This window comes from Triticum aestivum, chromosome 3B, assembly GCF_018294505.1.
Source record: "Triticum aestivum cultivar Chinese Spring chromosome 3B, IWGSC CS RefSeq v2.1, whole genome shotgun sequence".
Lineage (NCBI taxonomy): Eukaryota > Viridiplantae > Streptophyta > Magnoliopsida > Poales > Poaceae > Triticum > Triticum aestivum.
Genome location: NC_057801.1, coordinates 35,492,592 through 35,564,680, shown reverse-complemented (window position 1 = coordinate 35,564,680; position 72,089 = coordinate 35,492,592). Strand labels below are relative to the sequence as shown.

Below are 72,089 nucleotides of genomic sequence, written 5' to 3'. Positions count from 1 at the left end.
CAGCAAGGTGGCCCAATCCTTTATGTAGCAAAGGACAAGCCTGGACAATTTCTAATAATGAGAAAGGAGCTCCCGAGGACATATGGGAATTATCGTAAAGCTAGTTTTCATCACGCTCATATGATTCGCGTTCGATACTTTGATAATTTGATATGTGGGTGGACTGGTGCTTGGGTACTGCCCTTACTTGGACAGGTATCCCACTTATGATTAACCCCTATTGCAAGTGTCCGCAACTACAAAATAAGTATTAAGGTAAACGTAGCCACAACATTAAACATATGGATCCAAATCAGCCCCTAACGAAGCAACGCATAAACTAGGGTTTAAGCTTCTATCACTCTAGCAACCCATCATCTACTTATTACTTCCTTATGCCTTCCTCTAGGCCCAAATAATGGTCAAGTGTCATGTAGTCGACGTTTACATAACACCACTAGAGGAAAAGACAACATACATCTCATCAAAATATCGAACGAATACCAAATTCACATGGCTACTAATAGCAAGACTTCACCCATGTCCTCAGGAACAAACGTAACTACTCACAAAGCATATTCATGTTCATAATCAGAGGGGTAATAATATGCATTAAGGATCTGAACATATGATCTTCCACCAAGTAAACCAATTAGCATCAACTACAAGGAGTAATCAACACTACTAGCAACCCACAGGTACCAATTTGTGGTTTTGATACAAGATTGGATATAAAAGATGAACTAGGGTTTGGCGAGGAGATGGTGCTGGTGAAGATGTTGATGAAGATTGACCCCTTCCCGATGAGAGGATCGTTGGTGAGGACGTTGGTGATGATTTCCCCCTTCCGGAGGGAAGTGTCCCCGGCAGAACAGCGCCGCCAGAGCCCTAGATTGGTTCCGCCTCGTGGCGGCGGAGTTTCGTCCCGTAAGCTTGCCCACGATTTTTTCCAGGGTAAAAGCCTTCATATAGCAGAAGATGGACACCGGAGGGCCACCAGGGGGCCCAGGAGACACGGGGGCGCGCTCCCCACCCTCCTGGACAGGGTGTGGGCCCCTTGGTGTACTTCTTCCGCTCAATAATTCTTATTAATTCAAAAAATAGGTTTCGTGGAGTTTCAGGATTTTTGGAGCAGTGCAGAATAGGTTTCCAATGTTTGCTCCTTTTCCAGCGAGAATTCGAGGTGTCGGCATTCGCCCTCTTCATGGTAAACCTTGTAAAATAAGAGAGAATAGCCATAAGTATTGAGATATAAAGTGTAATAAGAGCCCATAATGTAATAAATATTGATATAAAAGCATGATGCAAAATGGACGTATCAGGGTAAAGTAGTGATCGTCCTCCGAGGTGCTCGCCAGCGAGATTTCTCCTGTCTGGGGGCCCCATAGACTGCCGCTGCCGCCACCATAGTTGGAAGCGTTGGAGCTGCAGCCGCGGCAGGGCCCAGAGCCGGAGGGTGCGAGCCGGAGGTGGAGAGGTGCACAGGGCTGCCATTGTTTGCAACACTAATGTTCAGACAAGTGTGAATAGTCTATGCCTCATGTCACCTGCCATTATTATTTGTACACATATTTTACTAGCCCGTGGCAACACACGGGGGTTCTACTAGTATATTTAATTATGCAAATTTGGCAGCCGTTTGGTGGAAGGCAGTGGCGAAGCTATGTTGAGGCTAGGGGGCTGATGCCCCCCAGCCTTGGACAAAAGTCTAAAGATTTTTTTGAAGGACCTAGGTGAGAGGAAAATTAGCCTTTCGCCCCCGTCCCCAGGCGACGCGGCTGGCCGCCCAGCTGTCCATGGCCTGCAACCACACCATCAATTTCGACCCATTCTAGTGCAAGACGGGCTGGCGGTGGTGATAGGCACGACCCTCTCCACATGTGCCCAGTTACCGTTTATACCCATCCATTTGGTACAACTTATCTCTGTGGAAAGATGGACAAAAGATCTGGACGCACATGGTCACATTATCACTAATGCCGCATTGTTGGTTTAACTATAATACGTAGCAGCTGCTTAGGTGAGCTCATGAAAAGGCTTGCAAATAAATGGATCATCAAAAGGCAAACAGTCTGGCAAGCATGTCTAAATAGATGTTCACTCATCATTAGTCACAAAGACAAATCCACACACTCATTAAGACATACATCCCACAATCTCGACTAAACTGATCTGTTCATCAATCAATTAATTTAAAGCAAATTGGAATGGGGGCTCACTCAGCATCGTCGGTCTCGAAAGAAGTGGAGGGGGTGAAGTAGAGATCGTCCTCCGAGGTGCTCGCCGGCGAGATCTCCCCTGTCTGGGCCCCCACGGACTGCCGCTGCTGCCACCATAGGTGGCAGCGGTGGAGCTGCAGCCGCGACATGGCCTAGAACCTAATGTTCAGACAAATGTGAATAGTCTATGCCTCATGTCACCTGACATTATTCTTTGCACATGGGTTCTACTAGTATATTTAATTATGCAAATTAGCCAGCCGTTTGGTAGAAGGCAGCGGCGAAGCTATGTTGAGGCCAGGGGCCGATGCCCCCAGCCTTGGAGAAAAGTCTGAATTTTTTTTAAAGGACCTAGGTGAGAGGAAAATTAACCTTTCGCCCCCTCCCCCAGATATTTATCATTTACGTTTGGCCCCCAGTAGTTTTTGTGTAGCTCCGACACTGGTGGAAGGCATTTTTTTGCACTAGTTGGAGCACCAAGCCAAATACTTAGCTCTTTGCCTTGTGATTGGTGATGATTGGTGCTTAGTAGCCATGATTTGGCCGGGCTAGATTTAGCGAAGGCTACCGAGGCACTATGATTAATAGCCTTTCATCAAACTAAAGCTAATAATCTTTTTGTAAGTTAATAGAGTCAAAAATTTATAGTAAAGAGTTGATGGTCGGTTCATGTACGGTCAAGACCGATCTGCGGACGGGTATGACATCTGATTTTGGGTCAGCGTTGGAGATGCCGTAAGGACTTGTGAATCAAACAATCAAGGCCAAAAGTTCTTTTCCCCGCTGTTGGGAAACCTTTTCTCCACGGGAAACTCTTGCCTTCACCCGATGGATCGCACGCGAGCGATCCGCCGCCTCCACCATGTGACGCGTGTACACATATCCTTCATGTCTCTCTTTCTGCAACGTCACTAGTGTTGCAAAATTGCCTTCCACAACAACAACCATGTTGCGAAAAAATGAAGACAAAAGAAAAATGACAAATATTTTTGCAACATTGTGTGTGTTGCAATTTGGTTTCTGCAACAACACTGATGTTGCCAAAATAGTGATGATTTTTTTGACAATGTCAACTATGCCAGAAAAGATTTTTGCAACATAAGCTTTGTTGCAAAGTATTTCCGCAACCCTGCCCTTGTTGCAGTAATGAGAACGACGTTGGATGATGGATAGCTGTACAACTGACAAATGCCGAGGCGGCGGATCTTTTAGAAAGATCCATCGGCTGACTCGTAGCGTGGTCCTTTCTCCACCCGCTGCATCCTTCAAAAAAAACCTTGGCAGTTAGTATCCGAGAGACGTTCCTCGTGTCCTCATATTACCAAAGTCATCCGAAATACGGCTAAATAAGGCCGTGAGGGTCGATCAGGGGACCATCTTCCCCGAGTTCTAACATTGGACTGCTGACCAAATGTCACACAAATCAGCCATGGACGACCATCCCCCGGCGGCTTACAAGTTACTGCTAGTACGATCCAGTCTCGTTTCCCATCTTAAAATACCACAGAAATTCCATCCCTTTCGCCATTTGATCTGACATGTTACTCGTGCTTCTACTATTGTGCATGCCTCTGCTGCTTGGCTCCCGCACGCAGCCGCTGGACGCGAGCTGCGCGCCGGCGGCGTGCGGCGACCTGACCATCACATGCCTGTTCTGGCTGCTCGGCCACCACGAACCGAGCTGCGGCTACCCAACCTTCGGTATCACGTGCGACGACCCCACCGGCGCCACGGTGCCCTCCCTCAGCAAGTCCTACCTCCGCCTCCTCGGCATCCGCTACGGCAACTGCTCCGTGGTGGCCTTCCACAGCGGCCTCGTCGCCGGCAGCGATGACCCCTACCGCGCGACGCGGTTCAACGTGTGCAACAGCCTCGCACTCTCGCCGCTGGCCGTCAGCGGCGCCAATTGGGAGCTCTTCTTCTGCAACAACTGCTCGCGTGCGCCGCCGCCGCCCGTAGGGGCACTCTGGTTGCCCAACAACTGCTCCAGCACCACCGACGCCTGGTCCGTGCACATAGGGCGGAGGTACGAGACCCGGCCGGTGGGGCCGGCGGAGTGCAAGTACTCGGTCGTCCCGGTGCTGCCCGGCTCGGAGCTGCGGGCGTGGGACAACTACGTGGGGATCGTCGGGCGCGGGTTCCTGCTGGAGTGGACGGTGCCCGGGGACTGCGCTGGTATGAAGCCGGCGCCAACGCCCTATGTAAACAATTTGGCATCTTTCAGGGTTTGTTTGCTATATTTAAGCCATTTAGTGCATTTCTAGTCATACTGCATATAATTCATTTTTTAACTACAGTTGTATGAAAAAGTTGTCAAAATTGGGTTGAGAAAACATATTTGTGTTCTTGAGTCCCTTTGTAGCCTTGTCCAAGACAAGAAAAGGAATTTCAATCATGAGGGTGCCAAGACTTAACACCAATCATGAGGAGCCACTGATGGAATTGCTTATTGTTTGCATGTAATGAATATAAATTACCTACAATATCTCGACCTATTACCAACATGAGAAGAACACAAGCCATCAAATTAAACTAGCATGGTCGAGTGCACGCGTGGGAGGGGCCCCGAGTGCGGATGACGCCTGGACCATAGGCCCCATTGATGCATGTCTCGGTATTACAAGGCTATGCCTAGTCCTTCGCCCGAGGGGATTACTCACACATCGCAATCGAACCACAAATGAGAGACATTGTAGATAGGCTTATTTGAAGATGGATGATTAACCGTCTTATAATGTCGCTAATCCCAATGGGGTCTTAATTGCAAGTACTGATCTTATGTAGATGGAGATGACAATTGTGGTGGAGAGACCCTTTAGATAGTGCAATATAGAGTTTCGGGGACACCTCATTGCGAACTGTACCTCGGCCCAATAAAAAAGATTCATGTGCGGGCGTCATAAAAGTGGTGGCACCTTGTACTACTGAGACGATACATGTAATATAAAATTTCAATATGTATAATTTTCAGAAATATATATGCATTTTTATACTTAATGTTTTAATATTTATTTTTTGTTTGACGGCCTTTAAAAGTCAAATTAGGATTTGGTGGTGAGTGTAATGTTTAAAACAACCAAGAGAAAACTTCGGAGGTCCATCAAGTTTTGCCTAGAATCACACATTATGTACTTTGCATACGAATGCATGGCTTACTGAAAATACAAGGGAAAAAACTCTAAGGAATTAAATATGTATCTTCAATGTTTCAATTGCAACTAAACAGGGATTATTCAATGAAACTGTTTCTGCCAAAAAAAAATTGAGCTTCTACGTTCCCTCATCTACACATCCTCCTCATTCACGAGAAAGAAATGATTCACGATAATCTAGATTTTCTTAGACCGGATAGTAGAGTTGTGTGTACTTACACTCCAACCCACTCAGGATTAAGAAGAAGGATTGCCGCGGGCCTCTGCATACCCACTCGGGATCAAGTCTTAGGTGTGGACTTCATTGGATGATATGTCTTGTGTGTATTGGAAAAAGCAATTTTCAAGGGAAAAAGATGCAAGGCGGAAGATAGATTGGGCCACAGACTGGACGATGTGTATTTATCCAAGGTCCGATGCACACATTTTTTTAGGCCTGTCCTGTGTCCACCGTTCTCATTTCCGGTCCAAAATCCATGCTGCCATGTGTTTTACTTAGAGGCTATAGCACGCGAAGGTGTTGTTGTCTTTTTTCTCTAGCAGCTTATGGTAGTCGGCTGTTTTGTTTTGATTTTCTCTGTGTTGACTTCGATTTTAATTATGTTCTGGTAGTGTTATTTTTGTGTGTATTGTGATAGGCTGTTATTATAGATGATATTTGTTCTAAGATGAGAGGGGAGTCGTTTGACGTGTGGTAGTGATGCCCTTATGTGTTACGGCATGAGTGTTAGCTGGTGGTTGTTGTGTGAGCCTCTTGAGATGATCTACTCCAGGCTAAAACCGTGGAATTGTTGTTATAATGTTCACATGGTCCAGGAAGCTCTCGCTCACTTAGCTCTCATTTGCTTAGCTTTTATTCACTCGCTCCGGCTAACATTCTTTTATTAAAGAATTGTTAAATCAAAAGATATTCAAGGTTTTAAAAGCCCTTGGATTTTTTAAAAAACATATAATATACTTTAAAAAATGTTTGTAAATTTGAAATAAACTAAGCAAATTTAAAAATGTTCACAAACTTAAAAAATATTCATTAACTTTAAATATATTTATGAATTTAACAACCTTACAGGGCCACTCTTGGCGCACTGGGAGGCTTCAAATCTAAGAGGCTTCTGATGGCATGTCTCTGCTCTCTTTCTGTCCTAGAAATAACTGATTAATGAACACTGAATGTATTTCTCAAAGAAGAACAAAGAAAACTGAAGGTGAGGCAGAATAGAAGTCACAGAATCATTGTAGACCCACGATTATGAAAGCTGAATGTGAGACAGAAGACATTCAGTGTACCGATGTTTCTGTAGAAGAAAGCCTGTCAGTGTATCCATCCCAACTGCAAGCAAAAAAGGGTCAAATTTTGTGTACGCAAAATCTGCACTGCACTCAAAATCAGAACAATTTATTTCTCATTTATTCATCGCCGAATCTGTTGGCGATTAGCCGATTACACAAGTACAGAAAACACTGGGGAAAGAAACACAATACAGAGATGTCTCATCAGACTCGCAAGAACTCGCACACACATCAACCAAATTGGCTCCAACCTGAATGAGCATACGTCCAAACGCATGCACTCAGCCGGAGATCTCGATGGCCTTCACCTCGGGCTTCTTGACCTCGGCCTTGGGCACGGTGACGGTGAGCACGCCGTTCTCCAGCCCGGCCTTGACCTCCTCCACCTTGGCGTCCTCCGGCAGCCGGAAACGCCGCACGAACTTGCCGCTGCTGCGCTCCACGCGGTGCCACTTGTCGTTCTTGTCCTCCTTCTCCCTGCTCCGCTCGCCGCTGACGACGAGCACGTTGCCGTCCTCCACCTCCACCTTGACCTCCTCCTTCTTCACGCCGGGGAGGTCGACCTTGAAGACGTGCGCCTCGGGGGTCTCCTTCCAGTCCACACGGGCGTTGGCGAACGCGGCCGTCTCGCTGCTGCCGCCTGAGATCGCCGGGACGATGGAACGGAAGGTGTCGAAGGGGTCCGCCCAAAGGTCGGCGAAGGGGTTGAACACGTTGCTCCGCCTCACGATCGACATCGTCAGTGTTTGCTTTGGTTTGGCTTGTGCGCTCGGAAAATTCGGTATCGGATCGTAGGTAGGAAAAGGATGTTGTTTGCTGTTGCGTGACACTGGCTTGAGTTGGGATGGACCGATGGAGACCGATGGGACTGAGGCTCAGGTACTTATAGCGTCGCAGGTGCTGCTCTTGAAGCATCTCGAATACTCTGAGCGTTTGGTTACGTTTCGCTTTTCAGCTCGGCTCCACGAGCTTCTCCTTGTTTTTCTTTTCGGCCCATGAAGGTGCTACCGTGTTCTAGAGTACTCTCCTTCTTTGATGTTAGTGGACCTTCTCCATTATTTTTCTCTCTACGGATCCAGCACCCCGGCGACTACTCTGGAATACCGAAAAAGGGTTTCCCCGCTTTGTATACAAAGCAACCAACCAAACCATACATGAATATGTGCTGGGGCGGAAGCAGCACAGTCACGCCCAAAAAAAACGATAGAGAAAGAACAAAAGAAAACAAATGCCGACAATGGCGGATCAACAAAAACGAAGAAGCCTCGCGATCGCAGCGCCCACCGGGATCTTCCACTAGACTCCAAGACTTCGAAGCGGCGGCACCTATCAACACCTCCAAGAAGGATCGCGATGATGATGACGCTGCTGCCAAGGGTTTCCCACGGTACACGACGAGGCGAGAGGAAGGGTAGCCCATGACGCCCTCCCGGAAGGTCAGGTGGCACCCACAGGCGCCACCGCGTCTGTGTCGGCCCCGCCGACAGGGGTTTCCCTCGATCCCAACCCGCACCTTTGGCGCTCCGGATCCAGCCACCAAACCAACCATCACCCTGCGCCAACGCGGTCATGAGGCCCCCACCCCGTCTCACCACGGCACCGCGAAGTGGGGACAGCGCGGCGAAGAATCAGAGCCAGGACTAGGGCATCAGCACCGTCGGCACGCGGGAGGGCCCCACCTCCACCGTCCGCGACGGTAGCCGTCCGGACGCAATAGCAGGAGCACACCAGGCCCATGGGCCCACAGGCCCGGCCGAGCCCTCGTGGGCCCGTAAAGCTCCTGCCTTCGCGCTGCTGCCGGCACGCCAACGGCGCCGACGCCCCATATCCGAGCCGCTCCTCCTCCTCACCGCGCCGCGGACAACGAGGCCACGCCGAGGGGCCGGTCCGCTAGGACCCAGATGGGGCCCGCCGGACACAGATCTGGGCCGGGGGCGCGACATCGGCCACCCAGCACCACCACGCCGCCCCGTCGCCAAGGAGCAGCGCCGCTACCACGACCGCCGCCGGCCACCCCGCCGGATCACCGGACCGTCGCCAAGCTGAGCAACACCGCCGCCGCCCCCTGCCCCGGGCCAGGGGGACGCGCGTGCGGGGAGAGGAGATCCTGCCGCCACCGGCACCCCCCGAGCCGTAGCCGGGGGCGCCCACCGGCGACGGCAGGGGAGAGGATGAGGGGCGACGCCGAGAGCAGGGGCACGGGGCCGCCTCGACCGCCTCCCGGGGAGGCGGCACGAGGGCGGAAGGAGGGGCTGGGGAGGAAGGGCGGGGGGAAGGGGGCGGATCCGGGCCGCGCGCCGGCGAGGGCGGCTAGACCCCGCCGGAGACGGGCAGGGGAAGGAGGCGGCGGCGAGGGTTTCGGTCGCGGGAGCGGTCGCTCGCGGGAGCGGTCTGCTAAATTTCTATCCCACTTTGTTTTTTTGGAATAACAACATAGTTTACCATTGTCTACTCTGGAATATGATGGGGCCTTTTCTAGAAGAAGACATTGAGAACTCGAGATGACTCATGAGCGCACCGAGCATACGATTCGCACCAGAGCTGAGACTAACCGAGAAGAACTGAGACCAAAGCTACGATCCAATTACATGACTTTTTAATGAACCTGATATGAGATAGAGTCAAATCTTTTGTCCAGGTTTAACTTAAGCAATAGTAATATGTCCAGATCGCGGTAATGGCAGACGCACGGAGGGGCCTATTAGGGAATTTACGGAATATCAGACGTGGGCGATCGGGATTGGAGAAGAGGGAGCATACGCCCCACCCCCACTGAAAATCAGGGAGGGAGAGAGATTAGTTCAGAAGAAAATTACGTAAAACCCCGTAACAGGCATGTGAGTCTAGGATTATTGGTCCAGATCGCTGATTAAAAGTGATGTTAGCTAAAAATCTAAAACCAATATTTTCAGTACTGAAATAAAGCGGAATTGTAGCGACTTGGGTCGCACGCTGAAGCAACTTGCACTTTCACTCCGCAAATGTCATCCTGGACGGAGAGTTGCGTTCCTAGCAAAAAAGTTGGTCTCAAAGCAGTTGAATCGTGTAACTATGCCCTTGAATTCTAAATACCGTGTGGTTTTGGTCTTTTGAAGTGGTTTTGATCAAAGTAGTGCTGATGTGTAGGCCTTGCCGCGATCGCGGGGCTCTCACATCGCTTGTTTCTTCTTCAGAAATCTCCACTAGTTCTTTTCTGTAGGATATAAATGCTAGCAAAAATTTTTAATAAATCAAGAAAACTTCAAAAAATAAATAAAAAGCCATATGGTTTTCAACAATTTCTTTATTTTCTCTCTAGTTTATTTATCACTGGTGTTTCTTGAGTTTTTAAATTATGAGTAAGTATTTTTCTTTCTTTTCTAAGAAATTGAAATTTTCCATTGTTTGTGTTTTTCTCCTCTTTTCTCTATTTTTGCACCTTCTTATTCAACTTTCTGATTGTTGGCTTTTTCATGCTCCGATGATATGTTATTGGCAAAAATAGACGATATGAATGAGCCACATACCAAAAACACACCTGCCTCACCATAATTTATGGTGTCTTGAGTTAACAATTTTTTAAAATATATTTAAAGTCAGCCATCGATCCACCTGTCTGACGCCTAATTTGTGTCTTAACAAAGAAAAAATACGCGAAAGACACATTGGAAGGTTTCCTTTTAAAAAACCCGCCCATGTATTAATTAAATTAAAACTTTCATACAATCATTCGTTACATCATTTGCCACACAGGGGGAACATTATTATTAATAATACATCAGACCTATTTATAAAACTTAATTTTGCAATCTCATGTGCCGCCAGATTAGCTTTCCTGCCATGGAGATCTTTAAATTCGCCAGCATCTTAGAGATACTCAAAACTTCCTTCTTAATGTCAACAAGGGATGATTGTCAAAACTGTCTTTTCCAAGAGCAGAAGCAACAAAGGAACAATCTGTTTCTAAAAAGATGGGTTCATAAAGAGTGATACCAATATACAAGCCAGAAAGTGCCGCTGTAAGTTCCCCTTCCTCAATGCTAGAGCAAGCTCCAATATAATCCTAAGAGAAAATGATAACTTCTCCAGAATGGTTTCTGACAACCAGCCCCACACTCGCGGCATTGATTGCCTCCACAAAACTTGCATCCATTAATCTTAAAGAACTCTGTGATGGGAAGTTGCCAACCAGCAGAAATCCTCTCCATATTATTGAAAGCCAGAATGTCATCCCCCACTTCCTTGCCTTTGTTGATCACCTCTACCTGCACTTTTGCATGACAAGGTGAAAAGGAAGACCAATAATTTTGGACAAAATTCACAGAGGATGAGATGGATTCTCTTTCCTGACCAAAAATCAGATCATTTCTCAAGTGCATGGCTCTCCAAAACATGAAAATAGATTGCTCACACGCTGACGAATTTAATTGATCCAATAAAATAAGAAGTGAATCCGGACCTATATTTCTGAAAATCTCTCTGGTCGGTAAATTCAATACCTCTCTCAAAGCCATACAAAGTGCACGATCCTTTGGAAACTCACCAACGCATGAAAATGACATTCATCTTCAACACCACAGATTGTACACATACCTAGGATATATTGATGGTGCTTTATCATGTTAACTTGAACAGCCAAGCAACCCACCATGCAAAGATTCTAATCTACTGAGGGACATTAGGCTTCCAAATAATATTTCAGATTGTCCTTTCCCCATTTAACGCTACACTAGAATTCCCCAGACTAACATTCGAATCCATGAGATTCGGTGCTAGCCTTTGCGCACTCTTCACGAAAACATGCCACTTTTTCATGGTGCCAAGCAATAAGATCTCCCTCGCCTAAATTAAGGTTTAGAGGATTGAGATGCCCTAAGGATCCAAGGACCGAGGCAAACGTCTTGAATGCATTTCCACTGCTCTTATTTCTGTGTCAAAGTCCAGGCTGCCATGCCCTTATTCTCGGACCCAAGGCTATGCTACCAGTGGCATGTCTATGCTCTCTTGTTGTTGTAGAAATGAATAATTAATTAAAATTGGAGTTATTACTCAAAAAAGATTAAAGAAAACTGAAGATGAGATAGAAGTCACACATTCAACATTCAGGGCAAACATGGGAAAACGTCATACCAAGCCGGGTTTCAGGCTGGGCTTGTAAAAGCCTGACCTTGCTTTGTCAAGTCCAAGCCCGACCCAAAGCCCGAAATACATTATATTTACAAGCCCGAGCCTGGCCCGAAATCAAGCCCGAACACTATTTTTTTAGTGTACACACATGCAAGCCCGACCCGAACTACCTTCCGGTTGCAAAACAAGGCCAGAGCCTGGCCTGAATGGCATGTTCGACCCAGCCCGACCCGGTCGTCGGGTCAGGCTGCCCATGTCTAGGTTTAATTCAGGGTATTGGTCACTGTAGACCAACGATTAAAAGAAGTTCATGGTGGGCTAGAAGTCACATTCAGCATATCGAATTGAAGGAAATATGCCCTAGAGGCAATAATAAAGTTATTATTTATTTCCTTGTATCATGATAAATGTTTATTATTCATGCTAGAATTGTATTAACCGGAAACATAATACTTGTGTGAATACATAGACAAACAGAGTGTCACTAGTATGCCTCTACTTGACTAGCTCGTTGATCAAAGATGGTTATGTTTCCTGACCATAGACATGTGTTGTCATTTGATTAACGGGAGAATGATGTGATTGACTTGACCCATTCCGTTAGCCTAGCACTTGATCGTTTAGTATTCTGCTATTGCTTTCTTTATGACTTATACATGTTCCTATGACTATGAGATTATGCAACTCCCGTTTACCGGAGGATTACTTTGTGTGCTACCAAACGTCACAACATAACTGGGTGATTATAAAGGTGTTCTACAGGTGTCTCCGAAGGTACTTGTTGGGTTGCCGTATTTCAAGATTAGGATTTGTCACTCCAATTGTTGGAGAGGTATCTCTGGGCCCTCTCGGTAATGCACATCACTTAAGCCTTGCAAGCATTGCAACTAATGAGTTAGTTGTGAGATGATGTATTACGGAATGAGTAAAGAGACTTGCCGGTATTGAACTAGGTATTGAGAAACCGACGATCGAATCTCAGGCAAGTAACATACCGATGACAAAGGGAACTGTTGGGAAACGTAGTAATTTCAAAAAAATTCCTACGCACACGCAAGATCATGGTGATGGCATAGCAACGAGAGGGGAGAGTGTTCGTCCACGTACCCTCGTAGACCGTAAGCGGAAGCGTTATGACAACGCGGTTGATGTAGTCGTACATCTTCACGATCCGACCGATCCAAGCACCGAACGTACGGCACCTCCGAGTTCAGCACACGTTCAGCTCGATGACGATCCCCGGGCTCCGATCCAGCAAAGCTTCGGGGAAGAGTTCCGTCAGCACGACGGCGTGGTGACGTGATGATGTTCTACCGGCACAGGGCTTCGCCTAAACTCCGCGACGATATGACCGAGGTGGAATATGGTGGAGGGGGGCACCGCACACGGCTAAGGAACGATCCGTAGATCAACTTGTGTGTCTATGGGGTGCCCCCTGCCCCCGTATATAAAGGAGGGAGGGAGGAGGCCAGCCGGCCCTTGTTGGGCACGCCAGGAGGAGGAGTCCTCCTCCTAGTAGGAGTAGGACTCCTCCTTTCCTACTCCTACTAGGAGGGGAAGGAAGGGGGAGAGGAGGGGAAGGAAAGAGGGGGGCGTCGCCCCCCCTCCTAGTCCAATTCGGACCAGAGGGAGAGGGGGCGCGCGGCCCTTCCTGGCCGCCCCTCTCTCTTCCCACCAAGGCCCATGTGGCCCATTAACTCTCCGGGGGGGGGGGGGGGTTCCGGTAACCCTCCGGCACTCCGGTTTTCTCCGAAATCACCCGGAACACTTCTGGTGTCCGAATATAGTCGTCCAATATATCAATCTTTATGTCTCGACCATTTCGAGACTCCTCGTCATGTCCGTGATCACATCCGGGACTCCGAACAAACTTCGGTACATCAAAACTTGTAAACTCATAATAAAACTGTCATCGTAACGTTAAGCGTGCGGACCCTACGGGTTCGAGAACTATGTAGACATGACCTAGAACTATTCTCGGTCAATAACCAATAGCGGAACCTGGATGCCCATATTGATTCCTACATATTCTACGAAGATCTTTATCGGTCAAACCGCATAACAACATACGTTGTTCCCTTTGTCATCGGTATGTTACTTGCCCGAGATTTGATCGTCGGTATCCAATACCTAGTTCAATCTCGTTACCGGCAAGTCTCTTTACTCGTTCTATAACACATCATCTTATAACTAACTCATTAGTTACAATGCTTGCAAGGCTTAGGTGATGAGTATTACCGAGAGGGCCCAGAGATACCTCTCCGACAATCGGAGTGACAAAACCTAATCTCGAATTATGCCAACCCAACATGTACCTTCGGAAACACCTGTAGAGCACCTTTATAATCACCCAGTTATGTTGTGACGTTTGGTAGCACACAAAGTGTTTTTCTGGTAAATGTGAGTTGCACAATCTCATAGTTGTAGGAACTTTGTACAAGTCATGACGAAAGCAATAGCAACATACTAAACGATCAAGTGCTAGGCTAACGGAATGGGTCATGTCAATCACATCATTCTCCTAATGATGTGATCCCATTAATCAAATGACAACAGATGTCTATGGTTAGGAAACATAACCATCTTTGATTAATTAGCTAGTCAAGTAGAGGCATACTAGTGACTTTATATTTGTCTATGTATTCACACATGTATCATGTTTCCGGTTAATACAATTCTAGCATGAATAATAAACATTTATCATGATATAAGGAAATAATTAATAACTTTATTATTGCCTCTAGGGCATATTTCCTTCAGTCTCCCACTTGCACTAGAGTCAATAATCTAGATTACATAGTAATGATTCTAACACCCATGGAGTCTTGGTGCTGATCATGTTTTGCTCATGAGAGAGGCTTAGTCAACGGGTCTGCAACATTCAGATCCGTATGTATCTTGCAAATCTCTATGTCTCCCACTTGGACTTGATCCCGAATGGAATTGAAGCGTCTCTTGATGTGCTTGGTCCTCTTGTGAAATCTGGATTCCTTTGCCAAGGCAATTGCACCAGTATTGTCACAGAAGATCTTCATTGGTCCCTTTGCCAACGCGGTTGATGTAGTCGTACATCTTCACGATCCGACCGATCCAAGCACCGAACGTACGGCACCTCCGAGTTCAGCACACGTTCAGCTCGATGACGATCCCCGGGCTCCGATCCAGCAAAGCTTCGGGGAAGAGTTCCGTCAGCACGACGGCGTGGTGACGATGATGATGTTCTACCGGTGCAGGGCTTTGTCTAAACTCCGCGACGATATGACCGAGGTGGAATATGGTGGAGGGGGGCACCGCACACGGCTAAGGAACGATCCGTAGATCAACTTGTGTGTCTATGGGGTGCCCCCTGCCCCCGTATATAAAGGAGGGAGGGGGGAGGCCAGCCGGCCCTCGTTGGGCGCGCCAGGAGGAGGAGTCCTCCTCCTAGTAGGAGTAGGACTCCTCCTTTCCTACTCCTACTAGGAGGGGAAGGAAGGGGGAGAGGAGGGGAAGGAAAGAGGGGGGCGCCGCCCCCCCTCCTAGTCCAATTCGGACCAGAGGGAGAGGGGGCGCGCGGCCCTTCCTGGCCGCCCCTCTCTCTTCCCACCAAGGCCCATGTGGACATGAGCAGGAGCCACAGTGAGATCAACTTGGCAAACATGGCTCTCAACAGGATTCAGAACCATCAAGTTGTTCAGCTGGTTGATCCGGAGCTCGGCTACAATACCGACCCCGAAACGAAGAGGACGATCGATCGCGTCGCGGAGGTGGCCTTCCAGTGCTTGCAACTGGAGAGGGATCTAAGGCCGTCCATCAAGGAGGTGGTGGAGATCCTGACTTGCGTCAGGGACGGAGACGGTGGGGATAATAGCATGAATAAGAAGGCATCTCAGAAAGAAGACGTGTGCTTGCTCAAGGATGGCCTGCAGTTCTCGCCCAACACTGTTATACATAGATTCCATAGCCAATCAACTAACCACTCGGTAGCATCGAATGCTAGCAGATTATCTAACATCAAATGCTAAAAAGAATGCCACATATGACCTTTTCGGCACTCTTTGACACTAACAAAACAAAAAATAATATTAAAGCTCGGCAAAATGGGGTATTCACCGTGCTGCAATGTTTTGACTGCCGAGGTTGCATACGACCTTGGATGGAAATTAGTGGTTAGCCAGGCAGTTAGGATACAAAAATCAAAGTTGTATAACTTTTTTCCTCGATCACTTAGGGTTAGCTAGGCAAACAGGAGGCTAGCGGGTCCCTTTGTGTGCCGTCGGTGCCGCCACTAGTTTCATCTCCCTTTGTCGGCTTCTTCGATGGTGGGAGGGAGGGGGAACCTCGGATTTGTGCGTCGGGTGTGTTCTCAGTAGAGTTAGGATTGAGGGAGTCATTGTTCAGGTCATCACGGTGGCGTCCCATCTGAATAAGTTTCCCTAGGCTCCATTCATGGTTGGGCAGGGCTCTTACCTTCTTGTAGGAGCCAGCGGGGTGGAGGATCCCCGAATCTCGTTGAGGCCGTGGGCTATGGTGTCTGGAGGTTGACTGGTACTGGCTGGGTTGGTCCTCGGATAAGTGGTGGTTGTGTGAAGGTTTTTCTTCCTCATCATCGATATGAGTTTTTTTTGTTAATTAATCCTCCTTTGTGCTGTTGTTGGAAGGATGTCCTTCTTTGCCTGGGTGGTTGGTTCAGCCACTGCGCATGAACCGAATCCTAGTTCTCTTCCATCTGGAAGGGGCACATATAGTGATACCCAAAGCCACATATGGCGAAGGCTGGTGCGGGCGTGTTTAATGCACATGTGTGTCCTTGTCCTTTCGTTGCCGGAGTGAAGAAAAGGGGGAGCACCGTGGCGGCGATTATGCTGTAGTTGAAGATGATGACCTGCTTGGGTCTAGTTGCAGATTATTGTGTTGTAGGGGTCTTCTTGCAAGGTTCAGGGATGATGACACATAGCTCTGGAGAGATCTCTGTGTTTTATTGGTTATTTTAGGGTGATCTTTGTTATTCTGTTTCATTGTGCGTGTGTTAGGGTGTGCTTGCACGGATTAAAGACTTTGTATTATTTCGTAATTTGAATATAAGCATACTTTCTCAAAAAAATTGTTCATCTTGACCAGAATGATAATTTTCATGTTGAGCAGTTCTTCATTTTAGGCCACCTAAATTATAGTTTTTGCCGTGCCAAAATATGGTGTCAACACATGCCCCTGCAAGCGTAAACAAAGTCCAAAAAGCATGCAATTTGTCATGGTGCCCTCATATGACACCTACAGATTGTGGTAAAAATTTAAAAAAGTTCCGTGAAAGTTGTCACGTACACTTCTACAAACCGAACCATATCTGGAAAACAATCATGATTTTGAGAGGGAATGTGTCAAGTTTAAAGGTGATGTGGCCGCTGCTTCATCTGTTGTCCTTGAAAAAAATCTGCACTAAATATGCACCATTACATGGCCAATGTAAAAATTTGGCATCTTTCAGGGTTTGTTTGCTATATTTAAGCCATTTAGTGCATTTCTAGTCATTTACTGCATATAATTCATTTTTTTACTACAATTGTATGAAAAATTTGTCGAAATTGGGTTGAGAAAACATATTTGTGTTCTTGAGTCCATGTGTAGCCTTGTCCAAGAAAAGAAGGAATTTCAATCATGAGGGTACCAAGAATTAACACCAATCATGAGGAGCCACAGATGCAATTGCTTATTGTTTGCAATTAATGAATATGAATTACCTACAATATCTTGACCTATTACCAACATGAGAAGAACACAAGCCATCAAATTAAACTAGCATGGCCGAGTGCACGTGTGGGAGGGCCCCCGAGTGCGAATGACGCCTGGACCATAAGCCCCATAGATGTGTGTCTCGGTGTGACAAGGCTATGCCTAGTCCTTAGCCCGAGAGGATTACTCACACATCGCAATCGAATCACAAATGAGAGACATTGTAGATAGGTTTATTTGAAGATGGATGGCATTATTATTTGTACACATATTTTGCTAGCCCGAGGTGCAGAATTACTGGCAGTCCGGGATGCAATCCTATTAGCAAGAGAAAAAGGATGGCCAAACATTCTGATAGAAACTGATTATTAGGTACTTAAGGATGAGTGGAAGAATGAAGAATTTTCATCTATTGGAGGCCATGTGTTGAGAGAGATCAAGTCTCTTCTCAACTTTCAGGGTTTTGATATTGTGCACACTCGAAGGGATGCTAATGCGGTTGCACATAGATGTGCGAAGGAGGGTATTAATAGTAGCTTGAGTGTAATGTCACTAGATGTTATCCCTGACTTTTTGATTGCCTTATTGCAATCGGATGTAAACCGTCTTATGATTAAATAAAATGCCTAGTGTGGGCGGTTCTAAAAAAAGACATTAATAATTTTCATTTTCCAGCGATCGTACGAGAGGCGACGCGGTTGGCCGCCCAGCTGTCCATGGCCTGCAACCACACCGTCTATTTTGACCCATTCTAGTGCAAGACGGGGCTGGCGGTGGTGATAGGCACGGCCCTCTCCACATGTGCCCAGTTACCGTTTATACCCATCCATTTGGTACAACACATCTCTGTGGAAAGATGGACAAAAGATATGGACGCACATGGTCACATTATCACTAATGCCGCATGTTGGTTTAACTATAATACATAGCAGCTGATTAGGTGAGCTCATGAAAAGGCTTGCAAATAAATGGATCATCAAAAGACAAACAGTCTGTCAACCATGTCTAAATAGATGTTCACTCATCATCAGTCACGAAGACAAATCCACACAATCATTAAGACATACATCCCACAATCTCAACTAAACTGATCATGCATCAATCAATTTATTTAAAGCAAATCATAACGGGGGCTCACTCGGCATCGTCGGTCTCGAAAGAAGTGGAGGGGTGTGATGACCCACAAGTGTAGGTGATCTATCGTAGTCCTTTCAATAAGTAAGAGTGTCGAACCCAACGAGGAGCAGAAGAAAATGATAAGCGGTTTTCAGTAAGGTTTTCTCTGCAAGCACTGAAATTGTAAGTGATAGATAGTTTTGTGATAAGATAAATAGTAACGAGTAACAAGTAAATAAAGTAAATAAAGTGCAGCAAGGTGGCCCAATCCTTTATGTAGCAAAGGATAAGCCTGGACAATTTCTAATAATGAGAAAGGAGCTCCCAAGGACACATGGGAATTATCGTCAAGCTAGTTTTCATCACGCTCATATGATTCGCGTTCGGTACATTGATAATTTGATATGTGGGTGGACCGGTGCTTGGGTACTGCCCTTACTTGGACAAGTATCCCACTTATGATTAACACCTATTGCAAGCGTTCGCAACTACAAAAGAAGTATAAAGGTAAACCTAACCACAACATTAAACACATGGATCCAAATCAGTCCCTAACGAAGCAACGCATAAACTATGATTTAAACTTCTGTCACTCTAGCAACCCATCATCTACTTATTACTTCCCTATGCCTTCCTCTAGGCCCAAATAATGGTGAAGTGTCATGTAGTCGACGTTCACATAACACCACTAGAGGAAAAGACAACATACATCTCATCAAAATATCGAACGAATACCAAATTGACATGACTACTAATAGCAAGACTTCACCCATGTCCTCAGGAACAAACGTAACTACTCACAAAGCATATTCATGTTCGTAATCAGAGGGGTAATAATATGCGTTAAGGATCTGTAACATATGATCTTCCACCAAGTAAACCAATTAGCATCAACTACAAGGAGTAATCAACACTACTAGCAACCCACAGGTACCAATTTGTGGTTTTGATACAAGATTGGATACAAGAGATGAACTAGGGTTTGGAGAGGAGATGGTGCTGGTGAAGATATTGATGAAGATTGACCCCTTCCCGATGAGAGGATCGTTGGTGATGACGTTGGTGATGATTTCCCCCTTCTGGAGGGAAGTGTCCCCGGCAGAATAGCTCCGCCAGAGCCTTAGATTGGTTCCGCCAAGGTTTCGCCTCGTGGCGGCGGAGTTTCATCCCGTAAGCTTGCCCACGATTTTTTCCAGGGTAAAAGCCCTCATATAGCAGAAGATGGACACCGGAGGGCCACCAGGGGGCCCAGGAGACAAGGGGCGCGCCCAGTAGGGGAGGGCACCCTCCTGGACAGGGTGTGGGCCCCCTGGTGTACTTCTTTCGCTCAATAATTCTTATTAATTCCAAAAGTAGGTTTCGTGGAGTTTCAGGATTTTTGGAGCAGTGCAGAATAGGTTTCCAATATTTGCTCCTTTTCCATCCAAAATTCCAGCTGCCGGCATTCCCCCTCTTCATGGTAAACCTTGTAAAATAAGAGAGAATAGCCATAAGTATTGAGATATAAAGTGTAATAACAGCCATTATGCAATAAATATTGATATAAAAGCATGATGCAAAATGGACGTATCAACTCCCCCAAGCTTAGACCTCGCCTGTCCTCAAGCGGAAGCCGATATCAAAAAATATGCCGACATGCTTAGAGGTAGAGGTGTCGATAAAAATAAAATACGGACATGAGGGCATCATGATCAGTCTTATAACAACAACATATATAGATTTTATCATATGATTTCTTATGCTCAAGTAACAATCAATTCACAATGTCAAGTATGGTTCAAAAACATCATCGAGAACTAACAAACTATAATCTCAGTCATTGAAGCAATCGCAATTTATCATAACATCACAAAGAGTCAGCAATAGAGATTTTCAGCAAGTTCACATACTCAACTATCTTGTAGTCTTGTACAATTGCTAACACTCACGCAATACTTGTGGTTATGGAGTTTCAGCCGGACACTAATAAAGATATGGGCTTATTGTGTTGCCTCCCAACGTATTCACCTTTAGGTGATGACAACAATAATAGCCCATGCTAACTTACATCCAATTGGATATATATATCATGATCTTTCAAACACGAAGAGCTTGCGAAAGGATAAAATGAAAAAGTGAAAAGGTGAGGATCACCTTGACTCAAGCATAAAGTAAAAACATAAAGTAAAAGATATGCCCTTCGCAGAGGGAAGCAGAGGTTGCCATGCGCGTTTAGGGTTGGATGCACAAAATCTTAATGCAAAAGAACGTCAATTTGTATTGCCCCTTGTATGTGGACCTTTATTATGCAGTCCGTCGCTTTTATTACTTCCACAACAAGATCGTACAAAGCTTATTTTCTCTGCACTAATAAGTCATACATATTTAGAGAGCAATTTTTATTGTTTGCACCGATGACAACTTACTTGAAGGATCTTACTCAATCCATAGGTAGGTATGGTGGACTCCCATGGAAAAACTGGGTTTAAGGATATTTGGAAGCACAAGTAGTATCTCTACTTGGTGCAAGGAATTTGGCTAGCATGAGGGAGAAAGGCAAGCTCAACATATTCGGAAGGTCAATAACAATATACTTTAACTGAGATGTGTGAAAACATAAACCATTACGTTGTCTTCCTTGTCCAACATCAACTCTTTTAGCATGTCATACTTAATGAGTGCTCCCAATCATAAAAGGTGGCCAAAATAATATATTTATATGTAAACCTCTCTTTCCTTATCACTTCCTATTAATTGCAACGATGACCAAAACTACGTTTATCAACTCTCAACAATTTTTATGCCTCATACTTTCTATATGTGAAGTCATCACTAACCATAAGATCAATATGAACTCTTTAATTCTTTCTACTTTCTCAAGATCATAGCAACATATCAAAGCCCTTGACTCAACACTAATCTTTATTATAGATAGCTCACGGACTCAATTACAAAATGAGATCACTAAGCAAAACTCAAAACTACTTGATATCAAAAATTCAATCTACTAGATAAAGATACTACTAAAAGGATCGAACTAAATAAAACAATAAAGGTAGGAGTGTGATGGTGATACGATACCGGGGCACCTCCCCCAAGCTTGGCAGTTGCCAACGGGAGTGCCCATACCTATTTAATTATTTCTCCTTCTTCACGGTTGGTGTTATCATCTTCTTGGAGATGATGCCCTTCAGGATACGGTTCTCCTCCTCAAGCTTATTGAATTGTTGTTTGAGGTTCATGATTTCTTTACGGAGCTTGCCCGTAACGGCCAAAGCTCCCTTTGCCCAAGGATGCTGCATAGCTTCTGGAGAACAAGTGAAGCTCTTTTTCATATTTTCATAAGAAAGAAATCTAAAGTTGGAAAGGATGACCGAAGTTGGGATAGCCAAGCTAGGTAGTTCCCCCATCATGAATTCTGCTTGGAGACGAGAGGTAACTTCTTGATCTTCCTCCATGGCATCTATCCTTTTCAAATCAGCCTCCATCCCATCCTTTGTTGATGGTCCAAAGTGATAAGCATCGCTTTTTGCCCATGGACCTGGTGTTGGGTGAGACACTCGACTCTCCCCAACTGACTTCTGAGAAGACATCTTGCTTTAGATCTGCAACAGGAACAACTCGAAACGAAAACAGAGGATATCTGCGTGATACGGTGGTCAAAACCTTCGGGAGTATATATAATGAATTTTTACCGACCAAAATACGTAACGTGCAATAAAACGGAGTCCGGGAGGCACACGAGGTGCCCACGAGATAGGGGGCGCGCCCAGTAAGGGTAGGCGCGCCCTCCACTCTCATGGGGGCCTCGTGTCCCTTTCGGACTACTTCTTTCTTCCTAAAATTCTCAAATATTCCAAAACTGATAAAAATTGCCATTGGAGTTGTTTTGGAGTCGGTTTACTTACCGTACCACATACCTATTCCTTTTAGGAGTCTGAAACGTTCTGGAAAGTATCCCTTATGTATTCCTCTGGGGTTACGGTTTCAATAATATTAGTTTCAACATTGATAGGATTACCTGAAATATAATGTTTAATTCTTTGACCGTTTACCACCCTCAGACTTGTGCCTTCGAAGTTGTTGATTTTTATGGCACCAGAACGATAGACCTCCTCGATAACGTAGGGACCTTCCCATTTAGAGATAAGTTTTCCTGCAAAAAATCTTAAACGAGAGTTGAATAATAACACATAATCTCCGACGTTAAACTCACGCTTTTGTATCCTTTTATCATGCCAGCGTTTGACTTTTTCTTTGAAAAGCTTGGCATTCTCATAGGCTTGGGTTCTCCATTCGTCAAGTGAGCTAATATCAAACAACCTCTTCTCACCGGCAAGTTTGAAGTCATAGCTGAGCTCTTTAATAGCCCAATATGCTTTATGTTAAAGTTCAAGAGGTAAATGACATGCTTTTCCATAAACCATCTTATATGGAGACATACCCATAGGATTTTTGTATGCAGTTCTATAGGCCCATAACACATCATCAAGTGTTTTGGACCAATTCTTTCTAGACCTATTCACAGTCTTTTGCAAAATTAATTTGAGCTCTCTATTGCTCAACTCTATTTGACCACTAGACTGCGGATGATAAGGAGATGCGATTCTATGATTGACATCATACTTAGCAAGCATCTTACAGAAAGCACCATGAATAAAATGTGAACCACCATCAGTCATAAGATATCTAGGGACTCCAAACCTCGGAAAAATAACTTCTTTAAGCATTTTAATAGAAGTGTTATGATCAGCACTACTAGTTGGAATAGCTTCTACCCACTTAGTAACGTAATCAAGAGCAACTAAAATATGTGTATAACCATTAGAGGCAGGAAAATGTCCCATATAATCAAAGCCCCAAACATCAAATGGTTCAATAACAAGAGAATAATTCATAGGCATTTATTGACGTCTACTAATGTTACCTATTCTTTGACATTCATCACAAGATAAGACAAACTTACGAGCATCTTTGAAGAGAGTAGGCCAATAAAAACCAGATTGTAGTACCTTGTGCGCAGTTCTATCTCCAGAATAGTGCCCTCCGTAGGATTCAAAGTGACACTTGCTAGGATCTGTTTCTGTTCATGCTCAGGCACACAATGTCTAATAACACCATCTACTCCTTTATAAAGGTGTGGGTCATCCCAAAAGTAATGTCTTAAGTCATAAAAGAACTTTTTCTTTTGCTGGTATGTGAAACTAGGAGGTATAAATTTAGCAACAATGTAATTAGCATAATCAGCATACCAAGGAGCAGTATGAAAAGCATTAACGACCGCTAATTGTTCATCGGAAAGCTATCATCAATAGGCAGTGGGTCATCAAGAACATTCTATAACCTAGACAAGTTGTCTGCAACGGGGTTCTCAGCTCCCTTTCTATCAATAATATGTAAGTCAAATTCTTGGAGCAGGAGAACCCATCTAATGAGCCTAGGCTTAGCATCTTTCTTTTCCATAAGATATTTAATAGCAGCATGATTAGTGTGAATAGTAACTTTGGAATCAACAATATAAGGTCTAAACTTATCACAAGCAAACACAACTGCTAAGAACTCTTTTTCAGTAGTAGCATAATTCCTCTGGGCAGTATCAAGAGTCTTACTAGCATACTGGATAACATTCAATTTCTTATCAACTCTTTGCCCTAGAACAACACCTACAGCATAATCACTAGCATCACACATAATTTGAAAAGGTAAATTCCAATCAGGTGGCTGAACAATAGGTGCAGTGATCAAAGCTTTCTTAAGTATCTCAAATGCTTCTACACAATCATCATCAAAGACAAAAGGAATATATTTTTGCAATAAATTAGTCAAAGGCCTAGAGATTTTAGAAAAGTCCTTAATGAACCTCCTATAAAAACTGGCATGACCAAGGAAACTTCTTATACCTTTTATGTCCTTGGGACATGGCATCTTTTCAATAGCATCTACTTTGGCTTTGTCGACTTCAATACCTCTCTCGGAAATCTTGTGCCCCAAGACAATGCCTTCATTAACCATAAAGTGACACTTTTCCCAATTCAGGACGAGACTAGTGTCTTCGCATCTCTGCAAAACTCGATCAAGGTTGCTCAAACAATTATCAAAAGAGGATCCATAAACGAAGAAGTCATCCATGAATACCTCACAAATCTTTTCACAAAAATCAGAGAATATAGCCATCATGCATATTTGAAAGGTAGCAGGTGCATTACATAAACCAAAAGGCATACGTCTATAAGCAAAAGTATCGAAAGGGCAAGTAAAAGTAGTTTATGATTGATCCCCCGCTGACACAGGTATTTGAGAGAAACCAGAATAACCATCTAGAAAGCAAAAATGTGTGTGTTTGGATAGTATTTCTAGCATTTGATCAATAAAAGGTAAAGGGTAATGATCTTTCTTAGTAGCCTTATTTAATTTACAGAAATCAATTACCATCCTATAACCTGTAATAATTCTTTGCGGGATCAATTCATCTTTATCATTAGGAACTATAGTGATACCTCCCTTTTTAGGAACACAATGGACAGGACTTACCCATTCATTATCAGCAACAGGATAAATTATACCTGCCTCAAGGAGCTTTAGTATCTCCTTTCTTACCACTTCTTTCATCTTGGGATTTAGTCGTTGTTGAGGATCTCTAACTGGTTAGCGTCGTCCTCCAATTTAATTTTGTGTTGGCATAACGTGGGACTAACACCCTTAAGATCATCCAGAGTGTATCCAATAGCAGCTCCGTGCTTCTTCAGTGTTTTCAATAATCTTTCTTCTTCCTGCTCTGAAAGGTTAGCACTAATAATAACAGGATATATTTTCTTTTCATCAAGATAAGCATACTTAAGATTATCAGGTAAAGGTTTGAGCTCAAACACGGGATTACCCTTGGGTGGAAGGGGATCCCCAAGAATTTCGACGAGAAGATTATGTTTCAGCATAGGTTCCTATTTAAGGAACACTTCATCTATTTCCCTTCTTTCCTTCATAAACATATCATTTTCATGGTCTAGCAAATATTGTTCTAACGGATCAGTAGGAGGCACAGCAGTGGAAGCAAGACCAATTATCTCATCCTTACTAGGTGGTTCTCTATCACGAGGTTGTCTATGAAACTTAGCAAAATTAAACTCATGAGACATACCATCTAAGCCAATGGTGACAGTATCTTTTTCACAATCAATCTTAGCACTAGCTGTATTCAAGAAGGGTCTACCAAAAATAATGGGACATAATTCATCTTGTGGGGAAGTAAGAACAAGAAAATCAGCAGGGTATTTAACTTTCCCACACAAAACTTCAACAACTCTAACAATCCAACTAGTTTAATGGTATCCCTATTAGCAAGCTTAATAGTAACATCAATGTCTTCTAATTCAACGGGTGCAATGTCGTGCATAATTTCTTTATATAAATCACAAGGTATTGCACTTGCACTAGCACCCATATCACATAAACCATGATAACAATGATCTCCTATTTTAACAAAAATAACAGGCATGCCTACGACAGGTCTATGTATCTTAGTATCTGGTCTAGCAATATTAGCAGTTTCATCACAGAAATAAATAACATGCCCATCTAAATCATCATCCAAGCGATCTTTAACCATAGCAATACTAGGTTCAACATTGATTTGCTCAGGAGGTGTAAAAGTCCTAGTATTACTCTTACGAACAACAGTCGAAGTTTTAGCATGATCCTTTATCCTAACAGGAAATGGAGGTTTCTCAACATAAGTAGTAGGGACAATAGGATCACTATAGGTAATAGTCTTTTCTTCAACTGTAATAGGTGCAACTACTTTCACTTCAACAGGAGGATTATATTTAAACCACTTCTCTTTAGGTTGATCAACGTGAGTAGAAAAAGATTCACAGAAAGAAGCTACTATCTCAGAGTCAAGTCCATACTTAGTGCTAAATCCACGAAAAGCATCAGTATCCATAAAACATTTAACACAATCGAATTTAAGTGTCATACCTGACTCCTTACCATCGTCAGAACCCCAATCTTCAGAGTTGCGTTTAATTCTCTCCAATAAATCCCATTTGAAATCAATAGTCTTCAACATATAAGAACCAGCACAGGAAGTATCGAGCAGGTTGCGATTATTAAGAGAAAGTCGAGCATAAAAATTTTGAATAATCATTTTCTAGGAGAGCTCATGATTGGGGCATGAATATAACATTAACTTAAGCCTCCCCCAAGCTTGAGCGATGCTTTCTCCTTCGCGAGGCCAGAAATTATATATGTAATTACGATCACGATAAACAAGATGCATAGGGTAGAACTTCAGGTGAAATTCCAACTTCAATCGCTTATAATTCCAAGATCTCGTATCACCACATAGCCTATACCATGTCAATGCATCTCCCTTCAAAGATAAAGGGAAGATCTTCCTTTTGACAACATCATCGGAATACCTGCAAGCTTAAATAATCCACAAACTTCATCCATAAAGATAAGGTGTAAATCGGGATGCAATGTTTTGTCTCCTGTAAATGGATTAGCTAGCAGTTTCTCTATCATACACGAAGGAATCTCAAAGTAAATATTTTCATAAAGTTTAGTAGGTTGAGGAGCAACTCTTTGCTCTTCTGGTCGGGGTGAAGATACCCCGAACAAGCCCCTCAAAGGATTAGTTTCCATAGTGACAAGTAACAAAAAATTTCAGCACACTATATAAATGTTTCCTTACAAAGTTCCACTCACCAAAAGCGCTACACTCCCCCGCAACGGCGCAAGAAAAGAGTCTTGATGACCCACAAGTGTAGGGGATCTATCGTATTCCTTTTGATAAGTAAGAGTGTCGAACCCAACGAGGAGCAGAAGGAAATGATAAGCGGTTTTCTATAAGGTTTTCTCTGCAAGCACTGAAATTGTAAGTGATAGATAGTTTTGCGATAAGATAAATAGTAATGAGTAACAAGTAAATAAAGTGCAGCAAGGTGGCCCAATCCTTTATGTAGCAAAGGACAAGCCTGGACAATTTCTAATAATGAGAAAGGAGCTCCCGACGACATATGGGAATTATCGTAAAGCTAGTTTTCATCACGCTCATATGATTCGCGTTCGATACTTTGATAATTTGATATGTGGGTGGACTGGTGCTTGGGTACTGCCCTTACTTGGACAAGTATCCCACTTATGATTAACCCCTATTGCAAGTGTCTGCAACTACAAATTAAGTATTAAGGTAAACGTAGCCACAACATTAAACATATGGATCCAAATCAGCCCCTAACGAAGCAACGCATAAACTAGGGTTTAAGCTTCTATCACTCTAGCAACCCATCATCTACTTATTACTTCCTTATGCCTTCCTCTAGGCCCAAATAATGGTGAAGTGTCATGTAGTCGACGTTTACATAACACCACTAGAGGAAAAGACAACATACATCTCATCAAAATATCGAACGAATACCAAATTCACATGGCTACTAATAGCAAGACTTCACCCATGTCCTCAGGAACAAACGTAACTACTCACAAAGCATATTCATGTTCATAATCAGAGGGGTAATAATATGCATTAAGGATCTGAACATATGATCTTCCACCAAGTAAACCAATTAGCATCAACTACAAGGAGTAATCAACACTACTAGCAACCCACAGGTACCAATTTGTGGTTTTGATACAAGATTGGATATAAAAGATGAACTAGGGTTTGGAGAGGAGATGGTGCTGGTGAAGATGTTGATGAAGATTGACCCCTTCCCGATGAGAGGATCGTTGGTGATGACGTTGGTGATGATTTCCCCCTTCCGGAGGGAAGTGTCCCCGGCAGAACAGCGCCGCCAGAGCCCTAGATTGGTTCCGCCTCGTGGCGGCGGAGTTTCGTCCCGTAAGCTTGCCCACGATTTTTTCCAGGGTAAAAGCCTTCATATAGCAGAAGATGGACACCGGAGGGCCACCAGGGGGCCCAGGAGACACGGGGGCGCGCTCCCCACCCTCCTGGACAGGGTGTGGGCCCCTTGGTGTACTTCTTCCGCTCAATAATTCTTATTAATTCAAAAAATAGGTTTCGTGGAGTTTCAGGATTTTTGGAGCAGTGCAGAATAGGTTTCCAATGTTTGCTCCTTTTCCAGCGAGAATTCTAGGTGTCGGCATTCCCCCTCTTCATGGTAAACCTTGTAAAATAAGAGAGAATAGCCATAAGTATTGAGATATAAAGTGTAATAAGAGCCCATAATGTAATAAATATTGATATAAAAGCATGATGCAAAATGGACGTATCAGGGTAAAGTAGTGATCGTCCTCCGAGGTGCTCGCCAGCGAGATTTCTCCTGTCTGGGGGCCCCATAGACATCCGCTGCCGCCACCATAGTTGGAAGCGTTGGAGCTGCAGCCGCGGCAGGGCCCAGAGCCGGAGGGTGCGAGCCGGAGGTGGAGAGGTGCACAGGGCTGCCATTGTTTGCAACACTAATGTTCAGACAAGTGTGAATAGTCTATGCCTCATGTCACCTGCCATTATTATTTGTACACATATTTTACTAGCCCGTGGCAACACACGAGCGTTCTACTAGTATATTTAATTATGCAAATTTGGCAGCCGTTTGGTGGAAGGCAGTGGCGAAGCTATGTTGAGGCCAGGGGGCTGATGCCCCCCAGCCTTGGACAAAAGTCTAAAGATTTTTTTTGAAGGACCTAGGTGAGAGGAAAATTAGCCTTTCGCCCCCCGTCCCCAGGCGACGCGGCTGGCCGCCCAGCTGTCCATGGCCTGCAACCACACCATCAATTTCGACCCATTCTAGTGCAAGACGGGCTGGCGGTGGTGATAGGCACGACCCTCTCCACATGTGCCCAGTTACCGTTTATACCCATCCATTTGGTACAACTTATCTCTGTGGAAAGATGGACAAAAGATCTGGACGCACATGGTCACATTATCACTAATGCCGCATTGTTGGTTTAACTATAATACGTAGCAGCTGATTAGGTGAGCTCATGAAAAGGCTTGCAAATAAATGGATCATCAAAAGGCAAACAGTCTGGCAAGCATGTCTAAATAGATGTTCACTCATCATTAGTCACAAAGACAAATCCACACACTCATTAAGACATACATCCCACAATCTCGACTAAACTGATCTGTTCATCAATCAATTAATTTAAAGCAAATTGGAATGGGGGCTCACTCAGCATCGTCGGTCTCGAAAGAAGTGGAGGGGGTGAAGTAGAGATCGTCCTCCGAGGTGCTCGCCGGCGAGATCTCCCCTGTCTGGGCCCCCACGGACTGCCGCTGCTGCCACCATAGGTGGCAGCGGTGGAGCTGCAGCCGCGACATGGCCTAGAACCTAATGTTCAGACAAATGTGAATAGTCTATGCCTCATGTCACCTGACATTATTCTTTGCACATGGGTTCTACTAGTATATTTAATTATGCAAATTAGCCAGCCGTTTGGTAGAAGGCAGCGGCGAAGCTATGTTGAGGCCAGGGGCCGATGCCCCCAGCCTTGGAGAAAAGTCTGAATTTTTTTTAAAGGACCTAGGTGAGAGGAAAATTAACCTTTCGCCCCCTCCCCCAGATATTTATCATTTACGTTTGGCCCCCAGTAGTTTTTGTGTAGCTCCGACACTGGTGGAAGGCGTTTTTTTGCACTAGTTGGAGCACCAAGCCAAATACTTAGCTCTTTGCCTTGTGATTGGTGATGATTGGTGCTTAGTAGCCATGATTTGGCCGGGCTAGATTTAGCGAAGGCTACCGAGGCACTATGATTAATAGCCTTTCATCAAACTAAAGCTAATAATCTTTTTGTAAGTTAATAGAGTCAAAATTTACAGTAAAGAGTTGATGGTCGGTTCATGTACGGTCAAGACCGATCTGCGGACGGGTATGACATCTGATTTTGGGTCAGCGTTGGAGATGCCGTAAGGACTTGTGAATCAAACAATCAAGGCCAAAAGTTCTTTTCCCCGCTGTTGGGAAACCTTTTCTCCACGGGAAACTCTTGCCTGCACCCGATGGATCGCACGCGAGCGATCCGCCGCCTCCACCATGTGACGCGTGTACACATATCCTTCATGTCTCTCTTTCTGCAACGTCACTAGTGTTGCAAAATTGCCTTCCACAACAACAACCATGTTGCGAAAAAATGAAGACAAAAGAAAAATGACAAATATTTTTGCAACATTGTGTGTGTTGCAATTTGGTTTCTGCAACAACACTGATGTTGCCAAAATAGTGATGATTTTTTTGACAATGTCAACTATGCCAGAAAAGATTTTTGCAACATAAGCTTTGTTGCAAAGTATTTCCGCAACCCTGCCCTTGTTGCAGTAATGAGAACGACGTTGGATGATGGATAGCTGTACAACTGACAAATGCCGAGGCGGCGGATCTTTTAGAAAGATCCATCGGCTGACTCGTAGCGTGGTCCTTTCTCCACCCGCTGCATCCTTCAAAAAAAACCTTGGCAGTTAGTATCCGAGAGACGTTCCTCGTGTCCTCATATTACCAAAGTCATCCGAAATACGGCTAAATAAGGCCGTGAGGGTCGATCAGAGGACCATCTTCCCCGAGTTCTAACATTGGACTGCTGACCAAATGTCACACAAATCAGCCATGGACGACCATCCCCCGGCGGCTTACAAGTTACTGCTAGTACGATCCAGTCTCGTTTCCCATCTTAAAATACCACAGAAATTCCATCCCTTTCGCCATTTGATCCGACATGTTACTCGTGCTTCTACTATTGTGCATGCCTCTGCTACTTGGCTCCCGCACGCAGCCGCTGGACGCGAGCTGCGCGCCGGCGGCGTGCGGCGACCTGACCATCACATGCCTGTTCTGGCTGCTCGGCCACCACGAACCGAGCTGCGGCTACCCAACCTTCGGTATCACGTGCGACGACCCCACCGGCGCCACGGTGCCCTCCCTCAGCAAGTCCTACCTCCGCCTCCTCGACATCCGCTACGGCAACCGCTCCGTGGTGGCCTTCCACAGCGGCCTCGTCGCCGGCAGCGATGACCCCTGCCGCGCGACGCGGTTCAACGTGTGCAACAGCCTCGCACTCTCGCCGCTGGCCGTCAGCGGCGCCAATTGGGAGCTCTTCTTCTGCAACAACTGCTCGCGTGCGCCGCCGCCGCCCGTAGGGGCACTCTGGTTGCCCAACAACTGCTCCAGCACCACCGACGCCTGGTCCGTGCACATAGGGCGGAGGTACGAGACCCGGCCGGTGGGGCCGGCGGAGTGCAAGTACTCGGTCGTCCCGGTGCTGCCCGGCTCGGAGCTGCGGGCGTGGGACAACTACGTGGGGATCGTCGGGCGCGGGTTCCTGCTGGAGTGGACGGTGCCCGGGGACTGCGCTGGTATGAAGCCGGCGCCAACGCCCTATGTAAACAATTTGGCATCTTTCAGGGTTTGTTTGCTATATTTAAGCCATTTAGTGCATTTCTAGTCATACTGCATATAATTCATTTTTTAACTACAGTTGTATGAAAAAGTTGTCAAAATTGGGTTGAGAAAACATATTTGTGTTCTTGAGTCCCTTTGTAGCCTTGTCCAAGACAAGAAAAGGAATTTCAATCATGAGGGTGCCAAGACTTAACACCAATCATGAGGAGCCACTGATGGAATTGCTTATTGTTTGCATGTAATGAATATAAATTACCTACAATATCTCGACCTATTACCAACATGAGAAGAACACAAGCCATCAAATTAAACTAGCATGGTCGAGTGCACGCGTGGGAGGGGCCCCGAGTGCGGATGACGCCTGGACCATAGGCCCCATTGATGCATGTCTCGGTATTACAAGGCTATGCCTAGTCCTTCGCCCGAGGGGATTACTCACACATCGCAATCGAACCACAAATGAGAGACATTGTAGATAGGCTTATTTGAAGATGGATGATTAACCGTCTTATAATGTCGCTAATCCCAATGGGGTCTTAATTGCAAGTACTGATCTTATGTAGATGGAGATGACAATTGTGGTGGAGAGACCCTTTAGATAGTGCAATATAGAGTTTCGGGGACACCTCATTGCGAACTGTACCTCGGCCCAATAAAAAAGATTCATGTGCGGGCGTCATAAAAGTGGTGGCACCTTGTACTACTGAGACGATACATGTAATATAAAATTTCAATATGTATAATTTTCAGAAATATATATGCATTTTTATACTTAATGTTTTAATATTTATTTTTTGTTTGACGGCCTTTAAAAGTCAAATTAGGATTTGGTGGTGAGTGTAATGTTTAAAACAACCAAGAGAAAACTTCGGAGGTCCATCAAGTTTTGCCTAGAATCACACATTATGTACTTTGCATACGAATGCATGGCTTACTGAAAATACAAGGGAAAAAACTCTAAGGAATTAAATATGTATCTTCAATGTTTCAATTGCAACTAAACAGGGATTATTCAATGAAACTGTTTCTGCCAAAACAAAATTGAGCTTCTACGTTCCCTCATCTACACATCCTCCTCATTCACGAGAAAGAAATGATTCACGATAATCTAGATTTTCTTAGACCGGATAGTAGAGTTGTGTGTACTTACACTTCAACCCACTCAGGATTAAAAAGAAGGATTGCCCCGGGCCTCTGCATACCCACTCGGGATCAAGTCTTAGGTGTGGACTTCATTGGATGATATGTCTTGTGTGTATTGGAAAATGCAATTTTCAAGGGAAAAAGATGCAAGGCGGAAGATAGATTGGGCCACAGACTGGACGATGTGTATTTATCCAAGGTCCGATGCACACATTTTTTAAGGCCTGTCCTGTGTCCACCGTTCTCATTTCCGGTCCAAAATCCATGCTGCCATGTGTTTTACTTAGAGGCTATAGCACGCGAAGGCGTTGTTGTCTTTTTTCTCTAGCAGCTTATGGTAGTCGGCTGTTTTGTTTTGATTTTCTCTGTGTTGACTTGGATTTTAATTATGTTCTGGTAGTGTTATTTTTGTGTGTATTGTGATAGGCTGTTATTATAGATGATATTTGTTCTAAGATGAGAGGGGAGTCGTTTGACGTGTGGTAGTGATGCCCTTATGTGTTACGGCATGAGTGTTAGCTGGTGGTTGTTGTGTGAGCCTCTTGAGATGATCTACTCCAGGCTAAAACCGTGGAATTGTTGTTATAATGTTCACATGGTCCAGGAAGCTCTCGCTCACTTAGCTCTCATTTGCTTAGCTTTTATTCACTCGCTCCGGCTAACATTCTTTTATTAAAGAATTGTTAAATCAAAAGATATTCAAGGTTTTAAAAGCCCTTGGATTTTTTAAAAAACATATAATATACTTTAAAAAATGTTTGTAAATTTGAAATAAACTAAGCAAATTTAAAAATGTTCACAAACTTAAAAAATATTCATTAACTTTAAATATATTTATGAATTTAACAACCTTACAGGGCCACTCTTGGCGCACTGGGAGGCTTCAAATCTAAGAGGCTTCTGATGGCATGTCTCTGCTCTCTTTCTGTCCTAGAAATAACTGATTAATGAACACTGAATGTATTTCTCAAAGAAGAACAAAGAAAACTGAAGGTGAGGCAGAATAGAAGTCACAGAATCATTGTAGACCCACGATTATGAAAGCTAAATGTGAGACAGAAGACATTCAGTGTACCGATGTTTCTGTAGAAGAAAGCCTGTCAGTGTATCCATCCCAACTGCAAGCACAAAAGGGTCAAATTTTGTGTACGCAAAATCTGCACTGCACTCAAAATCAGAACAATTTATTTCTCATTTATTCATCGCCGAATCTGTTGGCGATTAGCCGATTACACAAGTACAGAAAACACTGGGGAAAGAAACACAATACAGAGATGTCTCATCAGACTCGCAAGAACTCGCACACACATCAACCAAATTGGCTCCAACCTGAATGAGCATACGTCCAAACGCATGCAGTCAGCCGGAGAGCTCGATGGCCTTCACCTCGGGCTTCTTGACCTCGGCCTTGGGCACGGTGACGGTGAGCACGCCGTTCTCCAGCCCGGCCTTGACCTCCTCCACCTTGGCGTCCTCCGGCAGCCGGAAACGCCGCACGAACTTGCCGCTGCTGCGCTCCACGCGGTGCCACTTGTCGTTCTTGTCCTCCTTCTCCCTGCTCCGCTCGCCGCTGACGACGAGCACGTTGCCGTCCTCCACCTCCACCTTGACCTCCTCCTTCTTCACGCCGGGGAGGTCGACCTTGAAGACGTGCGCCTCGGGGGTCTCCTTCCAGTCCACACGGGCGTTGGCGAACGCGGCCGTCTCGCTGCTGCCGCCTGAGATCGCCGGGACGATGGAACGGAAGGTGTCGAAGGGGTCCGCCCAAAGGTCGGCGAAGGGGTCGAACACGTTGCTCCGCCTCACGATCGACATCGTCAGTGTTTGCTTTGGTTTGGCTTGTGCGCTCGGAAAATTCGGTATCGGATCGTAGGTAGGAAAAGGATGTTGTTTGCTGTTGCGTGACACTGGCTTGAGTTGGGATGGACCGATGGAGACCGATGGGACTGAGGCTCAGGTACTTATAGCGTCGCAGGTGCTGCTCTTGAAGCATCTCGAATACTCTGAGCGTTTGGTTACGTTTCGCTTTTCAGCTCGGCTCCACGAGCTTCTCCTTGTTTTTCTTTTCGGCCCATGAAGGTGCTACCGTGTTCTAGAGTACTCTCCTTCTTTGATGTTAGTGGACCTTCTCCATTATTTTTCTCTCTACGGATCCAGCACCCCGGCGACTACTCTGGAATACCGAAAAAGGGTCCCCGCTTTGTATACAAAGCAACCAACCAAACCATACATGAATATGTGCTGGGGCGGAAGCAGCATAGTCACGCCCAAAAAAAACTATAGAGAAAGAACAAAAGAAAACAAATGCCGACAATGGCGGATCAACAAAAACGAAGAAGCCTCGCGATCGCAGCGCCCACCGGGATCTTCCACTAGACTCCAAGACTCCGAAGCGGCGGCACCTATCAACACCTCCAAGAAGGATCGCGATGATGATGACGCTGCTGCCAAGGGTTTCCCACGGTACACGACGAGGCGAGAGGAAGGGTAGCCCATGACGCCCTCCCGGAAGGTCAGGTGGCACCCACAGGCGCCACCGCGTCTGTGTCGGCCCCGCCGACATGGGTTTCCCTCGATCCCAACCCACACCTTTGGCGCTCCGGATCCAGCCACCAAACCAACCATCGCCCTGCGCCAACGCGGTCATGAGGCCCCCACCCCGTCTCACCACGGCACCGCGAAGTGGGGACAGCGCGGCGAAGAATCAGAGCCAGGACTAGGGCATCAGCACCGTCGGCACGCGGGAGGGCCCCACCTCCACCGTCCGCGACGGTAGCCGTCCGGACGCAATAGCAGGAGCACACCAGGCCCGGGGGCCCACAGGCCCGGCCGAGCCCTCGTGGGCCCGTAAAGCTCCTGCCTTCGCGCTGCTGCCGGCACGCCAACGGCGCCGACGCCCCATATCCGAGCCGCTCCTCCTCCTCACCGCGCCGCGGACAACGAGGCCACGCCGAGGGGCCGGTCCGCTAGGACCCAGATGGGGCCCGCCGGACCCAGATCTGGGCCGGGGGCGCGACATCGGCCACCCAGCACCACCACGCCGCCCCGTCGCCAAGGAGCAGCGCCACCACCACGACCGCCGCCGGCCACCCCGCCGGATCACCGGACCGTCGCCAAGCTGAGCAACACCGCCGCCGCCCCCTGCCCCGGGCCAGGGGGACGCGCGTGCGGGGAGAGGAGATCCTGCCGCCACCGGCACCCCCCGAGCCGTAGCCGGGGGCGCCCACCGGCGACGGCAGGGGAGAGGATGAGGGGCGACGCCGAGAGCAGGGGCACGGGGCCGCCTCGACCGCCTCCCGGGGAGGCGGCACGAGGGCGGAAGGAGGGGCTGGGGAGGAAGGGCGGGGGGAAGGGGGCGGATCCGGGCCGCGCGCCGGCGAGGGCGGCTAGACCCCGCCGGAGACGGGCAGGGGAAGGAGGCGGCGGCGAGGGTTTCGGTCGCGGGAGCGGTCGCTCGCGGGAGCGGTCTGCTAAATTTCTATCCCACTTTGTTTTTTTGGAATAACAACATAGTTTACCATTGTCTACTCTGGAATATGATGGGGCCTTTTCTAGAAGAAGACATTGAGAACTCGAGATGACTCATGAGCGCACCGAGCATACGATTCGCACTAGAGCTGAGACTAACCGAGAAGAACTGAGACCAAAGCTACGATCCAATTACATGACTTTTTAATGAACCTGATATGAGATAGAGTCAAATCTTTTGTCCAGGTTTAACTTAAGCAATAGTAATATGTCCAGATCGCGGTAATGGCAGACGCACGGAGGGGCCTATTAGGGAATTTACGGAATATCAGACGTGGGCGATCGGGATTGGAGAAGAGGGAGCATACGCCCCACCCCCACTGAAAATCAGGGAGGGAGAGAGATTAGTTCAGAAGAAAATTACGTAAAACCCCGTAACAGGCATGTGAGTCTAGGATTATTGGTCCAGATCGCTGATTAAAAGCGATGTTAGCTAAAAATCTAAAACCAATATTTTCAGTACTGAAATAAAGCGGAATTGTAGCGACTTGGGTCGCACGCTGAAGCAACTTGCACTTTCACTCCGCAAATGTCATCCTGGACGGAGAGTTGCGTTCCTAGCAAAAAAGTTGGTCTCAAAGCAGTTGAATCGTGTAACTATGCCCTTGAATTCTAAATACCGTGTGGTTTTGGTCTTTTGAAGTGGTTTTGATCAAAGTAGTGCTGATGTGTAGGCCTTGCCGCGATCGCGGGGCTCTCACATTGCTTGTTTCTTCTTCAGAAATCTCCACTAGTTCTTTTCTGTAGGATATAAATGCTAGCAAAAAATTTTAATAAATCAAGAAAACTTCAAAAAATAAATAAAAAGCCATATGGTTTTCAACAATTTCTTTATTTTCTCTCTAGTTTATTTATCACTGGTGTTTCTTGAGTTTTTAAATTATGAGTAAGTATTTTTCTTTCTTTTCTAAGAAATTGAAATTTTCCATTGTTTGTGTTTTTCTCCTCTTTTCTCTATTTTTGCACCTTCTGATTGTTGGCTTTTTCATGCTCCGATGATATGTTATTGGCAAAAATAGACGATATGAATGAGCCACATACCAAAAACACACCTGCCTCACCATAATTTATGGTGTCTTGAGTTAACAATTTTTTAAAATATATTTAAAGTCAGCCATCGATCCACCTGTCTGACGCCTAATTTGTGTCTTAACAAAGAAAAAATACGCGAAAGACACATTGGAAGGTTTCCTTTTAAAAAACCCGCCCATGTATTAATTAAATTAAAACTTTCATACAATCATTCGTTACATCATTTGCCACACAGGGGGAACATTATTATTAATAATACATCAGACCTATTTATAAAACTTAATTTTGCAATCTCATGTGCCGCCAGATTAGCTTTCCTGCCATGGAGATCTTTAAATTCGCCAGCATCTTAGAGATACTCAAAACTTCCTTCTTAATGTCAACAAGGGATGATTGTCAAAACTGTCTTTTCCAAGAGCAGAAGCAACAAAGGAACAATCCGTTTCTAAAAAGATGGGTTCATAAAGAGTGATACCAATATACAAGCCAGAAAGTGCCGCTGTAAGTTCCCCTTCCTCAATGCTAGAGCAAGCTCCAATATAATCCTAAGAGGAAATGATAACTTCTCCAGAATGGTTTCTGACAACCAGCCCCACACTCGCGGCATTGATTGCCTCCACAAAACTTGCATCCATTAATCTTAAAGAACTCTGTGATGGGAAGTTGCCAACCAGCAGAAATCCTCTCCATATTATTGAAAGCCAGAATGTCATCCCCCACTTCCTTGCCTTTGTTGATCACCTCTACCTGCACTTTTGCGTGACAAGGTGAAAAGGAAGACCAATAATTTTGAACAAAATTCACAGAGGATGAGATGGATTCTCTTTCCTGACCAAAAATCAGATCATTTCTCAAGTGCATGGCTCTCCAAAACATGAAAATAGATTGCTCACACGCTGACGAATTTAATTGATCCAATAAAATAAGAAGTGAATCCGGACCTATATTTCTGAAAATCTCTCTGATCGGTAAATTCAATACCTCTCTCAAAGCCATACAAAGTGCACGATCCTTTGGAAACTCACCAACGCATGAAAATGACATTCATCTTCAACACCACAGATTGTACACGTACCTAGGATATATTGATGGTGCTTTATCATGTTAACTTGAACAGCCAAGCAACCCACCATGCAAAGATTCTAATCTACTGAGGGACATTAGGCTTCCAAATAATATTTCAGATTGTCCTTTCCCCATTTAACGCTACACTAGAATTCCCCAGACTAACATTCGAATCCATGAGATTCGGTGCTAGCCTTTGCGCACTCTTCACGAAAACATGCCACTTTTTCATGGTGCCAAGCAATAAGATCTCCCTCGCCTAAATTAAGGTTTAGAGGATTGAGATGCCCTAAGGATCCAAGGACCGAGGCAAACGTCTTGAATGCATTTCCACTGCTCTTATTTCTGTGTCAAAGTCCAGGCTGCCATGCCCTTATTCTCGGACCCAAGGCTATGCTACCAGTGGCATGTCTATGCTCTCTTGTTGTTGTAGAAATGAATAATTAATTAAAATTGGAGTTATTACTCAAAAAAGATTAAAGAAAACTGAAGATGAGATAGAAGTCACACATTCAACATTCAGGGCAAACATGGGAAAACGTCATACCAAGCCGGGTTTCAGGCTGGGCTTGTAAAAGCCTGACCTTGCTTTGTCAAGTCCAAGCCCGACCCAAAGCCCGAAATACATTATATTTACAAGCCCGAGCCTGGCCCGAAATCAAGCCCGAACACTATTTTTTTAGTGTACACACATGCAAGCCCGACCCGAACTACCTTCCGGTTGCAAAACAAGGCCAGAGCCTGGCCTGAATGGCATGTTCGACCCAGCCCGACCCGGTCGTCGGGTCAGGCTGCCCATGTCTAGGTTTAATTCAGGGTATTGGTCACTGTAGACCAACGATTAAAAGAAGTTCATGGTGGGCTAGAAGTCACATTCAGCGTATCGAATTGAAGGAAATATGCCCTAGAGGCAATAATAAAGTTATTATTTATTTCCTTGTATCATGATAAATGTTTATTATTCATGCTAGAATTGTATTAACCGGAAACATAATACTTGTGTGAATACATAGACAAACAGAGTGTCACTAGTATGCCTCTACTTGACTAGCTCGTTGATCAAAGATGGTTATGTTTCCTGACCATAGACATGTGTTGTCATTTGATTAACGGGAGAATGATGTGATTGACTTGACCCATTCCGTTAGCCTAGCACTTGATCGTTTAGTATTCTGCTATTGCTTTCTTCATGACTTATACATGTTCCTATGACTATGAGATTATGCAACTCCCGTTTACCGGAGGATTACTTTGTGTGCTACCAAACGTCACAACATAACTGGGTGATTATAAAGGTGTTCTACAGGTGTCTCCGAAGGTACTTGTTGGGTTGCCGTATTTCAAGATTAGGATTTGTCACTCCAATTGTTGGAGAGGTATCTCTGGGCCCTCTCGGTAATGCACATCACTTAAGCCTTGCAAGCATTGCAACTAATGAGTTAGTTGTGAGATGATGTATTACGGAATGAGTAAAGAGACTTGCTGGTATTGAACTAGGTATTGAGATACCGACGATCGAATCTCGGGCAAGTAACATACCGATGACAAAGGGAACTGTTGGGAAACGTAGTAATTTCAAAAAAATTCCTACGCACACGCAAGATCATGGTGATGGCATAGCAACGAGAGGGGAGAGTGTTCGTCCACGTACCCTTGTAGACCGTAAGCGGAAGCGTTATGACAACGCGGTTGATGTAGTCGTACATCTTCACGATCCGACCGATCCAAGCACCGAACGTATGGCACCTCCGAGTTCAGCACACGTTCAGCTCGATGACGATCCCCGGGCTCCGATCCAGCAAAGCTTCGGGGAAGAGTTCCGTCAGCACGACGGCGTGGTGACGTGATGATGTTCTACCGGCACAGGGCTTCGCCTAAACTCCGCGACGATATGACCGAGGTGGAATATGGTGGAGGGGGGCACCGCACACGGCTAAGGAACGATCCGTAGATCAACTTGTGTGTCTATGGGGTGGCCCCTGCCCCCGTATATAAAGGAGGGAGGGGGGAGGCCAGCCGGCCCTTGTTGGGCGCGCCAGGAGGAGGAGTCCTCCTCCTAGTAGGAGTAGGACTCCTCCTTTCCTACTCCTACTAGGAGGGGAAGGAAGGGGGAGAGGAGGGGAAGGAAAGAGGGGGGCGCCGCCCCCCTCCTAGTCCAATTCGGACCAGAGGGAGAGGGGGCGCGCGGCCCTTCCTGGCCGCCCCTCTCTCTTCCCACCAAGGCCCATGTGGCCCATTAACTCTCCGGGGGGGGGGGGGGGGTTCCGGTAACCCTCCGGCACTCCGGTTTTCTCCGAAATCACCCGGAACACTTCTGGTGTCCGAATATAGTCGTCCAATATATCAATCTTTATGTCTCGACCATTTCGAGACTCCTCGTCATGTCTGTGATCACATCCGGGACTCCGAACAAACTTCGGTACATCAAAACTTGTAAACTCATAATAAAACTGTCATCGTAACGTTAAGCGTGCGGACCCTACGGGTTCGAGAACTATGTAGACATGACCTAGAACTATTCTCGGTCAATAACCAATAGCGGAACCTGGATGCCCATATTGATTCCTACATATTCTACGAAGATCTTTATCGGTCAAACCGCATAACAACATACGTTGTTCCCTTTGTCATCGGTATGTTACTTGCCCGAGATTTGATCGTCGGTATCCAATACCTAGTTCAATCTCGTTACCGGCAAGTCTCTTTACTCGTTCTATAACACATCATCTTATAACTAACTCATTAGTTACAATGCTTGCAAGGCTTAGGTGATGAGTATTACCGAGAGGGCCCAAAGATACCTCTCCGACAATCGGAGTGACAAAACCTAATCTCGAATTATGCCAACCCAACATGTACCTTCGGAAACACTTGTAGAGCACCTTTATAATCACCCAGTTATGTTGTGACGTTTGGTAGCACACAAAGTGTTTTTCTGGTAAATGTGAGTTGCACAATCTCATAGTTGTAGGAACTTTGTACAAGTCATGAAGAAAGCAATAGCAACATACTAAACGATCAAGTGCTAGGCTAACGGAATGGGTCATGTCAATCACATCATTCTCCTAATGATGTGATCCCATTAATCAAATGACAACACATGTCTATGGTTAGGAAACATAACCATCTTTGATTAATGAGCTAGTCAAGTAGAGGCATACTAGTGACTTTATATTTGTCTATGTATTCACACATGTATCATGTTTCCGGTTAATACAATTCTAGCATGAATAATAAACATTTATCATGATATAAGGAAATAATTAATAACTTTATTATTGCCTCTAGGGCATATTTCCTTCAGTCTCCCACTTGCACTAGAGTCAATAATCTAGATTACATAGTAATGATTCTAACACCCATGGAGTCTTGGTGCTGATCATGTTTTGCTCATGAGAGAGGCTTAGTCAACGGGTCTGCAACATTCAGATCCGTATGTATCTTGCAAATCTCTATGTCTCCCACTTGGACTTGATCCCGAATGGAATTGAAGCGTCTCTTGATGTGCTTGGTCCTCTTGTGAAATCTGGATTCCTTTGCCAAGGCAATTGCACCAGTATTGTCACAGAAGATCTTCATTGGTCCCGATGCACTAGGTATGACACCTAGATCGGAAATGAACTCCTTCATCCAGACTCCTTCATTTGCTGCTTCCGAACCAGCTATGCGCTCCGCTTCACATGTAGATCCCGCTACGACGCTTTGTTTAGAACTGCACCAACTTACAGCTCCAACGTTTAATAAAAACACGTATCCGGTTTGCGATTTAGAATCATTCGGATCAGTGTCAAAGCTTGCATCGACGTAACCGTTTACGACTAGCTCTTTGTCACCTCCATATACGAGAAACATATCCTTAGTACTTTTCAGGTATTTCAGGATGTTCTTGACCGCTGTCCAGTGATCCACTCCTGGATTACTTTGGTACCTTCTTGCCAAGCTTATTGCTAGGCATACATTAGGTCTGGTACACAACATTGCATACATGATAGAGCCTATGGCTAAAGCATAGGGAACATTTTTCATTTTCTCTCTATCTTCTGCTGTGGTCGGGCATTGAGTTTGACTCAACTTCACACCTTGTAGCACAGGCAAGAATCCTTTCTTTGCCTGATCCATTTTGAACTTTTTCAAAATTTTGTCAAGGTATGTGCTTTGTGAAAGTCCTATTAAGCGTCTTGATCTATCTCTATAGATCTTGATGCCCAATATGTAAGCAGCTTCACCGAGGTCTTTCATTGAAAAACTTTTATTCAAGTATCCTTTTATGCTATCCAGAAATTCTATATCATTTCCAATTAATAATATGTCATCTACATATAAAATTAGAAATGCTACAGAGCTCCCACTCACTTTCTTGTAAATACAGGCTTCTCCAAAAGTCTGTATAAAACCATATGCTTTGATCACACTATCAAAGAATTTATTCCAACTCCGAGATGCTTGCACCAGTCCATAAATGGAACGCTGGAGCTTGCACACTTTGTCAGCACCTTTTGGATCAACAAAACCTTCCGGCTGCATCATATACAACTCTTCTTCTAGAAATCCATTCAAGAATGCAGTCTTGACATCCATTTGCCAAATTTCATAATCATGAAATGCAGCAATAGCTAACATGATTCGGACGGACTTAAGCATCGCTACGGGTGAGAAAGTCTCATCGTAGTCAACCCCTTGAACTTGTCGAAAACCTTTTGCAACAAGTCGAGCTTTATAGACAGTTATATTACCATCAGCGTTAGTCTTCTTCTTAAAAATCCATTTATTCTCAATGGCTTGCCGATCATCGGGCAAGTCAACCAAAGTCCATACTTTGTTTTCATACATGGATCCCATCTCAGATTTCATGGCTTCTAGCCATTTTGCGGAATCCGGGCTCATCATCGCTTTCTCATAGTTCATAGGTTCATCATGGTCAAGTAACATGACTTCCAGAATAGGATTACCATACCACTCTGGTGCGGATCTTACTCTGGTAGACCTATGAGGTTCAGTAGAAACTTGATCTGAAGTTTCATGATCATTATCATTAGCTTCCTCACTAATTGGTGTAGTTGTCACAGAAACTGGTTCTCGTGATGAACTACTTTCCAATAAGGGAGTAGATACAGTTATCTCATCAAGTTCTACTTTCCTCCCACTCACTTCTTTCGAGAGAAACTCATTCTCTAGAAAGGATCCATTCTTGGCAACGAATGTCTTGCCTTCGGATTTGTGATAGAAGGTGTATCCAATAGTCTCTTTTGGGTATCCTATGAAGACACATTTCTCCGATTTAGGTTCGAGCTTATCTGGTTGAAGTTTCTTCACATAAGCATCGCAGCCCCAAACTTTAAGAAACGACAACTTTGGTTTCTTGCCAAACCACAGTTCATAAGGCGTCGTTTCAACGGATTTTGATGGTGCCCTATTTAACGTGAATGCGGCCGTCTCTAAAGCATAACCCCAAAATGATAGCGGTAAATCAGTAAGAGACATCATAGATCGCACCATGTCCAGTAAAGTACGATTACAACGTTCGGACACACCATTTCGTTGTGGTGCTCCAGGTGGCGTGAGTTGCGAAACTATTCCACATTGTTTCAAGTGTAGGCCAAACTCATAACTCAAATATTCTCCTCCACGATCAGATCATAGAAACTTTATTTTCTTGTTACGATGATTTTCCACTTCACTCTAAAATTCTTTGAACTTTTCAAATGTTTCAGACTTGTGTTTCATCAAGTAGATATTCCCATATCTGCTCAAATCATCTGTGAAGGTGAGAAAATAACGATACCCGCCGCGAGCCTCAACATTCATTGGGCCACAAACATCAGTATGTATGATTTCCAACAAATCAGTTGCTCGCTCCATAGTTCCGGAGAACGGCGTTTTAGTCATCTTGCCCATAAGGCACGGTTCGCAAGTACCAAGTGATTCATAATCAAGTGATTCCAAAAGTCCATCAGTATGGAGTTTCTTCATGCGCTTTACACCGATATGACCCAAACGGCAGTGCCACAAATAAGTTGCACTATCATTATTAACTCTGCATCTTTTGGTTTCAACACTATGAATATGTGTATCACTACTATCGAGATTTAATAAAAATAGACCACTCTTCAAGGGTGCATGACCATAAAAGATATTACTCATATAAATAGAACAACCATTATTCTCTGATTTAAATGAATAACCGTCTCGCATCAAACAAGATCCAGATATAATGTTCATGCTCAACGCTGGCACCAAATAACAATTATTCAGGTCTAAAACTAATCCCGAAGGTAGATGTAGAGGTAGCTTGCCGACCGCGATCACATCGACTTTGGAACCGTTTCCCACGCGCATCGTCACCTCGTCCTTGGCCAGTGCTCGCTTATTCTGTAGTCCCTGTTTCGAGTTGCAAATATTAGCAACAGAACCAGTATCAAATACCCAGGTGCTACTACGAGCTCTAGTTAGGTACACATCAATAACATGTATATCACATATACCTTTGTTCACTTTGCCATCCTTCTTATCCGCCAAATACTTGGGGCAGTTCCGCTTCCAGTGACCAGTCTGCTTGCAGTAGAAACACTCAGTTTCAGGCTTAGGTCCAGACTTGGGTTTCTTCTCTTGAGCAGCCACTTGCTTGCTGTTCTTCTTGAAGTTCCCCTTCTTCTTCCCTTTGCCCTTTTTCTTGAAACTAGTGGTCTTGTTGACCATTAACACTTGATGCTCCTTCTTGATTTCTACCTCCGCAGCTTTTAGCATTGCGAAGAGCTCGGGAATAGTCTTGTTCATCCCTTGCATATTATAGTTCATCACAAAGCTCTTGTAGCTTGGTGGCAGTGATTGGAGAATTCTGTCAATGAGGCTATCATCCGGAAGATTAACTCCCAGTTGAATCAAGTGATTATTATACCCAGACATTTTGAGTATATGTTCACTGACAGAACTATTCTCCTCCATCTTGCAGCTGTAGAACTTATTGGAGACTTCATATCTCTCAGTCCGGGCATTTGCTTGAAATATTAACTTCAACTCCTGGAACATCTCATATGCTCCATGACGTTCAAAACGTCGTTGAAGACCCGGTTCTAAGCCGTAAAGCATGGCACACTGAACTATAGAGTAGTCATCAGCTTTGCTCTGCCATACGTTCTTAACGTCGTCAGTTGCATCAGCAGCAGGCCTGGCACCCAGCGGTGCTTCCAGGACATAACTTTTCTGTGCAGCAATGAGGATAATCCTCAGGTTACGGACCCAGTCCGTGTAATTGCTACCATCATCTTTCAACTTTGCTTTCTCAAGGAACGCATTAAAATTCAACGGAACAACAGCACGAGCCATCTATCTACAAACAAACATAGACAAGCAAAATACTATCAGGTACTAAGTTCATGATAATTTAAGTTCAATTAATTATATTACTTAAGAACTCCCACTTAGACAGACATCTCTCTATTCATCTAAGTGATCACGTGATCCAAATCAACTAAACCATAACCGATCATCACGTGAGATGGAGTAGTTTTCAATGGTGAACATCACTATGTTGATCATATCTACTATATGATTCACACTCGACCTTTCGGTCTCCGTGTTCCAAGGCCATATCTGCATATGCTAGGCTCGTCAAGTTTAACCTGAGTATTCTGCGTGTGCAAAACTGGCTTGCACCCGTTGTAGATGGACGTAGAGCTTATCACACCCGATCATCACGTGGTGTCTGGGCACGACAAACTTTGGCAATGGTGCATACTCAGGGAGAACACTTCTTGATAATTTTAGTGAGACATCATCTTAAAATGCTACCGTCAATCAAAGCAAGATAAGATGCATAAAGGATAAACATCACATGCAATCAATACAAGTGATATGATATGGCCATCATCATCTTGTGCTTGTGATATCCATCTCCGAAGCATCGTCATGATCACCATCGTCACCGGCGCGACACCTTGATCTTCATCGTAGCATCGTTGTCGTCTCGCCAACTATTGCTTCTACGACTATCGCTACCGCTTAGTGATAAAGTAAAGCAATTACAGGGCGTTTGCATTTCATACAATAAAGCGACAACCATATGGCTCCTGCCAGTTGCCAATAACTTCGGTTACAAAACATGATCATCTCATACAATAAAATATAGCATCACGTCTTAACCATATCACATCACAACATGCCCTGCAAAAACAAGTTAGACGTCCTCTACTTTGTTGTTGCAAATTTTACGTGGCTGCTACGGGCTTAGCAAGAACTGTTCTTACCTACGCATCAAAAACCACAACGATAGTTTGTCAAGTTGGTGCTGTTTTAACCTTCGCAAGGACCGGGCGTAGCTACACTCGATTCAGCTAAAGTGAGAGAGACAGACACCCGCCGGTCACCTTTAAGAAACGAGTGCTCGTAGCGGTGAAACCAGTCTCGCGTAAGCGTACGCGTAATGTCGGTCCGGGCCGCTTCATCTCACAATACCGCCGAACCAAAGTATGACATGCTGGTAAGCAGTATGACTTATATCGCCCACAACTCACTTGTGTTCTACTCGTGCATATGACATCTACGCATAAAACCAGGCTCGGATGCCACTGTTGGGAAACGTAGTAATTTCAAAAAAATTCCTACGCACACGCAAGATCATGGTGATGGCATAGCAACGAGAGGGGAGAGTGTTCGTCCACGTTCTCTCGTAGACCGTAAGCGGAAGCGTTATGACAACGCAGTTGATGTAGTCATACATCTTCACGATCCGACCGATCCAAGCACCGAACGTACGGCACCTCCGAGTTCAGCACACGTTCAGCTTGATGACGATCCCCGGGCTCCGATCCAGCAAAGCTTCGGGGAAGAGTTCCGTCAGCACGACGGCGTGGTGACGATGATGATGTTCTACCGGCGCAGGGCTTTGCCTAAACTCCGCGACGATATGACCGAGGTGGAATATGGTGGAGGGGGGCAGCGCACACGGCTAAGGAACGATCCGTAGATCAACTTGTGTGTCTATGGGGTGCCCCCTGCCCCCGTATATAAAGGAGGGAGGGGGGAGGCCAGCCGGCCCTTGTTGGGCGCGCCAGGAGGAGGAGTCCTCCTCCTAGTAGGAGTAGGACTCCTCCTTTCCTACTCCTACTAGGAGGGGATGGAAGGGGGAGAGGAGGGGAAGGAAAGAGGCCCCCCCTCCTAGTCCAATTCGGACCAGAGGGAGAGGGGGCGCGCGGCCCTTCCTGGCCGCCCCTCTCTCTTCCCACCAAGGCCCATGTGGACATGAGCAGGAGCCACAGTGAGATCAACTTGGCAAACATGGCTCTCAACAGGATTCAGAACCATCAAGTTGTTCAGCTGGTTAATCCGGAGCTCGGCTACAATACCGACCCCGAAACGAAGAGGACGATCGATCGCGTCGCGGAGGTGGCCTTCCAGTGATTGCAACTGGAGAGGGATCTAAGGCCGTCCATCAAGGAGGTGGTGGAGATCCTGACTTGCGTCAGGGACGGAGACGGTGGGGATAATAGCATGAATAAGAAGGCATCTCAGAAAGAAGACGTGTGCTTGCTCAAGGATGGCCTGCAGTTCTCGCCCGACACTGTTATACATAGATTCCATAGCCAGTCAACTAACCACTCGGTAGCATCGAATGCTAGCAGATTATCTAACATCAAATGCTAAAAAGAATGCCACATAGGACCTTTTTGGCACTCTTTGACACTGACAAAACAAAAAATAATATTAAAGCTCGGCAAAATGGGGTATTCACCGTGCTGCAATGTTTTGACTGCCGAGGTTGCATACGACCTTGGATGGAAATTAGTGGTTAGCCAGGCAGTTAGGATACAAAAATCAAAGTTGTATAACTTTTTTCCTCGATCACTTAGGGTTAGCTAGGCAAACAGGAGGCTAGCGGGTCCCTTTGTGTGCTGTCGGTGCCGCCACTAGTTTCATCTCCCTTTGTCGGCTTCTTCGATGGTGGGAGGGAGGGGGAACCTCGGATTTGTGCGTCGGGTGTGTTCTCAGTAGAGTTAGGATTGAGGGAGTCATTGTTCAGGTCATCACGGTGGCGTCCCATCTGAATAAGTTTCCCTAGGCTCCATTCATGGTTGGGCAGGGCTCTTACCTTCTTGTAGGAGCCAGCGGGGTGGAGGATCCCCGAATCTCGTTGAGGCCGTGGGCTATGGTGTCTGGAGGTTGACTGGTACTGGCTGGGTTGGTCCTCGGATAAGTGGTGGTTGTGTGAAGGTTTTTCTTCCTCATCATCGATATGAGTTTTTTTTGTTAATTAATCCTCCTTTGTGCTGTTGTTGGAAGGATGTCCTTCTTTGCCTGGGTGGTTGGTTCAGCCACTGCGCATGAACCGAATCCTAGTTCTCTTCCATCTGGAAGGGGCACATATAGTGATACCCAAAGCCACATATGGCGAAGGCTGGTGCGGGCGTGTTTAATGCACATGTGTGTCCTTGTCCTTTCGTTGCCGGAGTGAAGAAAAGGGGGAGCACCGTGGCGGCGATTATGCTGTAGTTGAAGATGATGACCTGCTTGGGTCTAGTTGTAGATTATTGTGTTGTAGGGGTCTTCTTGCAAGGTTCAGGGATGATGACACATAGCTCTGGAGAGATCTCTGTGTTTTATTGGTTATTTTAGGGTGATCTTTGTTATTCTGTTTCATTGTGCGTGTGTTAGGGTGTGCTTGCACGGATTAAAGACTTTGTATTATTTCGTAATTTGAATATAAGCATACTTTCTCAAAAAAATTGTTCATCTTGACCAGAATGATAATTTTCATGTTGAGCAGTTCTTCATTTTAGGCCACCTAAATTATAGTTTTTGCCGTGCCAAAATATGGTGTCAACACATGCCCCTGCAAGCGTAAACAAAGTCCAAAATTTAAAAAAGTTCCGTGAAAGTTGTCACGTACACTTCTACAAACCGAACCATATCTGGAAAACAATCATGATTTTGAGAGGGAATGTGTCAAGTTTAAAGGTGATGTGGCCGCTGCTTCATCTGTTGTCCTTGAAAAAAATCTGCACTAAATATGCACCATTACATGGCCAATGTAAAAATTTGGCATCTTTCAGGGTTTGTTTGCTATATTTAAGCCATTTAGTGCATTTCTAGTCATTTACTGCATATAATTCATTTTTTTTACTACAATTGTATGAAAAATTTGTCGAAATTGGGTTGAGAAAACATATTTGTGTTCTTGAGTCCATGTGTAGCCTTGTCCAAGAAAAGAAGGAATTTCAATCATGAGGGTACCAAGAATTAACACCAATCATGAGGAGCCACAGATGCAATTGCTTATTGTTTGCAATTAATGAATATGAATTACCTACAATATCTTGACCTATTACCAACATGAGAAGAACACAAGCCATCAAATTAAACTAGCATGGCCGAGTGCACGTGTGGGAGGGCCCCCGAGTGCGAATGACGCCTGGACCATAAGCCCCATAGATGTGTGTCTCGGTGTGACAAGGCTATGCCTAGTCCTTAGCCCGAGAGGATTACTCACACATCGCAATAGAATCACAAATGAGAAACATTGTAGATAGGTTTATTTGAAGATGGATGGCATTATTCTTTGTACACATATTTTGCTAGCCCGAGGTGCAGAATTACTGGCAGTCCGGGATGCAATCCTATTAGCAAGAGAAAAAGGATGGCCAAACATTCTGATAGAAACTGATTATTAGGTACTTAAGGATGAGTGGAAGAATGAAGAATTTTCATCTATTGGAGGCCATGTGTTGAGAGAGATCAAGTCTCTTCTCAACTTTCAGGGTTTTGATATTGTGCACACTCGAAGGGATGCTAATGCGGTTGCACATAGATGTGCGAAGGAGGGTATTAATAGTAGCTTGAGTGTAATGTCACTAGATGTTATCCCTGACTTTTTGGTTGCCTTATTGCAATCGGATGTAAACCGTCTTATGATTAAATAAAATGCCTAGTGTGGGCGGTTCTAAAAAAAGACATTAATAATTTTCATTTTCCGGCGATCGTACGAGAGGCGACGCGGTTGGCCGCCCAGCTGTCCATGGCCTGCAACCACACCGTCTATTTTGACCCATTCTAGTGCAAGACGGGGCTGGCGGTGGTGATAGGCACGGCCCTCTCCACATGTGCCCAGTTACCGTTTATACCCATCCATTTGGTACAACACATCTCTGTGGAAAGATGGACAAAAGATATGGACGCACATGGTCACATTATCACTAATGCCGCATGTTGGTTTAACTATAATACATAGCAGCTGATTAGGTGAGCTCATGAAAAGGCTTGCAAATAAATGGATCATCAAAAGACAAACAGTCCGTCAACCATGTCTAAATAGATGTTCACTCATCATCAGTCACGAAGACAAATCCACACAATCATTAAGACATACATCCCACAATCTCAACTAAACTGATCATGCATCAATCAATTTATTTAAAGCAAATCATAACGGGGGCTCACTCGGCATCGTCGGTCTCAAAAGAAGTGGAGGGGTGTGATGACCCACAAGTGTAGGTGATCTATCGTAGTCCTTTCAATAAGTAAGAGTGTCGAACCCAACGAGGAGCAGAAGAAAATGATAAGCGGTTTTCAGTAAGGTTTTCTCTGCAAGCACTGAAATTGTAAGTGATAGATAGTTTTGTGATAAGATAAATAGTAACGAGTAACAAGTAAATAAAGTAAATAAAGTGCAGCAAGGTGGCCCAATCCTTTATGTAGCAAAGGACAAGCCTGGACAATTTCTAATAATGAGAAAGGAGCTCCCGAGGACACATGGGAATTATCGTCAAGCTAGTTTTCATCACGCTCATATGATTCGCGTTCGGTACTTTGATAATTTGATATGTGGGTGGACCGGTGCTTGGGTACTGCCCTTACTTGGACAAGTATCCCACTTATGATTAACACCTATTGCAAGCGTTCGCAACTACAAAAGAAGTATAAAGGTAAACCTAACCACAACATTAAACACATGGATCCAAATCAGCCCCTAACGAAGCAACGCATAAACTATGATTTAAACTTCTGTCACTCTAGCAACCCATCATCTACTTATTACTTCCCTATTCCTTCCTCTAGGCCCAAATAATGGTGAAGTGTCATGTAGTCGACGTTCACATAACACCACTAGAGGAAAAGACAACATACATCTCATCAAAATATCGAACGAATACCAAATTCACATGACTACTAATAGCAAGACTTCGCCCATGTCCTCAGGAACAAACGTAACTACTCACAAAGCATATTCATGTTCGTAATCAGAGGGGTAATAATATGCGTTAAGGATCTGTAACATATGATCTTCCACCAAGTAAACCAATTAGCATCAACTACAAGGAGTAATCAACACTACTAGCAACCCACAGGTACCAATTTGTGGTTTTGATACAAGATTGGATACAAGAGATGAACTAGGGTTTGGAGAGGAGATGGTGCTGGTGAAGATATTGATGAAGATTGACCCCTTCCCGATGAGAGGATCGTTGGTGATGATTTCCCCCTTCTGGAGGGAAGTGTCCCCGGCAGAACAGCTCCGCCAGAGCCTTAGATTGGTTCCGCCAAGGTTTCGCCTCGTGGCGGTGGAGTTTCATCCCGTAAGCTTGCCCACGATTTTTTCCAGGGTAAAAGCCCTCATATAGCAGAAGATGGACACCGGAGGGCCACCAGGGGGCCCAGGAGACAGGGGGCGCGCCCAGTAGGGGGGGCACCCTCCTGGACAGGGTGTGGGCCCCCTGGTGTACTTCTTTCGCTCAATAATTCTTATTAATTCCAAAAGTAGGTTTCGTGGAGTTTCAGGATTTTTGGAGCAGTGCAGAATAGGTTTCCAATATTTGCTCCTTTTCCATCCAAAATTCCAGCTGCCGGCATTCCCCCTCTTCATGGTAAACCTTGTAAAATAAGAGAGAATAGCCATAAGTATTGAGATATAAAGTGTAATAACAGCCATTATGCAATAAATATTGATATAAAAGCATGATGCAAAATGGACGTATCAACTCCCCCAAGCTTAGACCTCGCCTGTCCTCAAGCGGAAGCCGATATCAAAAAATATGCCCACATGCTTAGAGGTAGAGGTGTCGATAAAAATAAAATACGGACATGAGGGCATCATGATCAGTCTTATAACAACAACATATATAGATTTTATCATATGATTTCTTATGCTCAAGTAACAATCAATTCACAATGTCAAGTATGGTTCAAAAACATCATCGAGAACTAACAAACTATAATCTCAGTCATTGAAGCAATCGCAATTTATCATAACATCAGAAAGAGTCAGCAATAGAGATTTTCAGCAAGTTCACATACTCAACTATCTTGTAGTCTTCTACAATTGCTAACACTCACGCAATACTTGTGGTTATGGAGTTTCAGCCGGACACTGATAAAGATATGGGCTTATTGTGTTGCCTCCCAACGTATTCACCTTTAGGTGATGACAACAATAATAGCCCATGCTAACTTACATCCAATTGGATATATATATCATGATCTTTCAAACATGAAGAGCTTGCCAAAGGATAAAATGAAAAAGTGAAAAGGTGAGGATCACCTTGACTCAAGCATAAAGTAAAAGATATGCCCTTCGCAGAGGGAAGCAGAGGTTGCCATGCGCGTTTAGGGTTGGATGCACAAAATCTTAATGCAAAAGAACGTCAATTTGTATTGCCCCTTGTATGTGGACCTTTATTATGCAGTCCGTCGCTTTTATTACTTCCACAACAAGATCGTACAAAGCTTATTTTCTCTGCACTAATAAGTCATACATATTTAGAGAGCAATTTTTATTGTTTGCACCGATGACAACTTACTTGAAGGATCTTACTCAATCCATAGGTAGGTATGGTGGACTCCCATGGAAAAACTGGGTTTAAGGATATTTGGAAGCACAAGTAGTATCTCTACTTGGTGCAAGGAATTTGGCTAGCATCAGGGAGAAAGGCAAGCTCAACATGTTCGGAAGGTCAATAACAATATACTTTAACTGAGATGTGTGAAAACATAAACCATTACGTTGTCTTCCTTGTCCAACGTCAACTCTTTTAGCATGTCATACTTAATGAGTGCTCCCAATCATAAAAGGTGGCCAAAATAATATATTTATATGTAAACCTCTCTTTCCTTATCACTTCCTATTAATTGCAACGATGACCAAAACTACGTTTATCAACTCTCAACAATTTTTATGCCTCATACTTTCTATATGTGAAGTCATCACTAACCAAAAGATCAATATGAACTCTTTAATTCTTTCTACTTTCTCAAGATCATAGCAACATATCAAAGCCCTTGACTCAACACTAATCTTTATTATAGATAGCTCACGGACTCAATTACAAAATGAGATCACTAAGCAAAACTCAAAACTACTTGATATCAAAAATTCAATCTACTAGATCAAGATACTACTAAAAGGATCGAACTAAATAAAACAATAAAGGTAGGAGTGTGATGGTGATACGATACCGGGGCACCTCCCCCAAGCTTGGCAGTTGCCAACGGGAGTGCCCATACCTATTTAATTATTTCTCCTTCTTCACGGTTGGTGTTATCATCTTCTTGGAGATGATGCCCTTCAGGATACGGTTCTCCTCCTCAAGCTTATTGAATTGTTGTTTGAGGTTCATGATTTCTTTACGGAGCTTGCCCGTAACGGCCAAAGCTCCCTTTGCCCAAGGATGCTGCATAGCTTCTGGAGAACAAGTGAAGCTCTTTTTCATATTTTCATAAGAAAGAAATCTAAAGTTGGAAAGGATGACCGAAGTTGGGATAGCCAAGTTAGGTAGTTCCCCCATCATGAATTCTGCTTGGAGACGAGAGGTAACTTCTTGATCTTCCTCCATGGCATCTATCCTTTTCAAATCAGCCTCCATCCCATCCTTTGTTGATGGTCCAAAGTGATAAGCATCGCTTTTTGCCCATGGACCTGGTGTTGGGTGAGACACTCGACTCTCCCCAACTGACTTCTGAGAAGACATCTTGCTTTAGATCTGCAACAGGAACAACTCGAAACGAAAACAGAGGATATTTGCGTGATACGGTGGTCAAAACCTTCGGGAGTATATATAATGAATTTTTACCGACCAAAATACGTAACGTGCAATAAAACGGAGTCCGGGAGGCACACGAGGTGCCCACGAGATAGGGGGCGCGCCCAGTAAGGGTAGGCGCGCCCTCCACTCTCATGGGGGCCTCGTGTCCCTTTCGGACTACTTCTTTCTTCCTAAAATTCTCAAATATTCCAAAACTGATAAAAATTGCCATTGGAGTTGTTTTGGAGTCGGTTTACTTACCGTACCACATACCTATTCCTTTTAGGAGTCTGAAACGTTCTGGAAAGTATCCCTTATGTATTCCTCTGGGGTTACGGTTTCAATAATATTAGTTTCAACATTGATAGGATTACCTGAAATATAATGTTTAATTCTTTGACCGTTTACCACCCTCGGACTTGTGCCTTCGAAGTTGTTGATTTTTATGGCACCAGAACGATAGACCTCCTCGATAACGTAGGGACCTTCCCATTTAGAGATAAGTTTTCCTGCAAAAAATCTTAAACGAGAGTTGAATAATAACACATAATCTCCGACGTTAAACTCACGCTTTTGTATCCTTTTATCATGCCAGCGTTTGACTTTTTCTTTGAAAAGCTTGGCATTCTCATAGGCTTGGGTTCTCCATTCGTCAAGTGAGCTAATATCAAACAACCTCTTCTCACCGGCAAGTTTGAAGTCATAGCTGAGCTCTTTAATAGCCCAATATGCTTTATGTTAAAGTTCAAGAGGTAAATGACATGCTTTTCCATAAACCATCTTATATGGAGACATACCCATAGGATTTTTGTATGCAGTTCTATAGGCCCATAACACATCATCAAGTGTTTTGGACCAATTCTTTCTAGACCTATTCACAGTCTTTTGCAAAATTAATTTGAGCTCTCTATTGCTCAACTCTATTTGACCACTAGACTGCGGATGATAAGGAGATGCGATTCTATGATTGACATCATACTTAGCAAGCATCTTACAGAAAGCACCATGAATAAAATGTGAACCACCATCAGTCATAAGATATCTAGGGACTCCAAACCTCGGAAAAATAACTTCTTTAAGCATTTTAATAGAAGTGTTATGATCAGCACTACTAGTTGGAATAGCTTCTACCCACTTAGTAACGTAATCAAGAGCAACTAAAATATGTGTATAACCATTAGAGGCAGGAAAATGTCCCATATAATCAAAGCCCCAAACATCAAATGGTTCAATAACAAGAGAATAATTCATAGGCATTTATTGACGTCTACTAATGTTACCTATTCTTTGACATTCATCACAAGATAAGACAAACTTACGAGCATCTTTGAAGAGAGTAGGCCAATAAAAACCAGATTGTAGTACCTTGTGCGCAGTTCTATCTCCAGCATAGTGCCCTCCGTAGGATTCGAAGTGACACTTGCTAGGATCTGTTTCTGTTCATGCTCAGGCACACAATGTCTAATAACACCATCTACTCCTTCTTTATAAAGGTGTGGGTCATCCCAAAAGTAATGTCTTAAGTCATAAAAGAACTTTTTCTTTTGCTGGTATGTGAAACTAGGAGGTATAAATTTAGCAACAATGTAATTAGCATAATCAGCATACCAAGGAGCAGTATGAAAAGCATTAACGACCGCTAATTGTTCATCGGAAAGCTATCATCAATAGGCAGTGGGTCATCAAGAACATTCTATAACCTAGACAAGTTGTCTGCAACGGGGTTCTCAGCTCCCTTTCTATCAATAATATGTAAGTCAAATTCTTGGAGCAGGAGAACCCATCTAATGAGCCTAGGCTTAGCATCTTTCTTTTCCATAAGATATTTAATAGCAGCATGATCAGTGTGAATAGTAACTTTGGAATCAACAATATAAGGTCTAAACTTATCACAAGCAAACACAACTGCTAAGAACTCTTTTTCAGTAGTAGCATAATTCCTCTGGGCAGTATCAAGAGTCTTACTAGCATACTGGATAACATTCAATTTCTTATCAACTCTTTGCCCTAGAACAACACCTACAGCATAATCACTAGCATCACACATAATTTGAAAAGGTAAATTCCAATCAGGTGGCTGAACAATAGGTGCAGTGATCAAAGCTTTCTTAAGTATCTCAAATGCTTCTACACAATCATCATCAAAGACAAAAGGAATATATTTTTGCAATAAATTAGTCAAAGGCCTAGAGATTTTAGAAAAGTCCTTAATGAACCTCCTATAAAAACTGGCATGACCAAGGAAACTTCTTATACCTTTTATGTCCTTGGGACATGGCATCTTTTCAATAGCATCTACTTTGGCTTTGGCGACTTCAATACCTCTCTCGGAAATCTTGTGCCCCAAGACAATGCCTTCATTAACCATAAAGTGATACTTTTCCCAATTCAGGACGAGACTAGTGTCTTCGCATCTCTGCAAAACTCGATCAAGGTTGCTCAAACAATTATCAAAAGAGGATCCATAAACGAAGAAGTCATCCATGAATACCTCACAAATCTTTTCACAAAAATCAGAGAATATAGCCATCATGCATATTTGAAAGGTAGCAGGTGCATTACATAAACCAAAAGGCATACATCTATAAGCAAAAGTATCGAAAGGGCAAGTAAAAGTAGTTTATGATTGATCCCCCGCTGACACAGGTATTTGAGAGAAACCAGAATAACCATCTAGAAAGCAAAAATGTGTGTGTTTGGATAGTATTTCTAGCATTTGATCAATAAAAGGTAAAGGGTAATGATCTTTCTTAGTAGCCTTATTTAATTTACAGAAATCAATTACCATCCTATAACCTGTAATAATTCTTTGCGGGATCAATTCATCTTTATCATTAGGAACTATAGTGATACCTCCCTTTTTAGGAACACGATGGACATGACTTACCCATTCATTATCAGCAACAGGATAAATTATACCTGCCTCAAGGAGCTTTAGTATCTCCTTTCTTACCACTTCTTTCATCTTGGGATTTAGTCGTCGTTGAGGATCTCTAACTGGTTAGCGTCGTCCTCCAATTTAATTTTGTGTTGGCATAACGTGGGACTAACACCCTTAAGATCATCCAGAGTGTATCCAATAGCAGCTCCGTGCTTCTTCAGTGTTTTCAATAATCTTTCTTCTTCCTGCTCTGAAAGGTTAGCACTAATAATAACAGGATATATTTTCTTTTCATCAAGATAAGCATACTTAAGATTATCAGGTAAAGGTTTGAGCTCAAACACGGGATTACCCTTGGGTGCAAGGGGATCCCCAAGAATTTCGACGGGAAGATTATGTTTCAGCATAGGTTCCTATTTAAGGAACACTTCATCTATTTCCCTTCTTTCCTTCATAAACATATCATTTTCATGGTCTAGCAAATATTGTTCTAACGGATCAGTAGGAGGCACAGCAGTGGAAGCAAGACCAATTATCTCATCCTTACTAGGTGGTTCTCTATCACGAGGTTGTCTATGAAACTTAGCAAAATTAAACTCATGAGACATACCATCTAAGCCAATGGTGACAGTATCTTTTTCACAATCAATCTTAGCACTAGCTGTATTCAAGAAGGGTCTACCAAAAATAATGGGACATAATTCATCTGGTGGGGAAGTAAGAACAAGAAAATCAGCAGGGTATTTAACTTTCCCACACAAAACTTCAACAACTCTAACAATCCAACTAGTTTAATGGTATCCCTATTAGCAAGCTTAATAGTAACATCAATGTCTTTTAATTCAACGGGTGCAATGTCGTGCATAATTTCTTTATATAAATCATAAGGTATTGCACTTGCACTAGCACCCATATCACATAAACCATGATAACAATGATCTCCTATTTTAACAAAAATAACATGCATGCCTACGACAGGTCTATGTATCTTAGTATCTGGTCTAGCAATATTAGCAGTTTCATCATAGAAATAAATAACATGCCCATCTAAATCATCATCCAAGCGATCTTTAACCATAGCAATACTAGGTTCAACATTGATTTGCTCAGGAGGTGTAAAAGTCCTAGTATTACTCTTATGAACAACAGTCGACGTTTTAGCATGATCCTTTATCCTAACAGGAAATGGAGGTTTCTCAACATAAGTAGTAGGGACAATAGGATCACTATAGGTAATAGTCTTTTCTTCAACTGTAATAGGTGCAACTACTTTCACTTCAACAGGAGGATTATATTTAAACCACTTCTCTTTAGGTAGATCAACGTGAGTAGCAAAAGATTCACAGAAAGAAGCTACTATCTCAGAGTCAAGTCCATACTTAGTGTTAAATCCACGAAAAGCATCAATATCCATAAAAGATTTAACACAATCGAATTTAAGTGTCATACCTGACTCCTTACCATCGTCAGAATCCCAATCTTCAGAGTTGCGTTTAATTCTCTCCAATAAGTCCCATTTGAAATCAATAGTCTTCAACATATAAGAACCAGCACAGGAAGTATCGAGCAGGTTGCGATTATTAAGAGAAAGTCGAGCATAAAAATTTTGAATAATCATTTTCTGGGAGAGCTCATGATTGGGGCATGAATATAACATTAACTTAAGCCTCCCCCAAGCTTGAGCGATGCTTTCTCCTTCGCGAGGCCAGAAATTATATATGTAATTACGATCACGATAAACAAGATGCATAGGGTAGAACTTCAGGTGAAATTCCAACTTCAATCGCTTATAATTCCAAGATCTCGTATCACCACATAGCCTATACCATGTCAATGCATCTCCCTTCAAAGATAAAGGGAAGATCTTCCTTTTGACAACATCATCGGAATACCTGCAAGCTTAAATAATCCACAAACTTCATCCATAAAGATAAGGTGTAAATCGGGATGCAATGTTTTGTCTCCTGTAAATGGATTAGCTAGCAGTTTCTCTATCATACACGAAGGAATCTCAAAGTAAATATTTTCAAAAAGTTTAGTAGGTTGAGGAGCAACTCTTTGCTCTTCTGGTCGGGGTGAAGATACCCCGAACAAGCCCCTCAAAGGATTAGTTTCCATAGTGACAAGTAACAGAAAATTTCAGCACACTATATAAATGTTTCCTTACAAAGTTCCACTCACCAAAAGCGCTACACTCCCCGGCAACGGCGCCAGAAAAGAGTCTTGATGACCCACAAGTGTAGGGGATCTATCGTATTCCTTTTGATAAGTAAGAGTGTCGAACCCAACGAGGAGCAGAAGGAAATGATAAGCGGTTTTCTATAAGGTTTTCTCTGCAAGCACTGAAATTGTAAGTGATAGATAGTTTTGCGATAAGATAAATAGTAATGAGTAACAAGTAAATAAAGTAAATAAAGTGCAGCAAGGTGGCCCAATCCTTTATGTAGCAAAGGACAAGCCTGGACAATTTCTAATAATGAGAAAGGAGCTCCCGAGGACATATGGGAATTATCGTAAAGATAGTTTTCATCACGCTCATATGATTCGCGTTCGATACTTTGATAATTTGATATGTGGGTGGACTGGTGCTTGGGTACTGCCCTTACTTGGACAAGTATCCCACTTATGATTAACCCCTATTGCAAGTGTCCGCAACTACAAATTAAGTATTAAGGTAAACGTAGCCACAACATTAAACATATGGATCCCAATCAGCCCCTAACGAAGCAACGCATAAATTAGGGTTTAAGCTTCTATCACTCTAGCAACCCATCATCTACTTATTACTTCCTTATGCCTTCCACTAGGCCCAAATAATGGTAAAGTGTCATGTAGTCGACGTTTACATAACACCACTAGAGGAAAAGACAACATACATCTCATCAAAATATCGAACGAATACCAAATTCACATGGCTACTAATAGCAAGACTTCACCCATGTCCTCAGGAACAAACGTAACTACTCACAAAGCATATTCATGTTCATAATCAGAGGGGTAATAATATGCATTAAGGATCTGAACATATGATCTTCCACCAAGTAAACCAATTAGCATCAACTACAAGGAGTAATCAACACTACTAGCAACCCACAGGTACCAATTTGTGGTTTTGATACAAGATTGGATATAAAAGATGAACTAGGGTTTGGAGAGGAGATGGTGCTGGTGAAGATGTTGATGAAGATTGACCCCTTCCCGATGAGAGGATCGTTGGTGATGACGTTGGTGATGATTTCCCCCTTCCGGAGGGAAGTGTCCCCGGCAGAACAGCGCCGCCAGAGCCCTAGATTGGTTCCGCCTCGTGGCGGCGGAGTTTCGTCCCGTAAGCTTGCCCACGATTTTTTCCAGGGTAAAAGCCTTCATATAGCAGAAGATGGACACCGGAGGGCCACCAGGGGGCCCAGGAGACACGGGGGCGTGCTCCCCACCCTCCTGGACAGGGTGTGGGCCCCTTGGTGTACTTCTTCCGCTCAATAATTCTTATTAATTCAAAAAATAGGTTTCGTGGAGTTTCAGGATTTTTGGAGCAGTGCAGAATAGGTTTCCAATGTTTGCTCCTTTTCCAGCGAGAATTCGAGGTGTCGGCATTCCCCCTCTTCATGGTAAACCTTGTAAAATAAGAGAGAATAGCCATAAGTATTGAGATATAAAGTGTAATAAGAGCCCATAATGTAATAAATATTGATATAAAAGCATGATGCAAAATGGACGTATCAGGGTAAAGTAGTGATCGTCCTCCGAGGTGCTCGCCAGCGAGATTTCTCCTGTCTGGGGGCCCCATAGACTGCCGCTGCCGCCACCATAGTTGGAAGCGTTGGAGCTGCAGCCGCGGCAGGGCCCAGAGCCGGAGGGTGCGAGCCGGAGGTGGAGAGGTGCACAGGGCTGCCATTGTTTGCAACACTAATGTTCAGACAAGTGTGAATAGTCTATGCCTCATGTCACCTGCCATTATTATTTGTACACATATTTTACTAGCCCGTGGCAACACACGGGCATTCTACTAGTATATTTAATTATGCAAATTTGGCAGCCGTTTGGTGGAAGGCAGTGGCGAAGCTATGTTGAGGCCAGGGGGCTGATGCCCCCCAGCCTTGGACAAAAGTCTAAAGATTTTTTTTGAAGGACCTAGGTGAGAGGAAAATTAGCCTTTCGCCCCCCGTCCCTAGGCGACGCGGCTGGCCGCCCAACTGTCCATGGCCTGCAACCACACCATCAATTTCGACCCATTCTAGTGCAAGACGGGCTGGCGGGGGTGATAGGCACGACCCTCTCCACATGTGCCCAGTTACCGTTTATACCCATCCATTTGGTACAACTTATCTCTGTGGAAAGATGGACAAAAGATCTGGACGCACATGGTCACATTATCACTAATGCCGCATTGTTGGTTTAACTATAATACGTAGCAGCTGATTAGGTGAGCTCATGAAAAGGCTTGCAAATAAATGGATCATCAAAAGGCAAACAGTCTGGCAAGCATGTCTAAATAGATGTTCACTCATCATTAGTCACAAAGACAAATCCACACACTCATTAAGACATACATCCCACAATCTCGACTAAACTGATCTGTTCATCAATCAATTAATTTAAAGCAAATTGGAATGGGGGCTCACTCAGCATCGTCGGTCTCGAAAGAAGTGGAGGGGGTGAAGTAGAGATCGTCCTCCGAGGTGCTCGCCGGCGAGATCTCCCCTGTCTGGGCCCCCACGGACTGCCGCTGCTGCCACCATAGGTGGCAGCGGTGGAGCTGCAGCCGCGACATGGCCTAGAACCTAATGTTCAGACAAATGTGAATAGTCTATGCCTCATGTCACCTGACATTATTCTTTACACATGGGTTCTACTAGTATATTGAATTATGCAAATTAGCCAGCCGTTTGGTAGAAGGCAGCGGCGAAGCTATGTTGAGGCCAGGGGCCGATGCCCCCAGCCTTGGAGAAAAGTCTGAATTTTTTTTAAAGGACCTAGGTGAGAGGAAAATTAACCTTTCGCCCCCTCCCCCAGATATTTATCATTTACATTTGGCCCCCAGTAGTTTTTGTGTAGCTCCGACACTGGTGGAAGGCGTTTTTTTTGCACTAGTTGGAGCACCAAGCCAAATACTTAGCTCTTTGCCTTGTGATTGGTGATGATTGGTGCTTAGTAGCCATGATTTGGCCGGGCTAGATTTAGCGAAGGCTACCGAGGCACTATGATTAATAGCCTTTCATCAAACTAAAGCTAATAATCTTTTTGTAAGTTAATAGAGTCAAAAATTTACAGTAAAGAGTTGATGGTCGGTTCATGTACGGTCAAGACCGATCTGCGGACGGGTATGACATCTGATTTTGGGTCAGCGTTGGAGATGCCGTAAGGACTTGTGAATCAAACAATCAAGGCCAAAAGTTCTTTTCCCCGCTGTTGGGAAACCTTTTCTCCACGGGAAACTCTTGCCTTCACCCGATGGATCGCACGCGAGCGATCCGCCGCCTCCACCATGTGACGCGTGTACACATATCCTTCATGTCTCTCTTTCTGCAACGTCACTAGTGTTGCAAAATTGCCTTCCACAACAACAACCATGTTGCGAAAAAATGAAGACAAAAGAAAAATGACAAATATTTTTGCAACATTGTGTGTGTTGCAATTTGGTTTCTGCAACAACACTGATGTTTCCAAAATAGTGATGATTTTTTTGACAATGTCAACTATGCCAGAAAAGATTTTTGCAACATAAGCTTTGTTGCAAAGTATTTCCGCAACTCTGCCCTTGTTGCAGTAATGAGAACGACGTTGGATGATGGATAGCTGTACAACTGACAAATGCCGAGGCGGCGGATCTTTTAGAAAGATCCATCGGCTGACTCGTAGCGTGGTCCTTTCTCCACCCGCTGCATCCTTCAAAAAAAACCTTGGCAGTTAGTATCCGAGAGACGTTCCTCGTGTCCTCATATTACCAAAGTCATCCGAAATACGGTTAAATAAGGCCGTGAGGGTCGATCAGAGGACCATCTTCCCCGAGTTCTAACATTGGACTGCTGACCAAATGTCACACAAATCAGCCATGGACGACCATCCCCCGGCGGCTTACAAGTTACTGCTAGTACGATCCAGTCTCGTTCCCCATCTTAAAATACCACAGAAATTCCATCCCTTTCGCCATTTGATCCGACATGTTACTCGTGCTTCTACTATTGTGCATGCCTCTGCTGCTTGGCTCCCGCACGCAGCCGCTGGACGCGAGCTGCGCGCCGGCGGCGTGCGGCGACCTGACCATCACATGCCTGTTCTGGCTGCTCGGCCACCACGAACCGAGCTGCGGCTACCCAACCTTCGGTATCACGTGCGACGACCCCACCGGCGCCACGGTGCCCTCCCTCAGCAAGTCCTACCTCCGCCTCCTCGGCATCCGCTACGGCAACCGCTCCGTGGTGGCCTTCCACAGCGGCCTCGTCGCCGGCAGCGATGACCCCTGCCGCACGACGCGGTTCAACGTGTGCAACAGCCTCGCACTCTCGCCGCTTATTGTTTGCAAGTAATGAATATAAATTACCTACAATATCTCGACCTATTACCAACATGAGAAGAACACAAGCCATCAAATTAAACTAGCATGGTCGAGTGCACGCGTGGGAGGGGCCCCGAGTGCGGATGACGCCTGGACCATAGGCCCCATTGATACATGTCTCGGTATTACAAGGCTATGCCTAGTCCTTCGCCCGAGGGGATTACTCACACATCGCAATCGAACCACAAATGAGAGACATTGTAGATAGGCTTATTTGAAGATGGATGATTAACCGTCTTATAATGTCGCTAATCTCAATGGGGTCTTAATTGCAAGTACTGATCTTATGTAGATGGAGATGACAATTGTGGTGGAGAGACCCTTTAGATAGTGCAATATAGAGTTTCGGGGACACCTCATTGCGAACTGTACCTCGGCCCAATAAAAAAGATTCATGTGCGGGCGTCATAAAAGTGGTGGCACCTTGTACTACTGAGACGATACATGTAATATAAAATTTCAATATGTATAATTTTCAGAAATATATATGCATTTTTATACTTAATGTTTTAATATTTATTTTTTGTTTGACGGCCTTTAAAAGTCAAATTAGGATTTGGTGGTGAGTGTAATGTTTAAAACAACCAAGAGAAAACTTCGGAGGTCCATCAAGTTTTGCCTAGAATCACACATTATGTACTTTGCATACGAATGCATGGCTTACTGAAAATACAAGGGAAAAAACTCTAAGGAATTAAATATGTATCTTCAATGTTTCAATTGCAACTAAACAGGGATTATTCAATGAAACTGTTTCTGCCAAAACAAAATTGAGCTTCTACGTTCCCTCATCTACACATCCTCCTCATTCACGAGAAAGAATGATTCACGATAATCTAGATTTTCTTAGACCGGATAGTAGAGTTGTGTGTACTTACACTCCAACCCACTCAGGATTAAAAAGAAGGATTGCCCCGGGCCTCTGCATACCCACTCCGGATCAAGTCTTAGGTGTGGACTTCATTGGATGATATGTCTTGTGTGTATTGGAAAATGCAATTTTCAAGGGAAAAAGATGCAAGGCGGAAGATAGATTGGGCCACAGACTGGACGATGTGTATTTATCCAAGGTCCGATGCACACATTTTTTAAGGCCTGTCCTGTGTCCACCGTTCTCATTTCCGGTCCAAAATCCATGCTGCCATGTGTTTTACTTAGAGGCTATAGCACGCGAAGGCGTTGTTGTCTTTTTTCTCTAGCAGCTTATGGTAGTCGGCTGTTTTGTTTTGATTTTCTCTGTGTTGACTTGGATTTTAATTATGTTCTGGTAGTGTTATTTTTGTGTGTATTGTGATAGGCTGTTATTATAGATGATATTTGTTCTAAGATGAGAGGGGAGTCGTTTGACGTGTGGTAGTGATGCCCTTATGTGTTACGGCATGAGTGTTAGCTGGTGGTTGTTGTGTGAGCCTCTTGAGATGATCTACTCCAGGCTAAAACCGTGGAATTGTTGTTATAATGTTCACATGGTCCAGGAAGCTCTCGCTCACTTAGCTCTCATTCGCTTAGCTTTTATTCACTCGCTCCGGCTAACATTCTTTTATTAAAGAATTGTTAAATCAAAAGATATTCAAGGTTTTAAAAGCCCTTGGATTTTTTAAAAAACATATAATATACTTTAAAAAATGTTTGTAAATTTGAAATAAACTAAGCAAATTTAAAAATGTTCACAAACTTAAAAAATATTCATTAACTTTAAATATATTTATGAATTTAACAACCTTACAGGGCCACTCTTGGCGCACTGGGAGGCTTCAAATCTAAGAGGCTTCTGATGGCATGTCTCTGCTCTCTTTCTGTCCTAGAAATAACTGATTAATGAACACTGAATGTATTTCTCAAAGAAGAACAAAGAAAACTGAAGGTGAGGCAGAATAGAAGTCACAGAATCATTGTAGACCCACGATTATGAAAGCTGAATGTGAGACAGAAGACATTCAGTGTACCGATGTTTCTGTAGAAGAAAGCCTGTCAGTGTATCCATCCCAACTGCAAGCAAAAAAGGTCAAATTTTGTGTACGCAAAATCTGCACTGCACTCAAAATCAGAACAATTTATTTCTCATTTATTCATCGCCGAATCTGTTGGCGATTAGCCGATTACACAAGTACAGAAAACACTGGGGAAAGAAACACAATACAGAGATGTCTCATCAGACTCGCAAGAACTCGCACACACATCAACCAAATTGGCTCCAACCTGAATGAGCATACGTCCAAACGCATGCACTCAGCCGGAGATCTCGATGGCCTTCACCTCGGGCTTCTTGACCTCGGCCTTGGGCACGGTGACGGTGAGCACGCCGTTCTCCAGCCCGGCCTTGACCTCCTCCACCTTGGCGTCCTCCGGCAGCCGGAAACGCCGCACAAACTTGCCGCTGCTGCGCTCCACGCGGTGCCACTTGTCGTTCTTGTCCTCCTTCTCCCTGCTCCGCTCGCCGCTGACGACGAGCACGTTGCCGTCCTCCACCTCCACCTTGACCTCCTCCTTCTTCACGCCGGGGAGGTCGACCTTGAAGACGTGCGCCTCGGGGGTCTCCTTCCAGTCCACACGGGCGTTGGCGAACGCGGCCGTCTCGTTGCTGCCGCCTGAGATCGCCGGGACGATGGAACGGAAGGTGTCGAAGGGGTCCGCCCAAAGGTCGGCGAAGGGGTCGAACACGTTGCTCCGCCTCACGATCGACATCGTCAGTGTTTGCTTTGGAATACCTTCTCCATTATTTTTCTCTCTACGGATCCAGCACCCCGGCGACTACTCTGGAATACCGAAAAAGGGTTTCCCCGCTTTGTATACAAAGCAACCAACCAAACCATACATGAATATGTGCTGGGGCGGAAGCAGCACAGTCACGCCAAAAAAAACGATAGAGAAAGAACAAAAGAAAACAAATGCCGACAATGGCGGATCAACAAAAACGAAGAAGCCTCGCGATCGCAGCGCCCACCGGGATCTTCCACTAGACTCCAAGACTCCGAAGCGGCGGCACCTATCAACACCTCCAAGAAGGATCGCGATGATGATGACGCTGCTGCCAAGGGTTTCCCACGGTACACGACGAGGCGAGAGGAAGGGTAGCCCATGACGCCCTCCCGGAAGGTCAGGTGGCACCCACAGGCGCCACCGCGTCTGTGTCGGCCCCGCCGACAGGGGTTTCCCTCGATCCCAACCCGCACCTTTGGCGCTCCGGATCCAGCCACCAAACCAACCATCACCCTGCGCCAACGCGGTCATGAGGCCCCCACCCCGTCTCACCACGGCACCGCGAAGAGGGGACAGCGCGGCGAAGAATCAGAGCCAGGACTAGGGCATCAGCACCGTCGGCACGCGGGAGGGCCCCACCTCCACCGTCCGCGACGGTAGCCGTCCGGACGCAATAGCAGGAGCACACCAGGCCCGTGGGCCCACAGGCCCGGTCGAGCCCTCGTGGGCCCGTAAAGCTCCTGCCTTCGCGCTGCTGCCGGCACGCCAACGGCGCCGACGCCCCATATCTGAGCCGCTCCTCCTCCTCACCGCGCCGCGGACAACGAGGCCACGCCGAGGGGCCGGTCCGCTAGGACCCAGATGGGGCCCGCCGGACCCAGATCTGGGCCGGGGGCGCGACATCGGCCACCCAGCACCACCACGCCGCCCCGTCGCCAAGGAGCAGCGCCGCTACCACGACCACCGCCGGCCACCCCGCCGGATCACCGGACCGTCGCCAAGCTGAGCAACACCGCCGCCGCCCCCTGCCCCGGGCCAGGGGGACGCGCGTGCGGGGAGAGGAGATCCTGCCGCCACCGGCACCCCCCGAGCCGTAGCCGGGGGCGCCCACCGGCGACGGCAGGGGAGAGGATGAGGGGCGACGCCGAGAGCAGGGGCACGGGGCCGCCTCGACCGCCTCCCGGGGAGGCGGCACGAGGGCGGAACGAGGGGCTGGGGAGGAAGGGCGGGGGGAAGGGGGCGGATCCGGGCCGCGCGCCGGCGAGGGCGGCTAGACCCCGCCGGAGACGGGCAGGGGAAGGAGGCGGCGGCGAGGGTTTCGGTCGCGGGAGCGGTCGCTCGCGGGAGCGGTCTGCTAAATTTCTATCCCACTTTGTTTTTTTGAATAACAACATAGTTTACCATTGTCTACTCTGGAATATGATGGGGCCTTTTCTAGAAGAAGACATTGAGAACTCGAGATGACTCATGAGCGGACCGAGCATACGATTCGCACCAGAGCTGAGACTAACCGAGAAGAACTGAGACCAAAGCTACGATCCAATTACATGACTTTTTAATGAACCTGATATGAGATAGAGTCAAATCTTTTGTCCAGGTTTAACTTAAGCAATAGTAATATGTCCAGATCGCGGTAATGGCAGACGCACGGAGGGGCCTATTAGGGAATTTACGGAATATCAGACGTGGGCGATCGGGATTGGAGAAGAGGGAGCATACGCCCCACCCCCACTGAAAATCAGGGAGGGAGAGAGATTAGTTCAGAAGAAAATTACGTAAAACCCCGTAACAGGCATGTGAGTCTAGGATTATTGGTCCAGATCGCTGATTAAAAGCGATGTTAGCTAAAAATCTAAAACCAATATTTTCAGTACTGAAATAAAGCGGAATTGTAGCGACTTGGGTCGCACGCTGAAGCAACTTGCACTTTCACTCCGCAAATGTCATCCTGGACGGAGAGTTGCGTTCCTAGCAAAAAAGTTGGTCTCAAAGCAGTTGAATCGTGTAACTATGCCCTTGAATTCTAAATACCGTGTGGTTTTGGTCTTTTGAAGTGGTTTTGATCAAAGTAGTGCTGATGTGTAGGCCTTGCCGCGATCGCGGGGCTCTCACATCGCTTGTTTCTTCTTCAGAAATCTCCACTAGTTCTTTTCTGTAGGATATAAATGCTAGCAAAAATTTTTAATAAATCAAGAAAACTTCAAAAAATAAATAAAAAGCCATATGGTTTTCAACAATTTCTTTATTTTCTCTCTAGTTTATTTATCACTGGTGTTTCTTGAGTTTTTAAATTATGAGTAAGTATTTTTCTTTCTTTTCTAAGAAATTGAAATTTTCCATTGTTTGTGTTTTTCTCCTCTTTTCTCTATTTTTGCACCTTCTTATTCAACTTTCTGATTGTTGGCTTTTTCATGCTCCGATGATATGTTATTGGCAAAAATAGACGATATGAATGAGCCACATACCAAAAACACACCTGCCTCACCATAATTTATGGTGTCTTGAGTTAACAATTTTTTAAAATATATTTAAAGTCAGCCATCGATCCACCTGTCTGACGCCTAATTTGTGTCTTAACAAAGAAAAAATACGCGAAAGATACATTGGAAGGTTTCCTTTTAAAAAACCCGCCCATGTATTAATTAAATTAAAACTTTCATACAATCATTCATTACATCATTTGCCACACAGGGGGAACATTATTATTAATAATACATCAGACCTATTTATAAAACTTAATTTTGCAATCTCATGTGCCGCCAGATTAGCTTTCCTGCCATGGAGATCTTTAAATTCGCCAGCATCTTAGAGATACTCAAAACTTCCTTCTTAATGTCAACAAGGGATGATTGTCAAAACTGTCTTTTCCAAGAGCAGAAGCAACAAAGGAACAATCTGTTTCTAAAAAGATGGGTTCATAAAGAGTGATACCAATATACAAGCCAGAAAGTGCCGCTGTAAGTTCCCCTTCCTCAATGCTAGAGCAAGCTCCAATATAATCCTAAGAAGAAATGATAACTTCTCCAGAATGGTTTCTGACAACCAGCCCCACACTCGCGGCATTGATTGCCTCCACAAAACTTGCATCCATTAATCTTAAAGAACTCTGTGATGGAAAGTTGCCAACCAGCAGAAATCCTCTCCATATTATTGAAAGCCAGAATGTCATCCCCCACTTCCTTGCCTTTGTTGATCACCTCTACCTGCACTTTTGCATGACAAGGTGAAAAGGAAGGCCAATAATTTTGAACAAAATTCACAGAGGATGAGATGGATTCTCTTTCCTGACCAAAAATCAGATCATTTCTCAAGTGCATGGCTCTCCAAAACATGAAAATAGATTGCTCACACGCTGACGAATTTAATTGATCCAATAAAATAAGAAGTGAATCCGGACCTATATTTCTGAAAATCTCTCTGGTCGGTAAATTCAATACCTCTCTCAAAGCCATACAAAGTGCACGATCCTTTGGAAACTCACCAACGCATGAAAATGACATTCATCTTCAACACCACAGATTGTACACGTACCTAGGATATATTGATGGTGCTTTATCATGTTAACTTGAACAGCCAAGCAACCCACCATGCAAAGATTCTAATCTACTGAGGGACATTAGGCTTCCAAATAATATTTCAGATTGTCCTTTCCCCATTTAACGCTACACTAGAATTCCCCAGACTAACATTCGAATCCATGAGATTCGGTGCTAGCCTTTGCGCACTCTTCACGAAAACATGCCACTTTTTCATGGTGCCAAGCAATAAGATCTCCCTCGCCTAAATTAAGGTTTAGAGGATTGAGATGCCCTAAGGATCCAAGGACCGAGGCAAACGTCTTGAATGCATTTCCACTGCTCTTATTTCTGTGTCAAAGTCCAGGCTGCCATGCCCTTATTCTCGGACCCAAGGCTATGCTACCAGTGGCATGTCTATGCTCTCTTGTTGTTGTAGAAATGAATAATTAATTAAAATTGGAGTTATTACTCAAAAAAGATTAAAGAAAACTGAAGATGAGATAGAAGTCACACATTCAACATTCAGGGCAAACATGGGAAAACGTCATACCAAGCCGGGTTTCAGGCTGGGCTTGTAAAAGCCTGACCTTGCTTTCTCAAGTCCAAGCCCGACCCAAAGCCCGAAATACATTATATTTACAAGCCCGAGCCTGGCCCGAAATCAAGCCCGAACACTATTTTTTTAGTGTACACACATGCAAGCCCGACCCGAACTACCTTCCGGTTGCAAAACAAGGCCAGAGCCTGGCCTGAATGGCATGTTCGACCCAGCCCGACCCGGTCGTCGGGTCAGGCTGCCCATGTCTAGGTTTAATTCAGGGTATTGGTCACTGTAGACCAACGATTAAAAGAAGTTCATGGTGGGCTAGAAGTCACATTCAGCGTATCGAATTGAAGGAAATATGCCCTAGAGGCAATGATAAAGTTATTATTTATTTCCTTGTATCATGATAAATGTTTATTATTCATGCTAGAATTGTATTAACCGGAAACATAATACTTGTGTGAATACATAGACAAACAGAGTGTCACTAGTATGCCTCTACTTGACTAGCTCGTTGATCAATGATGGTTATGTTTCCTGACCATAGACATGTGTTGTCATTTGATTAACGGGAGAATGATGTGATTGACTTGACCCATTCCGTTAGCCTAGCACTTGATCGTTTAGTATTCTGCTATTGCTTTCTTCATGACTTATACATGTTCCTATGACTATGAGATTATGCAACTCCCGTTTACCGGAGGATTACTTTGTGTGCTACCAAACGTCACAACATAACTGGGTGATTATAAAGGTGTTCTACAGGTGTCTCCGAAGGTACTTGTTGGGTTGCCGTATTTCAAGATTAGGATTTGTCACTCCAATTGTTGGAGAGGTATCTCTGGGCCCTCTCGGTAATGCACATCACTTAAGCCTTGCAAGCATTGCAACTAATGAGTTAGTTGTGAGATGATGTATTACGGAATGAGTAAAGAGACTTGCCGGTATTGAACTAGGTATTGAGATACCGACGATCGAATCTCGGGCAAGTAACATACCAATGACAAAGGGAACTGTTGGGAAACGTAGTAATTTCAAAAAATTTCCTACGCACACGCAAGATCATGGTGATGACATAGCAACGAGAGGGGAGAGTGTTCGTCCACGTACCCTCGTAGACCGTAAGCGGAAGCGTTATGACAACGCGGTTGATGTAGTCGTACATCTTCACGATCCGACCGATCCAAGCACCGAACGTACGGCACCTCCGAGT

General features: G+C 44.6%; 3 protein-coding genes across 3 annotated transcripts; all 3 read right to left on the bottom strand.

Annotated features, from left to right (window-relative positions):
- Positions 1 to 6,725: 6,725 nt before the first annotated feature.
- Positions 6,726 to 7,516, bottom strand: LOC123064597 (16.9 kDa class I heat shock protein 1-like). Its single transcript, XM_044488049.1, has one exon. It carries the CDS (start codon positions 7,375 to 7,377, stop codon positions 6,922 to 6,924), a length of 456 nt encoding a protein of 151 aa, XP_044343984.1. The 5' UTR covers positions 7,378 to 7,516; the 3' UTR covers positions 6,726 to 6,921.
- A 26,695-nt stretch (positions 7,517 to 34,211) lies between these two features.
- LOC123064596 (16.9 kDa class I heat shock protein 1-like) lies at positions 34,212 to 35,002 on the bottom strand. Its single transcript, XM_044488047.1, has one exon. The coding sequence runs from the start codon at positions 34,861 to 34,863 to the stop codon at positions 34,408 to 34,410; it is 456 nt and encodes a 151-aa protein (XP_044343982.1). The 5' UTR covers positions 34,864 to 35,002; the 3' UTR covers positions 34,212 to 34,407.
- Positions 35,003 to 66,147: 31,145 nt separating this feature from the next.
- Positions 66,148 to 66,811, bottom strand: LOC123064595 (16.9 kDa class I heat shock protein 1-like). The gene has a single exon (XM_044488046.1). It carries the CDS (start codon positions 66,797 to 66,799, stop codon positions 66,344 to 66,346), a length of 456 nt encoding a protein of 151 aa, XP_044343981.1. The 5' UTR covers positions 66,800 to 66,811; the 3' UTR covers positions 66,148 to 66,343.
- Between the last annotated feature and the right edge of the window lie 5,278 nt (positions 66,812 to 72,089).

Excerpts from the sequence above, each read along its gene's own strand:
- LOC123064597 (XM_044488049.1), bottom strand. The coding sequence starts at position 7,377 with ATGTCGATCGTGAGGCGGAGCAACGTGTTCAACCCCTTCGCCGACCTT.
- LOC123064596 (XM_044488047.1), bottom strand. The coding sequence starts at position 34,863 with ATGTCGATCGTGAGGCGGAGCAACGTGTTCGACCCCTTCGCCGACCTT.
- LOC123064595 (XM_044488046.1), bottom strand. The coding sequence starts at position 66,799 with ATGTCGATCGTGAGGCGGAGCAACGTGTTCGACCCCTTCGCCGACCTT.